This window comes from Pinus tabuliformis, chromosome 9, assembly GCF_031772625.1.
Source record: "Pinus tabuliformis cultivar Carrire ecotype Pingquan chromosome 9, CPIR1, whole genome shotgun sequence".
Taxonomy (NCBI): domain Eukaryota; kingdom Viridiplantae; phylum Streptophyta; class Pinopsida; order Pinales; family Pinaceae; genus Pinus; species Pinus tabuliformis.
The window spans coordinates 1,601,040,862-1,601,112,950 of NC_142307.1; the positions used below are offsets into that span (position 1 = coordinate 1,601,040,862).

Genomic DNA, 72,089 nt, shown 5'->3' on the forward strand with positions numbered 1-72,089 from the left:
TGGCACCATCCTTAATGGGGAAGTTGGTCTCTCATAGCCTAGTATTTATTGACATGCATTTCTCAAATTCGGGTATGTAGACACTTGAGGCCTTATTTCGAAAATGGTTCCATTGGAAGTGCTCTTATACGTAAGATTACTTTATTTTTCAAGGTAGATTAGGTTAGTGTAGAAAATAGAAGAAATCGGTACATAAAATAAAATAAAAAAATCTTTATATGTAGAAAGAGTTGTGTTTGCTGCAACTTGCTGAGTATATCAATATTAGAGGTAAATATTTGAATTTAATTGTGTATGTAGATTTATTATATTTAAAATCATATTTTTACAAACACTCATCATCATTTCAAAAAAAATTGCTTGATTATCATATCTTATGGTGTGTGGGCTTGATAAAACCATAGAAGTCACAGTCAGTGCAATCATGTTTTGAGGGACCATATGGAAATATTTTTAAAACCTGTTTCTATCCTAGGTATCTATTTATTTCTAATTTCTAATCCAATTTGAATCACTCAATTTGGATTTGAAATGAAAGAGTTGTGACCAAAACTTTGATAGTATGCCTAGTAGGCAGCTTAGGAACAGAGTTGGGACAGTGAGTTTTTGGAGGCCTAAATGATTAGATTTTGGAACCTGTTTTCTATGGTATATCATCCTATTAATATAGTTTACAATTAAATTTGAATCACTTGATTTATATATTATATTAGAAACTTATGACAAAAATACTAACTGTGTATCATGAATCAACACCTTTAAAACTTTGTTTTTCTGAATGTTCCTTCACACATTTGACCCATCAATTCTTCATTATTTAAAAAACTATTTCCATTGGATATATTTACATGAATCTACTTTAATCTCAAATTTGAATCGGTTCAATCTGTCATCAAACGAAAAATTTATGCTTAAAATATCAACTTTTGGTCTAAGTTGGGAAATCGAAAATGACTCTGTAATGCAAGTTGTTCTAAGGAAATTTGACATATCATATCATGGAATTTTTAAAACTTGTTTGAATTGGAGATATCCATATGAATTTTTTTTCATTTGGCTTTGGGATCACTCAAATCGAACAAAAAACAAAGAAGTTATGATTGGAATATTGTTGGTTAGTATGGTTGGCCACCGCTCACCCGCAGGTAATAAATTTACTCTACTTTGTCATTTTTTTCCATGGATTTGTTTTACAGAGTAAACTACTTGTTTTTTTTTCATATTTATTGGATTTAGAGAGCCTGATCACCTCTCTTCTTCCATGATTATATGTTGTATTGCAGGTAGACACTCATTTTGTTTGCAAGTCCCAGGAGAATAAAGGAGGTCAATTTGTTTTTGAACGAGTGATTATTGAAGGAAATGATAATGAAATAATAGATTTTCATCCAAGCATCTATTAAGAAATCTAATATCATGTAATTTTGATTTTTTCGAGGTTTCATGGAAATTTATCATAAGAGTTTGTTATAAATTATTCTCGTTATTTCTCACTAACAACATGAAGGCTTTTTCATTACCTAATGGATTCATAACATGAGAAATGGAGAATTGATTTCCATTTGAAGATCCAAGTAATTTCTGCCAAAACATTTTTCCATTCACTTACCATTGAAAGATTGTTTTTTATGGAAACAGATTGATATTTCCTTAGGAAACAACATTGTTGCAGTCAAAATCATAGCCATTGCAACTTAAGTTATTTATTTATTGTTTTTCAATAAAATTGTTGTTTCTTTTCTGATTCCTCTTACGTTTTTACATTTCAGGTGTTCAAAGTCACAAATTTTGTTCCTTCATCAAAATAAAGGGAAGTTCTCAAGTTTCATGATGTTGCTCCATATTTATCCATTTGTTCCCTAGTCTTATTAGTATAAGGTTTCCTCAGATCCATTGGGTGTTGTTACTATGCCACTATTGTTACTCCCGAAAATTTTCTAAGTGTTGGATGTTGTTACTCCTAGGGTGTTGTTACTCTTTCGCTGTTGTTGCTCCTGAAAATTTTCTAAGTGTCTGATGTTGTTACTCCTGGGGCGTTGTTACTCCACCACTGTTGTTACTCCCAAAAATTTGCTAAAGTGTCGGATGTTTTTACACCTTGGATGTTGTTACTCCATCGATGTTGTTCCTCCCGAAATTTTTCTAAGTATTGGATGTTGTTACTCCTTGGATGTTGTTACTCCTTGGGTGTTGTTACTTCGCCGCTACTATTACCCCCGAAAATTTTCTAAGTGTCGGATGTTGTTACTCCACCGATGTTGTTAGTCCTGAAAATTTTCTAAGTATCGAATGCTATTACTCATTAGATGTTGTTACTCCTTGGGTGTTGTTACTCCGCCGCTGCTGTTACTCCCAAAAATTTTCTAAGTGTCAGATGTTATTACTCCTTGGATGTTGTTACTCCGTCGATGTTGTTAGTCTCAAAAATTTTCTAAGTATCGGATGTTGTTACTCCTTGGGTGATATTACTCCACCGCTGCTATTACTCCCAAAAAGTTTCTAAGTGTCGAATGGTGTTACTCCGCCGATGTTGCTACTCTGTGGTGAAATTTTTTCTAAGTACCCAGTGCTGTTACTCCTTCAACGTTGTTACTCCTCTAATTCTATTACTCCTTCGGTACTACTCCATTGTGATTTTTTTTCTAAGTACCTGATGTTGTTACTCCTTCGGTGCGGTTACTCCTCCGATGCTGTTACTCCTCCAGTGTTGCTAATCTGTGGTGAAATTTTTTCTAAGAACCTGATGTTGTTACTCCACCCATGTTGATACTCTGCCAAGGTAAGTCGCAAGGTACATCCCCTATCGAGTCCGTGTATTTGATTCACGTTTCACTTATGACATGACCAACCATGACCAAGGACGTTCATACCTCAGTTTGGGGGAGAGGGGGAGGTGTTGCATTTAATAGAAAATGTATCGTATTGATTTCATGTCATCATTGTTATTAAAATCTCATGTCAACTCTTACATCTCACGATTATAAATACTATAATCCATAGAAATCTGTAACCCCCACTTATCCATGCACATTGGAACTTGAATCATGCATGATGACATTAACTTGGTGAATGCTTGATCTAATAATGAGATCTAAGAAAATTATTAAGGTATTACAGACTCATGTGCATGTATTTGCCTATGTTACTTTATGCATTGGATCGATAAGATTGCAAAATACGTAGACAATGAAGACATTAAATAAGCATAATAGACAACACACACAAACACGACAAGTTTAATAAGGAGTTCACCCAATACTCCTGGGCTACATCTCCTGGTCCAACCTTCAGTGGTGACCTCTCTAATATGTCTTCAGAATATAGTTTTACAAAAGTATGAGCTCAAATTCAGTCTCAACACACAACAGATACAATAGAAAGAGTTTTACTTGAACCCCTCAAGCCTCTCTGAGTACACAGACTCACTCTCTAACCTTCTGTCTTTGTCTTTGCTCAGTCTCTTGGCACTGCTTATCTTTTCATTTCCTCTTCTCAGCTTTCTATCTCCCGGCCTCTGTCCGCTCGAATCCGTCTTCTGAGCATTAATAATCACTGTATAACGTCTTTAGGGGAGGTGGCCACCTGTTCTGCAACGAATGAGTGCATTAGGCCTTTGAAATCCTTGAAACAACCATTCTCTATTTACATGGAGAAATGTGTTCAAACACAGGAAAAACCGCAAAAACACTGTTCATCCAGACTTCAAATATTCATAAATGTGTCCTATTCTCCTATTGAGTTTGCCTTTAGGCTGCTTATCGCATCTCCATCGTTGATCTGGGAGATCCAGATCCAACGGCTGTGGTTCATTTCGGGCTGCTCTTTCATACGGAGGTTAACCGTCTGATGAGGGTGGTTTTCTCTTTCCTTAGCCTAGACACGTGGAAACCAGTGTGTGGGATCAGGCGGAGCCTGACCCAAACCATTTACCACCTTTGGCTCGCCTGAAATCCTGCCTGTTTTGTGATTTCCCTTTACATTGGAAAATGCATTAAAATGTGAAAATCCCGCTTTATCGGACTTGAAATAGCATTCAACGACATTAATAAACCCTTTCGGATCTGTAACATTGCATCGGGTGCATTTTCTTTGTGTTTCGCTTATTTAACGAAAAACGCAAATACAAAGGAAATTGTTGTTTTCTGGAACTCAAATTATATCAAATATTGTTGATAATGTTATCAGGTCCGGCCATCACATCACATATATGTATATGTATATAGCCCCGCTCCATTGTATTTGCTGATAGTGATATTGCGATGCAACACGGGCCGTCGATTTGCACACTTAATCAATGATCCTCGTTGAGCCCACTCATTGCAGTCGCATATATCATGGGGTATTCGCCAATAGCCTCCCTTTGCCACCACCGATTGCAATTCACCAATCGGATCTGGGCTGTTGATTGGCCAAATCCGACGGCTCCTGTGCATTCACTCTCCAAACCACCAATAGCTTTGTTTTCATTGTTTTCTTATGTTTTTCACCTCCCGATAGTGTTTTCCGATGTTTCTAAGGGTTCTTACCATGCATTTTTTTATATCTTTCAAACGATTTTTGAAGACTTAGAGAGTTCTTGGATCCATTTTGGATCACGCCTTTCCACTGAATAAGGCTTTTGGACCACCAAAAGTTGGTTTTTAAGCATCAATCAAGTGAGGATACATCGTCATCACTTCTCCAATTACTATCCATCTTGCACTGCTTTGTTTTGAACCTTTGAGTCTGATTGTGAGATACTCAACATCCCCTCTGCGCATAGTTCTCACCTTCCTATCGAGAACTATATCTTCCTACAACTTATTGAGATAATCATGCAATAGATCATCAATAGAAGGCAACTAACTTTGTTCTTCGGGATCTTCAATCAAAGAAGGTTTAAATAGTCTCAAGTTCTCAACATTAACTACTAAATAGATGTGCATGTAAGCTTGTAAATCAAGGCAAAAAGCGTTCTCACCAATTTTCTCAAGTATCTTGAAAGACCCATACCTTATTGGCTTTAGATTTTTACCTTCATCTTGCATTCTGTCTTTGCTGATGTATAGACAAACTTGATCACCAACTTGGAAGCTATGCTCAATTCGATGCTTATCATGCCTTGCCTTGTACTTGGCTTGGCTCTTTTCTAGCCATTCTTGCACTGCCTGATGAATTTCTTTAATCTGTTCAATGAACTTGGTTGCTTTGTCCACATCATTGTGTCCATCAACTACTATGTCTTTACTAAAGACAAAATTGAAGGGAGACCTTGGTGTAAAACTAAAACAAGTCTCAAAAGGAGATCTCTGTGTAGAAGAATGTTTAGCATGGTTGTAAGCATGTTGCACATAACATAAATGTTCATCCCAGAGCTTGGGATGCTTGCTGCAATAGCCCCTAAGCAACTGGATCATTGTCCTGTTGACCACCTCTGTTTGGCCATCTGTTTGTGGATGAAAGGTTGTGATCTTCTTCAGTCTGGTGTCCATTAACTCCCATAGACTTGACCAAAACTTTCCAACAAATCGGAAATCTCGATCAGATACAATAGAACTGGGTAACCCAAAATTCACCTAGACATGCTGAAAGAACAACTTCGTTGTTTGTTCAGCTGTAATCTGCTTGTTACAAGGTATTAGAATACACATTTCGCTAAACCTGTCCACAATAACATATAAATAATCATGACCTTTTCTAGATTTTGGTAGTCCCCCAACAAAGTCCATGGAAACAATTTCCCAAGGATGAGAAGGACCTAGAAGTGGAGCATACAAGCCTAGTTTTCTATTGTTGGGCCTGCTTTTAGCACGCATGGTACACCCTTTAATATATCTAGAAACTATTTCATGCATTCTTGGCCAATAGCAAAACCTTTGCAGCTGTGAAACTATTTTACTTACACCAAAATGACCTGATATTAGAGAAGTATGTGCTTCTCGGATTGTGTTAACTCTTTCAGTTTTAGGAATGCATTATTTTCCCAAATGATATAAGAGTTGGTCCTTAACATGATAATCCGATTCTTCTACTTGTTTTCCATGACTTAAAGTTGCATATACATCTTTAAAATCTACATCTTGAGCACATTATTCAATGTAGTTTTCAAGCAATACTGAGCTATGCTTAAGTATAGTAGATGCATTTATGATTGGTCTTGACAACATATCTGCAACTTTATTGTGTGTCTTTCTTATACCTGATGACTAGTTGAAACTGTTGTAGAAAACCCATCCACCTATAGTGTCTTGATTGCTGCAATTTAGTTTGTGAGTGTAAATATTGAAGTGGTTGATGATCAATATGTATAACTATTTCTTTGCCCAATAGGTAATGTTTCCACTTTTTCACACTCTGTACTAATGCATACAATTCTTTATCATATGTGGGATAATTAACTACTACAAAATTAAATGTCTCAGAATGATGACATATGGGTTTACCATGTTTCATTAACACTACGCCCATGGCATAGTCACCGGCATCTGTTTCAATCTCAAATGGCCTTTGAAGATCTGGTAATGCTAGTACTGGTACTGTACTAACTTTTTCTTTCACGGTGTCGAAGGATTTGTGCTGCTTGCCTCCCCACTGAAACACCTTGTTCAATCCTATCAAAGCATGTAAGGGAGCTGCAATCAAGGAAAAGTTAGCAATAAACTTTCTCCAATATTGTGCTACTCCTAGGAAGCTTCTAACTTCTGTAGCAGATTTGGGTTTAGCCCAGTGCCCAATGACTTCAACCTTAGAGGGAACTATCTTCAATTCACCACCCCCTACTATATGACCCAAATAATTCAAAGATGTTTTACCAAATTCACATTTTGATAACCTAACATAGAGATTTTCTTTTTTCAAAACATATAGAGTCTGCTTTACATGCTTCAAATGTTCTTCCCATGTTTTACTGAAAGCAAGAAAGTCATCTAAATACAAAATTACAAAATCATCAATAAAAGGTTGGGGTACATCATTCATTACTCTCATGAAAGTGGCAGGAGCATTAGTTAAGCCAAAAGGCATAACTAGACATTCATACATCCCTTGCTTTATTTTGAAAGCAGTCTTCCATGCATCTTGTTCTGCAACTCTGACCTGATGGTAGCCACTACGCAAGTCCAACTTGGAAAAGTAAACAGCTTCTTTCAACTGCTAATAGATCATCAATGCGAGGAAGGGGATAGAGATTTTTGATCGCTATTTTATTCAGTGCTCTATAGTCAATACACATCCTCCACGAACCATCTTTCTTTCTCACCAACACGATTGGAGATCTGCATGGTGATGTGCTTGGCCTTATGAATCCTTTTTTGAGCAGCTCTTGTACCTGCTTCTTGATTTCTGCATTCTCTAAAGCGGATAACCTGTACGTTCCGATGTTAGGTAATGGAGCATCTTGCTACAAATGAATATCATGTACTATTTCCCTTTTGGGTGGCAGACCTTTAGGTTTCTGAAATGGGATATCATATTCTGAAACAACTTTTTCTAAATCAGCTTGTTGTTTAGCATCACAGCCTTCAAATACATTGGTTTTATCAAGTTTATTTTCCTTTACAACCATTAGTAAAAATTGCTTGCATGAATTTACAATTCTTTTCATCTGCCCTTAGTTAATGAGAGTGTAGTTATTTTTTAGTTGATGAGCTCTTACAATATATTCCATTCCATCTTTTGTGAGTTGATACTTTTTTTCAGCTAAATAGAAAATTTCTTTTCCATCATACAAGTAAGGACTCCCTAAAGCAAGACCACATATATCCAAGGGAACTATATCTAACTCAACCTCATCTACAAATTCTGACCCAAAAGCAAACCTAAGTTTACATTGTCTAGTCACTTGTAGCTTTGCTTTATCACATGCCCAACCTAATGGATATGGCTTCTTGTGAGGTGTGGTTAGTAGTTCCAATTTCTTTACAATTGCTTTAGAAATCAAGTTTACTTGTGAACCACTATCAAATAAAGTATCAATTTTTTCATGCTTGGAAATAACTCTAATATGAAAAAGCTCATGTCTTTTCCTCTCATTTTCTTCATTATCATTAGATTGTGAAGAATTACTAGTAGATGCTTCATAATTTTTACCTTTTATACTTGTGGCTGTGATTGTTGTTTCATCACCTGAGTCTGACCCCAAATCTTTCTGAATAGCAATAGCAGTCTTCTTCTTCTTGCCATCGAGCTTCTTGGGTTTTAGTTCTAGATGCAAAGACCAAAAATGTTCATCATCATGCCCATCCTTCTTGCAGTGAGTGCATGAAGGTTTGTCTTTCTGTACAGCGTTTGCCTTCCACTCTTTCCATTTTTGCTTACTCTTTTCCTTGTTTTTGCTTGCAGTGGGTTTTGATGATCCTCCAATCTATGGGTTCACATTCTTGCCTCTAGCCTCTAGATGTGTAGCCTGAACTGATACCTCATCTATGCTAGTAGGGTTAAACATGAGAATGGTGTGCCTCAAATAGATGTGTAGACCACCTATATACTTCAGCAAAGTTTCAGGTGAGTCTAGAGAAATGCCTAGAATTAAAGCTCTTTTTCTAAATTCTTGGGTGTAGATTTGTACACATTGCCCCTTTAATTGGCGAAGAGTTTGCCAACTCATCATAGCTTACTACATATAAGCTAGTGGATAGAATTGTTTTTTAGTGGCAGAAACAAATTCACTCCAGGTAGAAAGAATTTTACCATGCTTCTTCAAATTAGCTTGGGTGCTGCCTTCCCACCACACTAGGGCAGTTCTTCCAAGGCGAAGGCTGGCCAACTGAATCTTTCTCCTTTCTGAATCGATGTTCTGCATCATGCAATATACATCAATCTGTCCAATCTAGTTATATAGCTTTTTTGCATTTAATTCTCCATCATATATTGGCAAATCAAATTTTACATCAAATTTAATCAAAGGGCTAGAAGGAGGTGTGGTTAGAGGAGGCTCTTTTCCTTTCCCTTTGCCTTCAAAATGGCCATATAGAAGAGGTTTCTCTATTCCTTTGTCTTGTTTGTACGTTGAAGAATCTTCACTTTGACCTTTCTTAAATTCTCGATACATCTCTTCTACCATGGCTGTCATGGTCATGAAACTGTCCATGAACTGAGAGTCTGATCCAAGGGAATTTCGTCTGCCAGTTTCCTCCTAGGATAAACTCTTCCTATTCCTGGGTTAGTCTCAACCACTTCTCCTTCTCATAATTTGAGCTTTGACCTAGTTATCATTCACCAATCCAGCACAAGCTTGTCTAACCTTGGCAACCTAAAGCTATGATACCACTTGAGCTGATAATGAGATTTAAGACAATTATTAAGGTATTACAGACTCATGTGCATGGATTTTCCTATGTTATTTTATGCAATGGATTGATAAGATTGTGAAATACATAGATAATGAAGCAGTTAAATAAGCATAATAGACAATACACACAAACACAACAAGTTTAATAGGGAGTTTACCCAATACTCCTGGGCTACATCTCCTGGTCCAGCCTTCATTGGTGACCTCTCTATTATGTCTTCAAAACAAAGTTTTACAAAAGTATGAGCTCAACTTGAGTCTCAACGCACAACATATACAACAACAAGAGTTTTACTTGAACCTCTCAAGCCTCTCTGAGTACACAAACTCGCTCTCTCACCTTCTGTCTCTGTCTTTGCTCTATCTCTTGGCACTGCCTGTCTTTTCATTTCCTCTTCTCGGCTTTCTGTCTCCCAGCCTATGTCTACTCGAATCCCCCTTCTGAGCATTAATAATCATTGTATAACGTCTTTAGGGGAGGTGGCCACCTGTTCTGCAACGGATGAGTGCATCGAGCCTTTGAAATCCTTGAAATGGCCATTCTCTGTTTACACAGAGAAATGCGTTCAAACATAGGAAAACAACCAAAATGTTGTTCATCCGGACTTCAAATATTCATAAATGCAACATATTCTCCTATCGGGTCTTCCTTTAGGCCGCTTATCGCATCTCCACCATTGATCTGGGAGATCCAGATCCAACAGTTGTGGTTCATTTCGGGTTGCTCTTTCATACGGAGGTTAACCGCCTGATGAGGGTGGTTTTCTCTTTCCTTAGCCTGGACACGTGGCAGCTGATGTGTGGGATCGGGAGGAGCCCTGCCCAAAACATTTACCTCCTTTGACCTGCCCGAAATCCTGCCTATTTTGTCATTTCCCTTTACATTGGAAAATGCATTAAAATGTGAAAATACCACTTTATCAGACTTGAAATAGTGTTCAACAACATTAATAAACCCTTTCGAGTCCGTAACATCACATTGGGTGCTTTTTCTTTGTGTTTCGCTTATTTAACGAAAAACGCAAATACAAAGGAAATTGTTGTTTTTCAGAACTCAAATTGTATCAAATATTGTTTATAATGTTATCAGGTCCGGCCATCGCATCACATATATGCATGTGTATGTAGCCCTGCTCCATTGTATTTGTCGATAGCAATATTGCGATGCAATGTGGGCCGTCGATCTGTGCACTTGATCAACGATCCTCATTGACCCCGCTCATCATAGTCGCATATATCATGGGGTCTCCGCCGATAGCCTCCCTTTGCCACTGCCGATTGCAATTTGCCGATCGGATCTGGACCATTGATCGGCCATATCCAACGGCTCCTATGAATTCACTGTTCAAGCTGCCGATAACTCTGTTTTCACTTTTTTCTTATGTTTTTCACCTCCCGATAGTGTTTTCCAATGTTTCTAAGGGTTCTTCCCATGCATTTGTTTTGATCTTTTAAACTATTTTTGAAGACTTAGAGAGTTCTTGGATCCATTTTGGATCAATGGTAAATACTTTTAAGTGTCTAGGTCCTCTTTGACATAATGATTGGGTAGCCAATTTATCCTTTTTTATCTATAAACATAATCTTATATTTAAGGAATAATTATGCAAACATGATTTCATCATGCCAACTTTCAACTTTCCTAATTTGTCGAGTCCCTAATCTTGTAAAATTTATGATTATGACCACAAAATTGTACTTAAATCTTTTCGTCACTATCTAATGAACTATTCCTCAACCCCAATCTTAACAAAGCAAAATATATTTATTAACAATCATTTGAAGGTTATTGGTTTTTGAGAAGCAAAATTACCCAAGTTGAAAATAGTTACTACAAAACTTTTTATGCCATCCCTAGCTCTTAAGGAGCTAGCCTGCTACCCAGTCTATTAAGTAATATTTTGTTGATTAACAATAACCATAGTTGAATTTTAAACATAAATAGTCAACTAGAGGATAGGTAGTCTCATCACAAGCTGACCTACCATGATCTTAGGTCCTAATAGAGTGACATTACCACTACTGGTCACCAAGCAAGGGTAATGGCCTTCGCTCATAAAATTGAGGGACAAGAGGTCTCATCACGAGCCGACTTGTTGACTTTTCTTAGCTCTCATGAATGACATTATTATTAATTGGTTACCAAGCTAGAACAATGATCTTCAGTAGACATATAAGTAAATTGAAATGCTTTTGTAACTATTTACTTATTTCTAATAGACGGGACACTGGCATCTCAATGGGTTAAAAAGGCATCCCTGTCGAGGCTATGGACGCCTGCTGGCAGCAGTGGCCATGCCTATGGTATAGAAGTTAATTCAATACTATGATCTACTTGGTTACCTTGTTTTCTCAAAACTAACTGCCGATAAAGCCACTATTGCATATATAAGGTTTGCTAGAACTGATGGCTCATGGGGTAATATTTAATCAGTTCTTAGATAATGGTGGTTATGGTTTATATCTATTATTGAGTTATAAATATTTACTTTACATGTTAGGGATGAAACTTTTATGATATTTGATATTTGACATTTTGTATCATTTAATATATCATTCCTTTATTCTAAAAGTTTCATAACTTTAACCAAAAATAGTTGCTTTACCCAATCAATCTCTATTTAATCTTAGCTTAACAAAACTACTATTATTTTGGGGTAGGATAAAGAGGCCTAATTCTGATTTTGAATCCTGATGAATTACTGATTGAGGATACTCATGAGATGTGTTATAGAAATCTTGATGACAGGGAAACTAATGAGTTTGGGGGAAGGAAATCTTGCTACACTTTCTGATTACTTTCTTTCAGCTTGCATGGCTTCCACCTTCCACATCAATTTCAACATCAACTCAGCATTCATTAACTTCAACAAATATCAATCCATACATGTCATTCCACATTTTTATGGAGGTAAAACTTGAGGTAAAATAGCATAAGTTTTAATTTATTAAAATTTTAGGAGAATGCCATGAAAAAAACCACTAAGCATTATTCATTCATATTTTTCAACCACTATTTCCCCTTTTTGCTTAATACAAAGGCATTGGGTTGAATGAGAACATGCATCATGTTCAGTTTTGGGGAGATTTTGGGTCCCTAATTTGTAATTTTTATTATCACTTCTTAACATCCATTTCTACTATTATTTTATCACATTATTTACCGTAATTTATTATATAATCCCATTTCATAATTAATTATGCTCTTGTGGATAAGAAATATTTGTTCTCCTTTATTATTAATAAATTGATGATCATTATGAGTGATATTGCTAATAATGGTTTATAGATAAAAATTTTATAACATCACTCATGATTTTAGCCTCCAAGTTCTCTTCCGGATTGCAAATCTGATCTTCCATGCATAATCAAATATTCCAACTCAGAATTTTGCTAGAATAAAACGTGACAGTTTTGAATTGGACATTTTGGGCAACCAAAGAAGCACCTTAAAAATCCGAGACATGGGTTTTGTTCATAACGGACCAAATCCGTTTTCTAAGAAGAAGCTTTCAGAAGTTTGGTTTTGATTAGGATAAAAGAAAGGTTCTTCGAAGGATATATTCGCATATTTTTTGTTGTGGCCGTTTTCCAAATTGCCCCAATTGCCATGACCAAATTGGACTTGTTCTAGTTGAATCACGATGGAAAGATCAATCATATCTCATCTTTCTTATTGATATTTTGTAACCAATCTTGTTGTAAATTTCCTTTGTTGTTTGCATATTTAAAAAACACAAATCAAAGAGAAAACATGTAGGGGAGCAGATCAGATATTGAAGGCTTTTCTTTGAGAATGTAACATGAGAATTCTGTATTTTCATTGTTATTAATGCAATATTGATATTCTGATTATCTAGCCTTCAATTCCTTCTACCATAGCCCTAATCAGGGAGTTGGGCGCACTCTCCTGATCAGGTGCACCTAAATTAATGTGTGCTTAGTTTCTTTTTATTTAATGTATTTATTCTTTTCGTTGTAATGGTTTGATGTGAATGTTGTGAATCAGCTTGATGTTAAAGATTAATTATTTTTGTCATTTCCATTGTTGTTACAGATTAGTTATTGTTGTCATTTCCATTTGTTGTTACAGTTTATTTATTATTTCAGATTGCATGTTTAATTAATTAATTGAATTCCTGATCAATTGTTGGATTATGAATTTGCCCTTGCATAGATAGTGCATGATACCCTTGCAATAATAAACAACCCTGGATTGACATATTATTGTGTTAAAGGGTTGAATCATAGCATTCACACTCAGACACCAACAATTTGGTTTGCAAACAGTAAAAAATTAATATGCAATGAGCCGTCCACCAAAATGATGTCCTGAACCAAATATAAATGCAAGAATCATTGTTTGGGTTTTTGAAGAATAGGAAGACATGGCTAGTTTTCTAGAGAGATTTCAAACTTGAATTTCATTCTCTTATGCACATTTCAAAAACATGGAGTGAATGAAAAATTATTCAACATGAGCATACTACCATGTATGGTGCATGCCACCACCTCCATGTGCATGGGTACCAATATGGTGTTGTCACAAGTACTCTTAGGGTGTATTATGTTATCACTCAGGTTGTCCTTAAGCTCTGGAAAGGATACGGCCAAGGTAACCACAAACCAACTTTGGACTGCATGTTCGAGCCCACCTGCAGTCAGAGAGGGCTCTCTCTTTGTGATTTATCTTTGTTGATGATGATTTTAGGCTAGCTATTGAGTTCAGGGATTTTTGTTTGTGTTTTGGTGGGAAGGATGATGCTTCAAGTAGAGAGGCAATGCATATTGTGGTAAGTTTCAAACCATTGGGCATGGAGTCATGGAGTAAGACTGCTGGTGCGTTTTCTTGGTCACAAGAAAAATGAGGGGCAAGGTAGCTGCTCATGAGACAACCTTTGAGTTTTAAAAGGATGAAAAAGGGCCAAGGAATGAGAGGCAACAGAGAATCCCTCAAACAGTTTAGCAGAAAGAAGATGAATAAACACTATCTGGGAGCAGCTAAGAATTCCTAGATGATGGTCATTCATATGTGAAATAGATCAAACATGAGCCATAACAGAATTCATATTTATGTCTAGATCAAGAGGAAAACATTAAGAAACCACAGAACCTGGGCATAGAGTGCAGCAAAGAAAATTCTAAACCAATCTTTTGTTATGTGACTTGAGCATATATGAAAATGAAATAACAGAGGTAAGGAACACTTATTGTTTCATATTGCAGCACAAGAATTCCTCATTTAATTCTTCAGAAACATTAACAACACATCAAACAATCCATTCTCCAAGCTTGTAAGCAGTCTTTGATTATAGAAAAATATCAGAAATACAGTGCGAGTCTCTCCTGGATACATTAGCCGACCAACCCCTTTTACAATGTAGGAGGTCATATATATACAAAAAGAAGTCACAAAATATCTAGGTGATGACTCTTCAGGCAATAAATTACATCAGCAACTCCTGCCAGGGAGTAAATGAAACATTAAACACTGTAGTTAATATTGGCTTGCTAGTTCTCTATTTTTGTCAGAAAACTTTTGACTTTGTGGGCTAAGTGAGTGGGCTGCCTGCTGTGCATTTATTTAACTCGTGCTGCCCTGATGTTGGTACGTTACCTGCTGTTGTCTGGGTCTTCATCCTGCGTGCTTGGCTTTGTAGCATTTGATGAACTGTAATTATCATTTCAATTTTGCTCTATGCCGATTTACCTTTGACAGGTGTATCTTGCCATCTGTATATGCTGACCTGTAACTTGATCAAAAAATATTTAATACACAAAATCACCTGATCAATATCTCTTTTATCCCTTTCCACCAGTCCTCCGTAGGCAACTGATGCCTTTGTATCTTTATCAATGTTTACTCAGCTTCTTTGTACCTATGGAAGGTGGGTTGGAATTTGAACAGGTGATTTATCTCATGTGCAATGTAGAATAGATTTTCTAATTTATTAAAAGCACTCTGTCCTGATGGAGGCCCTGTTCCTTCTGAAGTTCTGGAGGAAGCTGTGATTTGGTTGGCAGCAAAATTATTGACTCTGTTAGCATAAAGGTCACGTGACAACAGTCTTCCGGCGCTGGTTAACAAACTTGGTAGCCCTCTGCTATGTAATGCCATGATCTTTGCCTTGAACTCATCCACCCCAGCTTGCATCTCTTGGCATTTTCTGTCCAATGCTTGCACAAAGTTCCTAAGGATTAACACCTTTTTTATTAGCAAGATAGTTTCAGTCCTGCTATTGATTCCTAATGCTGCCAGCTACCCCTTGGTGCGAGTATTCAAGAATCGGATCATTCTATTTGCTTCCTCGAGCATATTTCTCAAATATGATCTGGCCTTTTGGTTTTCGAACTGAGCCAAATTTATCAACTCCATTTGCTCGTGAATGGTTTCAATGGATTGCCATTGGTCTGTAATGGATTGGCCGATTTTGGCCCATAGAATTTTCTTTATATCAGCTAGAGTTCTATCAAAAGTGAGCTCTTTCTCTAGCTTTTTTCTAAGGCTTTGACCTCTCATGTCTTCTCAGCTACCTCCTGCTTTGATTTTTCATATTTTGTCTCAATTGTAGCCAGCTTTTCCTTGGTTTGTGTCAACTCTTTCATTTGCAATTCCAGAGCTTCTATTTCCTTCATCATATTGTCCATTTTCAAGCTGGTGTCTTTCTCTGTAGGTGTTGAGGTAGTTTTTGTAGTTGGTGCTGAACTTAAGGTACATACTTCTGTTTTTGGAGTAATAGGGGGGATTGTTGTGCTGGCCGTGGGAGGAGCGGCTAAGAGAATCTGAGCTGTTTGAATAGGACGAGAGGCCAACTCTCCCTGTCTTCCCTGTAATGCTGCCTCCAAGGCACTCTCTGTTTCTACCAACCTTTTATGCAAGGTCATGAGTAAAGCTACTACATCCTTTTCCTCTTTCTATTGAGCTACCTCTTTAGTCTGAGGATGCAACGTAGATGACAGCTTGATTTGTTTCCTAAGGGCCGCTATGTCTTCATCCCTATTTTTTAATAAAGCTTGCACACCCTTGGGATCAGAGGGATCATGTCCCATCTCTATGATAATCTCCTCCAAGGACTTGATTCTATTGTCCTTGGCCTATGAAGAAGCCTTCTCTAACTCAAGTTGGGCAGCAGTGTTGTGCAAAGAGTTTTGCAATTTGTGGGCTATCAATGTCTTATCTGCTAGAGTAGAATATAGCATTTCCCCTGTCTGCTTGTGCAATTCAATCTGGTCCATTGGATGTATATCCTTGGCAAACACCTCTAGATTGGTTCTAATGTAATCAACAGCTGATTGGGGTTGTTGAGTTATAGGCCTGAAGTGACCAAGTGTCATCTTGCCTTCTTGGATGTCATAGGCCGCCATTAGTCTTTGCTGATTGGTGGGAGCCATCCTTATTAACTGATTATACAGTTGGATTCTCACTCGCTCATTCCTAGCCTTGATATCAATAAATTCTTTTTTGATATCAGAGGGCTGTCGGCCATGTTGTATTGTGCATGTTACCTCCATGCCATGTTGTCTCTCATGCTCCTGCTGAAATGAGCTAGTCGACGTCTCCATGCTAGGAGGAACCTGCTGCTCTGTGGGCGCCTCTGGCATTTCTTGTTCTGAAAAAGGATTTAACCTTTGTCTTTTCTCTCCTTGCTGCTCTGTGGATGTGCCTGGAGGTGTTTCTTGTTGTCTGTCCCTTTTCTTTGATATTTCTTCATTGAGAGGTGTCTGCAACACCGGAATTTCTGTTACCTTTGTTTGTGTAGACAAGTCTTGCCCTTGACTTTGTTCATCAGTAGAAACCGGTTGATCCGCCATTTTTTCTTGCTGTCCCAAATTGTGTACCTGCTCTTCTGAATGTTGCACTTCTTTACCTTTTTCTGTTGTTGCTGGTGGGACGGTCTGTTGAGCTGGTTGCTGGGGGGTCGTGGCAGATGAGGTGCCTACTCCAAGGTGCTGAGGAGCTGTATAAAACACCTGTCCAAAAGATTCCAAGTCAACTAGTTTTTCAAGGTTTTTGATTGCTTTTTCTGTTATTTCTTCCTCAGACATTTCTTCAACTAGTGTGCCTTCTACCCATTCTTGTTGGTTGGCAAATTGTTCCATTTTGGGGATATCACACTATTCATACACTGCAAACCTCTACTTGACTCTTCTAAGGCTTATAAAGTGATTAGGGTCATGTGGCACCCAATAAAAACTTGTTTTCAAAAACAAAAATCTTTCAACATCTTGTCTGCCTCCTTCTAGGCTTCTTCTCTTTTATTGAAAATAAATGGGCCCAATTGATGTCTGATTTTCAGTTGTGCCTTTTTGCTTCTGGCATAGAAGTGAAGCATGTCTGCATTACCGAATTGTCGGAAATATTCAAAGGCAAATAGTCTCATGCGGCCATATTTGGGCAGTATATAAGGGGCCAACTCACACCCATAAATCCTGATTACTGTGTGGTGTTGATAAAAATACCAGTTTCTAATACTGTAGGTCTTGGAAAGTTGCAGGATCTTTTGCATTTCATCAGTGAGTCTAGGGAGAGGAGTGCTCACCAGTAAGGAGGAAGCTGGGTATATAAATAGGTCAATGAACTCACAGTAGGTGTATGGAGAGTAATAAACATGGTGGCAAACTGATGACCAAAATATTACAGACCTTCGCTTCCCCTTAGCATCCAACTTTTTGAGGAAGACCGGGAAACTATCAGGCTGATAGTACAGCAACAAGTGATATATGTAGGAGGTATATTTAAACACCCTTTCTCTCTCCAGGTTCATGAATTGCTCATGAATTTTGTCAGCTATGAAGGTAGCATAATCATACTGGACAGCGGGGGGCTACCCTGGAGTAAACATGGATAGCATCACCAAGATTACCTCATCAACATACTCACTGGTATTGAATCCTAAGATGTATGATATCATCTCTACTAGCAGTCTCCCTGTTTCATTGAACCCGACATGTAGATAAGGAGGAGGTTGTCGGGGCTGGTAATCTGGGAGCATGAATAATTGGCCAATCCTCGTGACCTCTAAGCTGGGCAGTTTGGTACCTTGGTTAAGTAGAAAATTCATAGAAAGGGGCACCAGAGGCTTAGTTGGCTCAAAGCTTAGCATCTCATTTATGGATTGAGGAGTGATGTGAAACAAAGCAGTTCCAGATGGAGCCAAACATGCTCTTTGAGTGGGTTCATAATGTTCACAACACTGATGGATGAAGTCTGGGAATACATTCACTTGTGGAAGTTAATAGATGGGCAAATTGGACTCCCAAATACCCATGTCATCAGTACCGCTTCTGTGCTTTCTCCTTATCTCACAGAAGGTTTCAATGTGATATTTGTTGCTTATTTCAACTGTTTCCTTCATTTGATAATCCCTGTCAGCAAGGGGCAGCCATTCCAAGTCCCTATGTGGAGCATTCAGTGGTGCAATATTGAGGGCAACTGGGGTCTCCATGTTTCGACAATAATTACAGCTGGATTAGGCCAGTACTTCAGCAGAAACCAGAATTCTGATAATGGCTTTCCGGGCCAGGAACTCAGAGTTTTAAGCTCTGTGCAGATATGTTTTGATGAGCAGAATTCAATGAAATGAAGAGTGTGCAAGGTTCTGCAATAACTACACTGAAAGGGAGGAAAATAGAGGGCTTTAGTAGACTGTCTTCAGCGGTTCTGCGGACAAATTGGAGCTGGATTTTGAGCTAAATGGAAACTTTATCAGGGGACGACAGAGTTGCCAGGATTCAGACGTATAACAGGTTACACAGTGGAGCAGAGAGGAGAGTGTCGTGGGTGCCAATGGGTTTCAAGTGAGTTTTTAGGTGTAATGGCAATTTTTGCAGAGAAAATATAAAAAACAGGGTTACGGGCATTTTTTCGGGTAAATACCTGGATTTAGAGCATCGGTAGCGAGTGAGCAGGAGCAATGGAGAGCAATGGCTACAAATTTGCAGGCGGCAGTGCCTCGTTTGATTGAATTTTGCACTTGGGTGGAAAAACAACGTAAAAATAGCATGCAAAGAGCTCCCACAACTGAGCAGTGAAAATGACATACAACAGTCGATTTGTGCGTTCTTATGATAATTTGACACTTTTGGCGCTTTTTTACTATGATGTTAGCATGATGTCATCGGCGGGCTGGGTACGGAGGGTGACATGGCAGTCGACTGGGCCGATGACATGGCGCGGTGATGAGGCAGACACGTAGAACAGGATAGGTGACATGGGGCATGCGTACAGAAGGCTGAAAGTGGTTTCATCGGACCGCTTTCTGTACAGGAGCGGTATCCGTCAGAGCCCTTCCGATGAAATACAAAGTGGACAGGTGTCTTTTGTATGGCGGAGAAACCGCCTCGCGATCAGAAGCTAACGGCCGAGCAGCGGGGCACCTCCAAAATCGCCGAGAGCCGTCGGATGGGGAAGGCTCGATCCGACGGTGGACGGAACAACAATTTGACGGGATGTTAACGCACTGGGCCCGCCCGAATGTTAAATCTTTATACAGTGCTACGGGGGTTTAACTTTGGGTTATATGGGTTTAGTGGGTTTGCAAATGGGCGTGGGTGGCTATTAATTTGATCAAATATCAAATTAATTCCAAAGGGAATGTATGCGCGGAAGAACTTAGTGTAAAGTTTATGTGTGGGGGGGAAACAGTGGTTGTTAATTTAACCAAATGTCATATTAACCCAGGTTAGGACGCGGAACGGTTAATGCCAGGCCCCAAATGAGCTTAGCATTGCCCGGACTTAGGAAATATGGCTATAGTGCAAAGGGGAGGGATTACTTAATATCTTTTTTTTTTTGAATTTCATATAGTTTTAGTAGTGAATAGGGATAGGGAAGAAATTAGGGAGCTACATCTTAGAATTTGGAGCTAATATGATAATGGTGGAGTGGAAAAGGAAAGAGAACAATGGTAAGTCTATGAAGTGAAGATAGACATAGAGTTTATGTAGAAGATGAAAACATGATTTTTACACAAGAAATGTGGCCTCTTTTCATAAAGAAAGACAAAAACCTTGACTTAATGTTTTACAAAAATGAAGTAAGACTAGGACTTGTTGGGTAGATCCCAAGGTCCTTTAAGGGGATGTTAGTAAGGAACTTTGAGGGGGAGGTGAGGAGGAGTTAGACATGCTTTTCAACATTTTGCCAGTAAGACACTGCTGTGATACCTCTGCCACTGATGAGATGAGCCTTCTTTGACAATGCCCAAAAACTGAAAATGATCTTGCTTCTGCAACCCCAGGCTACTTACCCAATTTACAACACCTAGCATTTTTTGTTTCTTCCGGAAAGGTGCACTTAGACTTGCAAACCCTGATTGCCTTTTTTCTTTTAAACTGCCTTCCCATCCGAAAACTAGCCTTATTTCTTCCAAGGGCCCAGATTAAGCTGTTGGGCTCCTTCGTTCTCTACCTAGCTACTAATCTGCCAAGCTTAAATTGTTTGGACAGATAAACTCTCTATATTCTCAAGCAAGAAATTTAAACCTAGGGAAACCAAGTTTAGACTTTTTGGTTTTCCCTTTAATTGAGAAATTTTTCAAAAATGGAACCTTTGCAGTAAGAAAAGATGAACATTTTTGGCACTTCCACTGTCAATCATGAAATATGAAACCTGTTGCAACAAGAGGCTAAAATATTAAATAACCAATAACACTGTAAATATTGCTCACCTTTCCAAAAAGGCTTTTCCCATATATAATTTCTCTTGAAATTAGCAATATTTCGATATAAACGCATATGTTGGATGATGTGATAGTATTTTAATAGCCTTAACTCTCACTAATAATTAATCAACAACAAATCTTTAATAAATATTAATCGAGGAAAAATAACTTTAAAGCTCGATGCAAATAATGAAAAAAAAATTAGCATTAAAAACACAAAAAATGAGCATGAAATAATAAATATTACTCAAACTTGGAAAATAAAAAGAATAATTTAGATGGAATTTTAGAAAATAAAAATATGGCATAAACTTATCAAATAATAACCAAGTGGTTAGAACTCGAGACTCCATAGAAGACTTCAAGAAGGTCCATGACATCATTGCCACTCTCGAAGATTGTGCTGCTTTCACCATTTTCTCATAGGACTTATTTATGAGGTTTCTTAAGATTTTAGAAGCTTGGGCTCCAAAGGTCCTTAGGTTTTAGTAAATTGAAAGAAATATGATTCCTCTATTGACAATAATAAATTCATAGCTATTGTCGTTTTTGAAAAATCAAAATCAAGGATCCAAAATAAGGATAGGGATAGGTTGCAGGATTACCTGGACTCATTGCGGCTAATAGTTCTTGACATATTCAAGTACTTTTTAAGCAAGTAGAAGTAGCTCGAAGCTCTCAAGGAAGAACATAAGGTGAAATTGGAAAGTTTCCTATTGTTCAACCGCTTCGCTTCGTCGAAATCTTTCACAGTGCTATGAAAGGCTTGTCTTGCCTAAAGCCTAACATGCCCATTACTATGCTCTTATTGCAATTTCTAGAGATCTTAGGCTTCGTCATTTCTGTAATTATCATTATTCCTAGCCAAAAAACCTTTGATGTAGAAGACTTGCTCAATTGCATAATTGATGGGTATTAATCCACATGACAATTAGCACAAAATTAGATAAAAATAATGACAACGAATGACAACATAGTAATAATACACGTAGAAGGCACTTGTATGGTACTCGATGAAAAGAATAATATTATTGATTCGAAAAATAATAAAACAACTTTTTCCTTATGCTTTAATTCATATAAAAATATTTTATGTAAAAATGTTCAAATTACAAACCATCACATGTTTGTGAAAAATGAAATTTTTTAATACATATATAATTTATAAACTTAAACATTATATAATACATTAAACAAACTAAATATTATAAATTTAAGCAAATTAAATATTATAACTTAAAAAAAATTAATACTAACATATAAATAAGTTAATATCAATTGCCATTAATATACATATAAAATAAAAGTTATTTTCAACATCCTTATAAAAAAAACCTACCATATATTTTAAAAATACTAGGAACTCTATTCTTGGCCATAAGTGTGAACCGTTTTTGTCAAAATTATCTCCTTATTAAGAAGACCGTACTTTATCGACGTCGTCTTAAAGTTTCACTTTTGAAATAAATAATATCACTTATTATTTTTAAAAGGGAAAAATTATATGCCATTATTTAATTATATATACTTTGAAACATCAATAACGCACTAATGTTTTGTAGCTAACATTGTTGTTATAAAATCTTATTTGTAGCTGACATTGTTGTTATAAAATCTTATTCACATGGTAGAACAACCTTTTTAGTCCCTGTCATCTGGTAATGGTTAGGGACTATATTAATCGATAATGCTCCTTTTAGCATTAATTCGACGGTTTGTTAATTCGACTAATCACGCTATAACCAAAGTTTCTCGACGAAGACCGATTTGCCTTGATTTTCCCTCCAAAGTTTTTCGATATAGATTTATTTTCCTTCTTATTTGGCCTCTTTCTGAGGCAGAAGAGGCTAGACTATATGTTATTTTGGTTTTACACTGTTCATTTTTTCAAAATGTTTTAGCCTACATAACTAATGTTAACATTAGTTTGAGACATTAGTTTGAGTTGCTTGCTTGCAGTTAGTTGCTCGAAGTCGCTGGCAGGTAGTTACAAGTGTATGAGAGAGATTACAGGTGTATGTGAGCATGTGTTACAGCTGGATGGAAGATATGCGCCTCTTCCTAAAAATGTCTAAGCTGTTTGAGCATCCACTGTCTGAGCTGTCTGAGCATCTCCTGGATGCTCTGGTCTTCATAGAGTGTGAATGCTATTTCTTCTATCTGTCCGAGAGAGATAGCAGCTCTGGTTGGGCCTGTACTGAGTCTCCCGCTTCAGCATCGTAATGGATCGACCCATTAGCAATCAGAGGATTTTCCCATTAGTAATTGCAGGATCTCGCAGCGCTTCTTCATCGACCAGGGGAAAACCCCGCCACCAACTTAAACTATGGGGCTAGCGAGCAAGCTGATCTCCTGGACCACCCCATCGTCTGCTTATGGTAATAGCTTCTTCATGGTAAGGTCTTAAACCCACCATAGTACCTGGTTGTTAAGGCAGTGAACATAATTGGAAATCTAGTTTGTTTACAAGAGTTATTTCTGAATAGATGCTACAATCTGTGCGAACTTCCTCAGAGCATTGGAAATCTTTCAAAGCTAAGAATTCTAGAAATGGAAGAAAACTATAGTTTATCAGTGCTTCCACCTAGTTTTTCTAGACTTACTTCATTGGAGCATCTAAAATCAGGTGTGTATCGCCTAACCTACTACTAGTGATGCCAATTCTTCCTGCTAATGATAGCCTGTACCATGGCCGGGTGCGGCTGCTGCTACTACTAGTGCCTCTTCTATGGCGGCTAATGCCTATGATCAATATTTGGATTTGTATTATGACTTTGATTCACCGAACCTTACAGAACAAGATCTATCCGGACTAGATCTCACAGGACCAGACCACCCTACAGGAGCAAATCCATGATTCGCCGGACCTTACAGAACAAGATCTATCCGAACCAGATCTCACAGGGTCCCTGCCATCTGGAAATGGCCAGGGACTATAGTAATCGATAACTCCCCTCTTAGCATTAGTTCGGCGGTTTGTTAATTCGACTAATCACGCTATAACCAAAGTTTCTCGACGAAGACCGATTCGCCCTCCAAAGTTTTTCGATATAGATTTATTTTCCTTCTTATTTGGCCTCTTCCCGAGGCGGAAGAGGCTAGACTATATGTTATTTTGGTTTTACACTGTTCATTTTTTCAAAATGTTTTAGCCCACAAAACTAATGTTAACATTAGTTTGAGACATCAAAATTTTGATACATTAGTTTGAGTTTCTTGCTTGCAGTTAGTTGCTCGGAGTCGCTGGCAGGTAGTTACAAGTGTATGTGAGAGATTACAGGTGTATGTGAGCATGTGTTACAGGTGGATGGAAGATTTGCGCCTCTTCCTAAAACTTTTTGAGCTGTCTGAGCATCCATTGTCTGAGTTTTATGAGCATCTCCTGGATGCTCTAGTCTTCATAGAGTGCGAATGCTATTTCTTCTATCCGTCTGAGAGAGATAGCACCTCTGGCTAGGCCTGTACGGAGTCTCCCGCTTCAGCATCGTAATGGATTGGCCCATTAGCAATCAGAGGATTTTCCCATTAGTAATTGCAGGATCTCGTGGCGCTTCTTCATTGATCGGGGGAAAAACCCCGCCACCAACTTAAATGATGGGGATGGCGAGCAAGCTGATCTCCTGGACCACCCCATCGTGTGCTTATGGTAATAGCTTCTTCATGGTAAGGTCTTAAACCCACCACAGTACCTGGTTGTTAAGGCAGTGAACATAATTGGAAATCTGGTTTGTTTACAAGAGTTATTTCTGAATAGATGCTACAATCTGTGTGAACTTCCTCAGAGCATTGGAAATCTTTCAAAGCTAAGAATTCTAGAAATGGAAGAAAACTATAGTTTATCAGTGCTTCCACCTAGTTTTTCTAGACTTACTTCATTGGAGCATCTAAAATCAGGTGGGTGTCGCCTTCCACAGGATATTGGAGATTTTTCATCATTAGAAGTTCTATGCCTGAAATCATACAAATTTTCCTCCCTGCCTGCAAGTTTTAGCAGTCTTCCTCGATTAAATAAACTTTACCTGCAGCACTGCACAGAACTCATAGAATTATCAACTTTTCCAAAAGAACTGCTTGAACTATTTATTGAAGATAACTTGGGATTAAGGAAGATATCGAGTTGGTCACATATGAAGAGATTGAAGCTACTAAGAATACACAACTGCAGAGAACTTGTTGAATTGCCTGATTTTGCATCCCAGCAATCCTTGCAAAACCTTTCAATTTCAAAATGTGAAAATGTTAAACGTATTGCAGGTTTGGAAGGGCTGAGATCATTGAGAAAATTGCACGTGGCTGGTTGCGGATTGCATGTGGCACGTAACAGCAACTCTATATTGAGACCTTTCCAGTTAATCAAGGTATCATTCATCATCATCTTCTGAGGACTACTATTAAGTCTATTATTTGGTTCTCAAAATATTACAATGAGTTAAATCAAACCTGTTGTATTTACTTCATTTTTCAAAATTTTCACTAAAATCTAAATTTTAAGCAAGATCTCTGTACATTTACATAGCAGTAAGTAAAATTACGTCATGGACATTTTTCAAATTTCTAAGAAATGATAACACTAACCATTATTCACACTGATTTAAACTACAGAAACACATTGTCTAGAGTTATTCAACTTTTCTACAAATGGGGTTCCAGAGAGTTTACAACACAAAATGCAGACCAGTGGAGATGATTTGGCGCTCCCAGCTCTCGCTGAGCAAAGGCATACTCTTACAGTTCCCATGTGGTTCAGGGATGTTACAGTTCCAGTTGGTGAAGCATCACCGTCTAAAGATCCAACTACATAATCAACGAAATAAGCGGTTTAAGCAAAGGCAAAGCCGACATCCCCATTCAATAACCTATTAAAGAGCCATCACTTCTCTCAGAACCCCTTCCTATTCGAGATTCAGTTGATGACCCATAATCCATTGATTCATTTAATGACCCAGAAGCAGGAGTTTCCCTTGTGACTGCCTTTGTCTCTATCTACGCTTCTAGGTATGTTACTGATGCTGAAGGATCTATGTATGGAACTGAGCGAAGGGAAGAAGCTACTGTATATGGATCTTACTCATGAAGGTCCGTAACTAGCTCTCCATGTCTATAATCTAATAGGGCTGGGTATCGATTTGTAACTGGAAGGAATGTTACGGGCTCTAAGCGAAGGGATGTTGCTGCTAGGTCTACTGATCTACTTATGGTGCTGGTGCATAAACTGACTTTGTACCCAGTGCATCTATATCTGCCTCTTATCCCTCCTTTGTTGTGGTGCTGAGCTACATGGGCCTAGAGCTATATTAGCGAATCGTCAATCACTTTCATGTCTAATGGACCAGACATAGAACCCATAGAACCATAGTGCATCGTACTGAGAATCTGATACTGAAGAAGGGTGCTGCTACGGAGGAAGAAATTTGTTATCAAGAAAAAGAATACTCTGAAGCTTGCCTCCACTGCACAAATCCGAGGGAAGCGGGCCACTCTCTGCAAAATTTCATGTTTTCTGCCTTCACACTGATCTGGTTGTCACATTATTCGGTATACATGCAGGTTGGCCTTCATCGAACGTGACAGAAAAGCCTCCCAACCTGGACATTTGGTATGCATGCACCCGAGATCCGGAAGAAGCCATTTGATATGCATGAGAGATATGTGGCTGTGTTGAGGCTTTTTTATAAAACAGGTGTATCAGTGACCGTTTCATGCCGTTGATATAATGTTGGTTAGATATAACATGGCCTAGACTATGTGTAATCTAATACTCGTCATGTGTAATCCGATACTCGTCACTTAGTTTATTAGAGTGTATAACGATTGTGTTCCCGATACAAATAATTGGGAACAAATTACTTATTTAATCTCAAGGTTTGTAAAACGTGAGTATGGACTAATAATAGAGGATTTTCTCCTTTTGCTTGCTCCAGGTTAAACTTAGTTCTGTCTGAGGTTATCATTAAACGTAACATATTACTCCAACTGTATTTTAGGTACCTGGTTTTCTATTGAGCTCATTTCATTCTATTGTAGGGTATGTCCCACCTGGAGATGATATTTACTGGCCTATTACATTCATAGCCAAAGTATGGAATAACTTTATGTTTGTTTATATGTTAGTTCTTAGTTGATTCGGTCAACACTCAACTCCATTGATTTATACAGTAGTGTTTACGGTGTATTTTTTATATTATATATATATATATATATATATATATACTACCAATGTTTAAATTCACATATAAACATTGTATAAGTTTCTTCATAAAAATGTTTTAAATTCCTGCCAATAATGCAAATATACTTCTTTTAGCTACTTCTCAAACTTAAATCTCTCTTTCTAATATAGCTTCTCAGTATTTTTCTCATACAAGTTACATACCCCTTTTGAATGGACATCGACCTCCTTAGATTAGATTCAAGTAAGGGCATTCAAGATCTTTGATGTTGATGCTTGAGAGGAGCCTGTGGCACTAACCTGACTTTTGGAATAGACTGGCGCTGCAATAAGGACTTTCAGGTTTGAAAGCAGAATTGGACATTGCTAGAAAAAGAGAATCCGAGAAGCCAAAAAATTCATTCTGAGTCTGAGGGAAGTAGTATGACAGTTATTGCTAGCTCTGACTATGCCCAGCCAGGCAAAAAGAAAAAACCTATTCGTCAACCATCTAAGACCGATTCTGCTTCTATGGCATCTTCTTAGACTATTATCCTTGTCCATTAAGGCAATTCAGGTTCAGTTCCTTTCCGTTAATTCAATACCTATCTATCCTGCGAAATCAACAGGAAATTTTTGCAGTTGCTTTAGCAGCTTCGGTTTGGTTGCAGGAAAGAGAGCAGCAGATTCTGGGCATGAATGTGGAGCAGATTCTCGAACAAGATTCTTTCGTCCGAACACCGGATAAGCATTCGATTTGACCTATGTCAGTTGCTCGCATTAGGACAAGAAGAAGAAGGTCCTTAACAAGCCCTTTCCCTGTCCCCGCAAGAGTAACTCTTTCGACGCTTTCTTGACCACGGTCGACAATAGCTCTGACTCCGCTTTTCAAAGAACCTATGAGTGCAAAAACCGGTAATCCCACATTTCTGCTCTGGGGTAATCCCGAAATACAAGATCAGCCTTCTCGTTTGGGGACATCATTGGCTTCATTCCTATCCCAACTGTCGAATCCAAAGCTAAGCCTAAACCGTCACTCTGCCTTTAACTCGTTTGCAAACAGTATTCACACGTTCTATGCAAAAGTGTTTAATGCAGGTGCAGGTGCATTCTTAGGCTGAACTTAATGCAGGGACTTGTTGCCTCACAACTTCCCTTGTTATTTATATTGTCCATGAAGCAGATGGGTCGATTCAATGTAGGGTTTTTTATTAAAAAAAAAATCAAGTAATTTAGTTGAAAGTAAGCAATTTACATTTAGTAACAAAAGAAATAAAACAAATTAATTAATTAATTATATGTTTTTCTCTATATCTCTTGGTTAATTATAGTGGTTTCTAGTCAAATATAGTCGTTAGATAATTTGTTCTCTTTATTTATCGTGCAGCCATGATTTCATTCTTTAACTTGTCCTAACCATGAACCACACTTGTTTGTTCAAAACACATGGACAAATGAATTATGATGTGATTTCCACCAAAAACTCTTCTTAAAAAACTTGATATGGATCGAAAAAAGCTAAATTCAACAATAAGTAACATTTCTTAACAAATAATCCATTCAATACAATATTTTTTATTAAAAAATTATCAGAGCGACTAACATTTATTTTTATGAAGTGCAAACTTATATTTTTATAAAGTGCAAACTTACAATTTAAAAGATAAAATAATATTAGAAAATTTGAATATATATATATATATAGATATTCAAATAATATTTATTAAAGAAATCGAATTCATAAGATTTTAAACTATTAAAATATAAGATTTATGCACTTTATCATTCTAAATTATTATTAGTTTAATTTTACAGATTATAAAATAATTTTTAAATATAAAATTAAAAGAAAATTTTAAGTCTTCCAGTTGAATGCGTTATACCTTTATGACCTTTTAAAATAAATATTAGTTATAAAGTTTTTGAAATATAAGTTTAAAAAAATATATACGTTCTCCTCGTTAAATGTGTTGGATGGTTCATCATCAAACGGATCCGCGTGTCAAGGTGGCAAACTCTTCAATACTTAGATGAAACAACTAACACATTATAGCAATGGAAGTTTTACACTTGAAATATATATATATATATATATACAGACAGTACTATGGTGCTTGATAACTCACACTTTTCTTCACATCAACCTAGAATCCTCCCAAAGCATCTATAACAGAGCTAAATGAAAACCAAATTGAAGCCATAGTTATCATCGTTGGAGCAGATTTTCTCCAAAGCCCATCCATATCTAATTAAGAATCGATCTAAATTTCAATGGAAGTTAATCCTAGCGTGAATTGAAATGAAATGATGCTCTCTAACATATTTTTCAACTAATTATTTAAATTTTTAATTATGTCTATAAGTGTGGTTTATATTGAAATTGGGGGTTAGAAAAATTTTCAACTGGTTGAAGATTTAATGAATGTAGAATATTGTTAGTTATATGAAGAAATTTCATTAGGCATTTGCAAAAAGTTTCTCAGTTACAAAATTCCCTCACCTCCTCTCATGCCTATTGCAGTTTCTTTCATTTCATTCTTTATGGTTTCAATTCATAGCTTGTAATGAGACTCTTACATGCCACTCCACTTCCATCTTTTACTTTCATGCGACCTATTCTTTCTTATTTTATTTACCTTACTCATTCTTTGCCCTATTTTTCTCCCTTTGTGATGATATCGCCTCTTTTATTTTTGTTGTAATCATGTTGTGATCATTATAGTTTCAAACTGCAACTCCTTGTGAAATCTAGGACTTGAGTGTTAGAAATCTGCAGTTTCTAAATCTTAATGTGACCCGATTAAAGCATTAAAGCTTTAAAAGCATTAAAGCATTAGATCTTAAGCGTTGAATTGGTATATGATGGACGTACCAGATTAGAGTTAAATAATATATAAAGAATTGGGTCCTCTCTCTCCCACACAAGAGTTGCATTCTTCTCCATCAAGAAGCACATAAAGGAAGTGAGGGCAAGAGGAGAGAAACCGAATTCTGAAGAAGAGGAACAGTCAGGAGTCAGATCAAAGTAGATGGCAGCCATTACATCTTCCGTTGTTAATCAAGGTATGTCATCTCATATAAAGTTCTGTTTGTGAAATATTCGGTATTGATGATCTTTGGGATGTCAGCTGTTAGTAGCTATATATATTTTACATTTGGTATCATAGCCACAATCAATAACTGAATATTTCCTATGATTGCAATTGATCTGTTCATGGCTTGACGAAAATACTCTGTCCTCTATGGTGACACATAACCCCCATATTTGCGTGTCGGCCTTTTGATTCAAGCGCTTTCATCCAAATGGATTTTAAGATTATTTAGGCATGCTTCGGTTGCTTTTATTCTTTTCTCATGATGTTAATCAAGATAACAACACCACATGCTCATTTATGTTCCCTAAACCACGGTGAAATAAGTAGTGGGTATGGGTATGGGTGTCTCCACCGTCTATGTCGTAAAAGTTAACTGTGTGATTGTCTATGCAATCAACAAACACTCGGCCACATCTTCCGTTGGGTTCCTTTAGGTTAAAATCATTTAGCCCTATTATTACTTTCAACTGAAGCGCCGTGAGCATCGAACTCATCATCGCCATGGATCCTCAAGAAAGCGATTCTCAAGTTCTCTGCCATAAAGAGAACGAGAGCGATGAGAAACAAACAGAGGTATGCAATCCTCCAGAGCCGAAGGACGATCAGGAACCAGTCGCGACTGAATCTCCAAAGGCCAAAGAGGAATCTATAAGAAGCAGAGAAATAAAGCCCGTGGGAAAAATGAGGACTATAGGAGTGGCTCTCGATAACTCTAATACCTGCAAAGCTACCCAGTTGATGGCCTTAGCTGCCGAGAGTAACCTAAACAGCCGAAATTGAAACTCACTGCAAATATCCAAATTTGGAGTTTCGTTATAATTGAAGATGCTCAAACCGCATAGATTGGACGGAAAAGGACCATTCAGAAATTTGGTTTCAAGTATGACTTGAGTGACCATACCTGTAGAATTGTCGCAGGTAAAATTTGAACCTCTTGACGAAGAGCGTGGGCTCTGTTCATCTGTAGCAGACCACATGAAAGCAACAAGGATACACTCCAAAAACAATATTATATGAATCTCACAATTTATTTATTCACCATATCATTGTGTGTTCACTATGTATGTTGGAATGAATGTATTAAAATGCGGTGAATATAAGTTATTGAATCCTGGAAGATAGTCGAATTTGTGCACTATAAGAAGACTAACAAAGCAATCATTTTAGTACAGAGTTGAGTAGAACTCCTGTAGGAAAGTTACAGTTTCGATTGACGTTTGGAATGTGGGCATAAAAGTAATTGCTCTATGACTGATTGTTTTGCAAATTATTTATGCACATGAGATTTATGATTTTGTTAATCACCAAAGTGGTCAAAATCAGAATGTTGTTTTGCATAAGGTATGTGTTACAAATTATTTATGCACATGAGATTTATGATTTTGTTAATCACCAAAGTGGTCAAAATCAGAATAATCATTTAGTGCATAAGTGACATAATGATTATTGATAGAAATTGCCAGTTATAATAATACCAATTAAGAACAGGCGTCACTAATGATAGAACCTGAGAACTTACCCAAAGGAAAGTCTTGTTCTATAACTAGTTGACATGATGAGGTTTAATAGATGTTTTGATTAAATAAATATTGATCATCCAAAGATGTCAGTTCTATTTAATTAAATATATTTATTACCTACTTATGTTTTGGCATTTAATTATGTTAAGTATAAGATAGTATCTACCCAAAGGAGTGCTATATTATACTATTATGTCTACATCTGAATCGCGTTAGTTAATGAAGATCGTTTTCTCTTTATGGGAAACGGAATGAAATCTTCAATTGAAGGCATTGGGACTTATCGTCTAATTCTAGAAAGTGAATATGTATTAGACTTATACAGTACCCTTTATGTACCTTCATTATCTAGAAACCTTATTTCCGCAAGTAAATTGGATATTTCTGGTTTTAGATGTATGATTGGATCTGGTTGTTTTGATTTATATAAGAATACTGATAATGTTGGTTCTAGTATTCTAATTGATGGTTTATATAAATTGAAACTGAATGACACTTATGCGAATTCCTTGTTGAATGTAGTAAATAATGTTGGATGTAAACGTAGCATGTTGAATGAAAATTCTGCTTTCTTGTGGCATAAACGACTAGGTCATATATCCAAAGAAAGAATGATGAGATTAGTAAGTAATGAAATTTTGTCAAATTTGGACTTTAGTGATCTAGAATTATGTGTGGATTGTATTAAAGGTAAAAAAACCAAACATAATAAGAAAGGAGCCACTAGAAGCAGCCAGCTTCTTGAACTAATACACACTGATATTTGCGGACCTATGGACACTCCAGTCTTTAATGGAGAAAAGTATTTCATCACTTTTATTGACGATTTTTCCCGTTATGGTTATGTCTATTTGCTTCATAAAAAAAAATCTCAATCTGTGAATGTCCTTGAGACGTTTGTAAAGGAAGTTGAGAGGCAATTAGAAACTGGTAATGCAAGATTCATTGAGAATGGTGAAGTCAGTGGGAGTACTAGAAGAGAAATAGTAGAAATAAAGGAAACAAGGGTAAATGTTACATTGCCTAGAATAGTTCCTCCATCTACTATTACTCCAAATGTTGTTCCAGCTGTTGTAGAACAGCATGATGTTAATGAACAACATATAAATGAAGAAGTAATTCCTGAAGGAAATGACTTACATGATGCTGATATGCATGAACCACAACAAGTAGCATTAAGAAGACCTCAAAGAAATCGTAGGTCAGCTATTTCTAATGATTATGTGGTTTATATGCAAGAATCAAATTATGATATTGGAATTGTTTATTACAAGGAGTTTCTGAATGGAGATCTTGATGAGGATGTTTATATGGATCAACCTGAGGGTTTTTCTGTAGAAGGTAAAGAACAATTGGTGTGTAAAGTTAAGAAGGGCTTAAACAAGCATCCCGACAATGGTATATTAAGTTCAATACCATTATTACATCTTTTGGTTTTAAGGAAAATACAGTTGATCACTGTATATACCAAAAGATCAGTGGGAGCAAGTTTATTTTTCTGGTCCTTTATGTTGATGACATCTTACTTGCTGCAAATAATTCAAGAGAACTTTGAAATGAAAGATATGGGAAAGGCATCCTATGTGATTGGATATAGCGATTCAGATTTTGCTGGATGCATCGATACTAGAAAATCGACTTTTGGTTACCTGTTTATGTTTGCTCAAGGTGCCATATCATGGAAAAGTGAGAAACAGACTATCGTTGCTTCATCCACTATGGAGGCAGAATTTGTGGCATGTTTTGAAGCCACAATTCATGCATTATGGTTGCGGAACTTTATTTCAGGACTTGCGGTTGTCGACACCATTAGCAAGCCGCTGAAAATCTATTGTGATAACTCTGCAGCAGTATTTTTCTCAAAGAACGACAAGTACTCTAAAGGTGCCAAACACATAGATCTGAAGTATCTTTTTGTGAAAGATGAGGTTCAGAAACAAAGAGTGTCAATCATGCACATCAAGACAGAACTTATGATTGCAGACCCTTTGACGAAAGGGTTACAACCAAGACAATTTAAGGAACATGTTCAAAGAATGGGTCTTGGTTGTATTAATAATAATTGATGTGTGACATTCTGAGCTCTTTTATGTGTTTCTGATATACAATCATGTGTTTCTTGTTTTAATGTAGTAGTACGTATTTTATGTAATTTTAAAACAAGAAAGAGTCTTATAAAGATATTATGTTTAATCATTATGATATAAGACATTATGTGGACCATTATGTTGTTTTATATAAATTATGAGTATGAATTGATGGATTGCTGGTATTGTAGTATATGGAAGGGAATGCATTGAATTAATAGTGCACAACCGCCATAACTCTCAGAAATTTATCATAGTATGATGTTCAACACTTAATATTATGAATAATCGGGTCAAGTGGGAGAATGTTAGAAATCTGCAGTTTCTAAATCTTAATGTGACCCGATTAAAGCATTAAAGCGTTAAAAGCATTAAAGCATTAAAGCATTAGATCTTAAGCGTTGAATTGGTATATGATGGACGTACCAGATTAGAGTTAAATAATATATCAAGAATTGGGTCCTCTCTCTCCCACACAAGAGTTGCATTCTTCTCCATCAAGAAGCACATAAAGGAAGTGAGGGCAAGAGGAGAGAAACCAAATTCTGAAGAAGAGGAACAGTCAGGAGTCAGATCAAAGTAGATGGCAGCCATTACATCTTCCGCTGTTAATCAAGGTATGTCATCTCATATAAAGTTCTGTTTGTGAAATATTCGGTATTGATGATCTTTGGGATGTCAGCTGTTAGTAGCTATATATATTTTACATTGAGAGGCAAGGATGGCGGCAGAAGATCACGTCCGAGATGGGCATAGAATACCATTTTTGAGGTGCCTCTTGTTTGATGGTCGGTATGGATTCTGTGTCTGAAGATATTGATTTGGTATATGCATCAATGGTTTTGATGGTTGTGTGGAATTTGTGACCAAACAGGTTAGTTTTTATGGTCCAATGGAATTTTCCTCTCAATAGGTTGATTTGCCACATGTGTGGATAGTTTTGTAATCCAAATGAACATGAATTTATTTTTATTTTTGTTTAGATTTAATAGAATTTATGGACTGATAGGGTTCAGAGCCCCAATTTTTCGGTATGTGGAATCTGCCTCCGAACAGGGTTGATGGGACATGCTATCAATTTATTTTAAATACAATGTTTACATGGCTTCAAATTCAAATTTTGGTTTAAAGGAAGCACTACAAATTTTTATTTATTTGATACTGATTTTATTGTGCATAAGATAGAGGTTTTGATATTATATACCAACAATTCTATGTGCGGGAATATGCCTCTGAACACGGTTAATGGTACAGGTTCACGATTCATTTTAAATATAATATTTAGATGGCTTCCAATTTAAATTTTTGTTTAAAGAAAGGACTACTATTTTTTATTTATTCAATAGTGATTTTATTGTGCATAAAGTAGAGGTGTTGATTTTGTTTACCAACAATGATATATGTTGCTTCATTTCCGGTAAATGTAATTTGGGACCCAAGAATAGTCGACAATGCAAACAAATGAGGTCACTAACTCTTGCCATTGATTAGCTAACTGATTTTTCATTCACTTATTGATTCGCCTACTAAAATGTGGGTCATTATGAAATGCAATCTGCAATTTTTCACATGTTTACATGTTTAGCAAATTCATCAATGTTGGGGGCTAAATGTCAAAATCCAATGTAGGTTTAGCGAAGGAGACAATCACTTTCCTCAGCTTTTCCACGTTACTCTCCACCACTGCTTCATCCGTGCTCCCTCCCATTATCATAGGAATGATGACAAGTTGTTGCACGATGGCATAAAGAGGGGGATTGAATTGTTGTGACTCCACCTCGCACCACTGCTCAACCATATATATATATATATATATATATATATATATATATATATATATATGTCTATTGTGCAATAAATATTTCTCAGGTGGTTCAAACATATTTCTCTCTTGTGTAGATCAATAGAAGAGTCATTATATTTTATGAAGACATCCTCAACTTCATTCCTGTTAAAATATCTTGCTCATTTGGCTTTGATGGAGCCTGGTAAGTAGATTGATTTCATTTTTTATTGAAAGTTTTGAAAGATGTATAGTAGTCACAATAAAATGTGTTCACAACACAATACTTTCCTGGATCTTACAGCGTGAACATCATATTGATTGTTTGTTCGCGGAACAAGATGTTTGTAGTTTATAATTTTGGGTTTTGACTATCGCAGATTATTTAATTACGAAATATGCATTTATTTTCTACCATCTCAAAACTTAGACAATGAACTTGTTGTAACATATACAACATTCTCTCCAAAATTTTGGCTCGCATGTGAATTTTAGAGCCTACCTTGGATCCTGCGATTGATCGTTCCTTGGTCACTTGTTGGTAAGCCGATGATCTCAAGCTTTGCCTCCTTGATTTTAAGAGTTGTTTACACTCTCATATTTGTAGCACGTGTCATATTTGTGCACAAGGATTTTTATTTGATATGCAAAGGGAATGTTGTTTTTATTTAATGGAATCGTGTGCGTATAAGTTGTTATCATCACATAGACATGTTTCACACTTACTTCATGCACTCTTGTCACGAAGGTTGTTGCATCAAGAAGAGTATGTTTTATACATTCTAGATGGCCTATGTTGTATCACTAAGTGTACATGTGTGATCATAGTTGAGTCCTATCACTATTTACATATGTTTCACTGATCAACCTAGCCTCATGTAACTTCCCGAAACTGTGCACTTTTCTTTTGCAACCCTCAATATTTTTCCCTTGCCTGCTGGAAATGCACAGTGCGTAGAGACCCTAGCCTCTCTTGACATCTAGAACTACGCAGTGGTTTCCTCCAGTCTCCTTCCCTCAGTCAGAACCAATTGTCTCCAGAAACTGCACAGTATTGTCCCTCAGCACTCTCCCTTGCAACCCGGAAATGCGTAGATGTGTCCTTCCAGAACCCATCTCGTAGCAGTGACTTCCATCCAGAAATTGTGCAGTATTTCCTCTTAACTACCTGGGCTACGTTGCACTCACAAATTGCACAGAGGTGTCCTCCCAAGACCCCCATACAGTAGAAGTGTCTTATGACTCAAAATTGTGCAGTGTTTTCCAATCTTCCTTGTCTGTCTAGCATTCCGAAACTGCACAGTTGGGCGTTGCAGGGCCTCATTATCGTAGCAGTCACTGCCCGCTAAAACAACATTGATCTATCTCTCAGTGACTACAGGAAAAGGTGACAAGCTGAGATCACTTTGAAGGAGTTGAGGAGAAGGACCAAGAGACTAAGTGATGGAAAAATATCAAGACCGCATGCAAACTTCGTCGGATGCATGGTCATCTCGAGGGTAAGTATGGTCAGTGAACAACACCTTTCGAATTACACCTCTTAGTTGATTTTGTAGGACTGCTTGGTATTGTCATATCATCCTGTCTTTAGTAGCATGCATGTATGCAAACAAAAAAAACTTCATTTCATGTATTTCCTCTACATGTCTTCCTTCCTTTTCACTTGTTTGACCAACTATTGTCTTCAACATGTTGATTTCTATGTCATGGTTACGACCTTGTTCTGGTGATATTGAAGGTTTGTCTTTGTGTGTATGAGTTGTTTTCGCTATGTAAACATCTATCGCAGTCACGCATGGAGTTGTAAACAATGTCGCACAAGCGTCGCCATGGACATTCAATGATCTATCTCAAGTATCGCACTTGTCGCTCTCAACCTTTAGACAATCACACTAAGACATGTTGTCTTGTTGGTTTGAGGTGTCTTTTCGTTGAGTCATGTTGAGTGTGTGTTCGCAAGGTCATGTATACATGAGTTCACTCGCTCACACACCAAACCATTTTTCCAAAGATCTATCGGCCGACCCACCCTCCATCAACCGAACCTCCACTGGGATGCACTGCTCAGTCTTAGCCCTTAGTGACCAAACAATATTGCCCATAACTACGCAGAGATTGAGGCTTCCCTCCACAAAGTCTGCACTATGCAATTATGGAATCAACATGACTAACTGTCACCCAGAACAATGCAAAATTTTCCCAAGAAGCCATCTCAGTCTGCACTTCCCACAAGCCTATCCATCAAGCCTCCCACCGGTCGACTAGAGAATTTGACTTGAGCAGTGACCTAGGGCTACACTCATCTCTAAAACTGTGCAGTCGTTGTCCAGTCTACTAGCCTACATGACCTGAGGAAATTGTGCAAACATGAGTGACATGCACCCGCTACTTGTCACTACACTGCCCCTGGAAATTGCATAGTTTTGTCAGGCAATCCCCCCTACTAGCCTGCTCCCAATCCTCCTGAAAATTAAGCAGTATTCATTCACAGTCCACCTGCTACCTGACACCCCGCTCATCCTAGAAACTTCGCAGTCGTGTCCTGCTTGACTTCCTACCAGAACTGCACAGTTTTGACCAACCGGCTCCCGCAACTCAATCCCGACCTCCTCTAAAAAACTTCACAGCTATTACCAATAGGCTGCCGCAACTCGATTGTGACCTCCTCTTGAAAACTATGCAGTTTTCACTGTCAATGCCTCCTGCTGCCCCCACTGCCTTCCCCAGAAAAACTACGAAATTATGCCTCCCAGCTGAGCCATATCTCGCAGATGTCATTGTTGTCTCGAACTGCTCAACCTAGCCTCTCACTGACCTCTACGTAGTTTTTTCCAACAATTTTCTAGGGCCTCACATCCTGGCGTGACATGTGATCTATGTTGTTTCAGAGCCTTGTCCTCCCTCCCAGTCAACTAAAACCATAAACGAAAGACAATGCATCATGGTAGACTAGGGAATTTCTAGATTTGATGGCTTCTCGTCATGAGTGATTGCAGAGATAGGTACATAGATGGGACATGGCACGACAACGAATAGGATGAACAAGGAGTACATGCTAAAAGACTTGCTCGTGGTGGGATGAACATACGAAGCATACCTTGTAGCAAGCGAAGGAGACACATCCACATGCATGAACCATCTAGCGAATACCAATAACATTGAAGACTCTGTGCACTTTTCCATGCAGAGGTGAAGCTATGGGACACCACGAGCACACTCACCACTCAACAACACAATAGCTCGACATGAACATCGTAGCTAGCATGTGCATACGAACAGTGTCAAGTCAAGTTGTGTCATGAGTGGCATCGGCCACATCACTACTTTGGGTCATACTTGTATAATCAATGTAATGTAATGTGGAAGTCCAAGAGACCCACAGATGAAGTTAAAGAGTCACGTAAGTCGAAGAGTCATGTAATTCGAATAGTCATGAGAAAATTCGAAGAGTCACAAGGGTCAGTTTCACCCTTAGATATATATACCCCTCATTTGTACATGCAAAAGACTTTTTCACCTTGGCTCCTCCCACATAGCCTTGAGAGTCTATAATATTTTCTTTGAGGAGCAAGCAGTGGCTCCAACACTCCACTACTGGGGCTAGTGATGTATGGTGTACGAATGGATCTTGGAAATTTCGCTTAATTCATAAGATTGTCATAGGCCAGCATGTTTCACACCTGTATTGTACTCGTTTGTAAGACTATTCTCTCGACACTTGTAATGCATGTTTCTTTAACTTGTACTAAGATAGTTGAACTATTTCGGTTGTTTTAGTGCATATGTTGTTGGAAATGTGTTGTATCAGTTGTTATCATTGTCTCGCCCGCGTGGACTACTCCACTGGACACTAGATAGACTCGTCCTTGTAAACTTATTATAACAACATTGCACTCTTATGGACTACTCCGCTGGGTGTTGTACGTGCTATCTGTTCACTTCTGTGTATGTGATTGCCACATCCGTGTGGACTACTCCGCTAGAAGTTGCGCAGATCCTGTTCTGTGATGTGTCTCTACTTGAGTTGTGACTACTCCTGAGTTGGGACTACTCCCTTTCGACTTGATACTCATTTTCACCCTGCCCCTCTGAAGTGAAAAAACTTCGACACACTGACAGTAAGAACTCACTAGGCACATGAACCTCATTGTTTGAAAACCAAGTATACCACTTTCATGTGCTAACAAGCAAGAACTAAGGCATATCTTTAAGATAATGAAAACTGGACCATCACACCAGATGGGACCCCTACACCACACAATGTGAGGTCTAGTTGGAACTTCATACCGGGAGATCCCCTAAATGTTGGCAGATCCAACACTGTCAACAGTGCCTAAGAAAACTAAAATCAACTCAAGAGACAATCACATCTCATTTCAGGTATATCATTCACCTATATTATCCTTCTGATGTGGAGATTCATAGATGCATGTATAATTGGTAATTACCAGTTAATTTTCCTATTGTTTTCTGTAGATGACTATAGTGAGTTTCACATGTGTTTTGAATTGCAGTGCAATGATGTACAGGGTGTGGAGAAAAAGTTGCAAGAAATGAACATCAAATATGTGAAACGAATCGTGGAGGAAGGAGGGATTTATGTGGATCAGCTCTTCATCCATGATCCTGATTGCTATATGATTGAGATCTGCAACTGTGAGAATCTTCCAGTGGAGCCGATCGTGGGGTCTGCATCGGCCTGCAGTCTAAGATTGCCTTCTACTCTGCAGACTCCAAAAATAGGAGTTCAAAAGAAACAGATATGTAGTCAACAATGAGATAACAAATGATTATTGTGAGTGCAAGGCAGAGAAAAAGAGTTTGCTTCGTAAATTATAAACCTTAAAGTCGACCATTCTTTTAATTTTATTTTTCAAATTTCTATTCAGAATTGGTTGTAGATAATTTTAGAAAACACTTATAATCATCTCATGGCGTTGTTGTTTCTCTTGCGATGTGAGGCTTTTGCCGAACGAAAATATTACAAATGATGTATATCTACTCTATTTTCCTAACTTTCTGTAAAAATATTTATTAACAAGGCCTGTATTATTAGTCCTTGCCATCTGGCATCCGGCAGGGACTATAGTAATCGTTCGCGGCGATGTTAACATTAGTTCAACTGGTTATTAGTCTGCTTAATCATGCCATAACCAAAGTTTTCTCACGGCTACCAATTCGCTTCGCAAAGTTTTTCAATATGGATTTATTAGTCTTCTTATTTGGCCTCTTCCCGAGGCGGAAGAGGCTAGACTATAGGTTAATTTGGTTTTAGCCTATTCATTTTTTTTAAATGCTTTAACTTCCATAACTAATGTTAACATTAGTTTGCGACATGAAATGTTTGAGATTGGCAGGCATATCATAAGTTTCAGACATCATTAGTATCATTAGCAATCGCAGGTAATTAAAAGTGTGTACACAGATTAGTTACAGGTGTGTTTGCATGTGTTACCGGTGGATGATGCAGAATTAACAAAGGTTCAAGCTGTGCTTTGCTTTCAAGCTGTGCTTTGCTTTATATTCATTTCGCTTTTGATCCTTCGTCATTCCATTCCATCACCGATTGTTCTTTCCGAGCAGGCTGCGCCCAATTTTCTCAGCACAGGACACAGTGTGGATATGAAGAGATTATGGTGACTGACAGGACGAATTTCATCAAATCTAAGTAGATTGTTACCATCACCGTTATACTTGCGCCCCTCGGGTAAAATTTGTTTCAAAACAGAAGTTTCTTTCGTTAAAATACCAGAGTCTCATCTAATTTGCTGTGCTTTGCTTTCAAGCTGTGCTTTGCTTTATATTCATTTCGCTTTTGATCCTTCGTCATTCCATTCCATCACCGATTGTTCTTTCCGAGCAGGCTGCGCCCAATTTTCTTAGCACAGGACACAGTGTGGATATGAAGAGATTATGGTGACTGACAGGACGAATTTCATCAAATCTAAGTAGATTGTTACCATCAACGTTATACTTGCGCCCCTCGGGTAAAATTTGTTTCAAAACAGAAGTTTCTTTCGTTAAAATACCAGAGTCTCATCTAATTTCGTTATAGTGCATGTTGTTCATCAAATGCTGAGAGTTACATAATCAGTTTGATTCAGTTTTCAAAACAAACTAAAAATTGAACCAAAATAAACTCATGTTCATCAAATGCTGAGAGTTGCATAATAAGTTTGATTCAATTTTCAAAACAAAACTAAACTCATCTTGTTAAAAAAAATCAGTACTAACCATGAATCCAAAGCTCTCTAACTTGTCCATGACGAAAAGAGAATTATAGTCGCTAGATAACTGTCGTTTGGAGAAATAAATTATCCACCTTCAGGGAAACGCCCTTGTCGTAGCGCCACTCTTTTGAGCATGGTTATTCCGCCACAATAAGAATCATGACTCATGTTTCTGAGAGCCTGCTCGCTTCCTCGAAGATGCTTTCTGTGTCTCGGCTCCAGTTGGGATATTTAAATATATAGATGAGCAGTACTCCGACGCTTTAATTTAACTAATCGATCAATTTGTTTATAATAAGCTACATCAATTTTAACTGTCATTTATAAAGAACTTTTACGAATAAATTATGAATCGTAAAAATGTATACCAGTAGCTTTCCCTCTTGTTTCGGCCGGGAAACTTGCCTTTTCTTTTTTTGGGGATGCAGTTTTTCATCCGGGTTCACTTCATCTTTTCTGGCTCCTTGTTGGCGGAGCGGCATACCAGAAAAAAAATCAATCAACGTCCGGAGGGCTGCTTGTGCGTCTACCGACGCCTCTACTTATCCTGCTGCTATTTTTGTTCCCATCTTTGTCCATGCGTGTGCCTCTGTTCACAATCCGCCAGAAAAAAAATCAATCAAGGTCCGGAGGGCTGCTTGTGCCTCTACCGACGCCCCTACTTATCCTGCTGCTATTTTTGTTCCCATCTTTGTCCATGCGTGTGCCTCTGTTCACAATCCGCCTGACTTTTACAAGAAGGCTCGCAACAGACACCATCTTTCCTGCACGCCATGGTTGCTGCTGCTTAACGATTCTTGCGAGACTTGAGACATGAATAACCAGGAATTGCAATTGAATCAGAGTCTGCCTTTCAATCTTACAAGTACGAGTTTTTGTGCTTCCGGCGATACTCGTTGTCGATGACCATCTGAAAGCATAAGTGTCAGGTTCTGTAATTGAGTCTTCTGGCTATTAACACGCATGTTGTACGCACGGAAACGTGGCATACTGAATGTCGTTTGAACCATAACTCTGGCAATAATTTAATCAACATTCCTAATATTTGAAGCTTACAGTTCGTCCAATATGTAGCCATTGTGAAATCACTGGGCCAAAAGTTGCATAGTGTACATGGATTATCTCCATTTATATGCTCATTCCCAAATAATAATTTCATTTCACAACTCATTGGCACTCCTTTGAATCACATCATCCTTTATCCATTCAGAGCTTTTGGCGGCACCTGTGCATACGCTATAAAAAAAATAATTGCGTGTCAAAACATATGTCCCACGTTTGGTGCGCACATGCCGCGTGTTGAAGTTCTATATCCAATTTAAAAGAAATATGCTACATGAGCTTGTGGAGATATAACATGCTCTATATTGTTGGTGTTCGATAATTTTGATAACTTTGTAATGCGATGGCTTGCGCTCACTTTAGACGGTGTGTGGGTGCTCGACTTGGTGTTGACTTAGGTGAGTTCAAAAGAATTCATTACGTGATCATTTATATGAAAACGAGGAATCGGATGTATTTGTTCGCAGGTGAAGAAAGCCTTCCATGGGAGATGGACCTCGGACTTCTGTGTTGTTACACGAAGTCTGTGGACTTTGGATTACACAATGAAACAAATAAATATTATATCCACACGCTTAAGTTAGGTTATATCCACAGCTAAAGTTACATGTTGTGAATCGCAGTTGAAGAGCAATTGTTTTATTGAGGTGTCGTAAATGTTGGAATGCGTATATGAACGGAAGATTCCATTCCAAACAAGAGTATCAAAATAACATACAGAAATTTTGTTTTCTGTTATTTTCCGGAAGTAGATAGGAAATGACCTTTAGAGCTAAAATCTATATAAAATAAAATTGCTAGCAAATTCAGCGTTGTGTTTATGCCGACGTGGTTATGAAATTATCTCAAAGAGATCTAACTAATTCAAATGATCTTTCAAAAAGTTAAAACAAATTGCATTTAACTCCCTCAGTTACAGTTAAAACACAGTTTATGGTACTTATGCTACCTATCCCTTATGCTATGTAGCTGGCTGGCTTTCTAGCTTTCAGGTTCTTGGCTTTATAACTACCTTATGACCCGTTCTAAGCGCATCCACAGCACAGTTTTTTGGCCTGTAAGTTCTGAATTTTTTTACAATTGCATGCTTGTATTTCTTTACTTCGCTCTCGCACATATGACATATACATCCTAAGTAACCCATTAATTGAATTGATGAATAGTATTCATTGAATGATGGTAATATCGCATGTGATTCACAACTGTTCGGTTTCAGTGTTGGTTTACTACAGAGTTATAAATTTTTGGGGCAAGAGTCCTTGCACAACTTAACACTTGAATCACTTCACCACTGGTTGCGATTGAATGGTTAATATTCACACAGAGAATTGCACTTCTGGAGAGAAAAACTAACTTTCACAGCAAGCTTGTCTACGCTCACAGAGGACGAGGCCAACAGACGGAAATCTGCAATTCCATGCCACCCAATTCTGTAAATCCGCTAATTTACTGTTTACTGTTTCGCCCACCTGTAGATTTGGATGCTGGTATCCTTAGTTGGACCAGATCCGGACCAGTGAATTTTTGTATGAGACCAGTGATAAGCTTTCCTCACTGAAGAAACTAAGGGAAAGGCGACAAATAACATTGCCAGAGCTTTGCCAGAGCTTTACAGTCCATGGGCGGTCAATGTGTCGATCAATAAGCTGCTATCACTGGCTATGACTGGCTACAGAACTGGCTACAGAAGGCTATGACTGGCTACAGAACTGGCTACAGAACTGGCTATGACTGGCTACAGAACTATGTGCAAGGACTAACTGGCTATGACTGGCTACAGAACTATGTGCAGGGACTAGCTGCTTCGCAGCCCTACTTGTTTCTTTTTATGTTCGTTCTCCTCGGTGATATTTTTATCAAAGGATTCTTAACAAGCCCAGTATTGTTTCTTTTTATGTTCGTTCTCCTCGGTGAATGGTTGAACATAACTTGTTTTCCGATGTCAAAAATATCTTTGAAAGTAAAAAAAAACTGACCTTACTCCTATTTTATTTTAAAATAATTCGAAAAACAGCGAACAGGAACAACTGAACTAACTCGATTTTGGATTATAAAGATAGAATGGAAAGTCAAAATTTGACCTTATCCCCATCCAGATAAGTAAAACTACGAGAAACAAATAATCTTGGTAAGGATTTCGTCATTGAATTTTACTTTCATGTTAATTCTCTCTCCTAATTGTGCAAAGCATTGGATTGATGAAGTTATTCTTGCGCTCAATAATTTTCTCATTTATTTGGTCGTATAACTAAAAAGAAGTTTGAGAAAATTTTCATGTTATCATTAAAAGGAAGTTCAAGGAAAATTTTCATGACATCACTTTTTACATACATTCAGAGAGTTGAATATAAATGGATTTTCAAGACTAATTTAGAATGGGAAACATTTCACTTTATTTTGGAAAAATTTAATAGCCTCGTAAAAAGTAAAGTAATCTATAAAATCTTATATTGTTTATTTGGATGGTTGTGATAACTATTTATGTTAAATGTAGTTTTTGTCTTAGTTAGAATTATAGAGTATGATAGTTGGTCTTCCTCTAAGCATTTTTTTTTTTTTTTTGCTTTCTTTGTCTTTTTTATTTTAGGATTTTAAAGCTTCTTTTAGCTGAATTAATCTTTTATTTATTATATACATATATGTGTTAAATATAATCTTTAACATTTTAAGTTGACTCACTTTATAATAAATATTAAATAATTTGACTCAATTTATAATAAATAATAAATAATTTCATTTGTTATTTTAAGATTAAAAAATCATTTTTACATTCATTAATATTATATAAAAATTTTATATAAAATATATGTTTCACATTGTAACACTTCAGGCTCCAAGAAAGATTTACTGTGGTTATTAAACTCAGTTTTATGATTTACTGCATTTATTTTACATTGTCACATTGACCGAGGTTAGAAAGACAGATAACAAGTTGTTACCTAATTATTATTAATTAGGAATTTAGACATGTTAATAAAATATAATGGTTTGCCTTAATTAAAAGAAACAGTTAACAGAGAAACAGTTACACCCCTGCCCTGAAAAGGGAAATATAGAGGGGAAGAGAGAAGGGGTAGAACCATCCTAGCGCTGGGAGAGAGAGACGAGTGAGAAGTTGTTCATTTACAATCAATTGAGTGCACTAGTAAAACAGTAATATCGAGTGAGAAATATGCATTAGCACTCAGTAATTTCGCATAATCAGCGATCATGAAATCTTCCTTACTTAACATTTATTTTCATAGAATGTTATATATATGTGCGGAAAAGTATAAATAATAAACAGATAATGAATCCCTTCTTTTATTAAACTCTCGACCAAGCAAAACACACACACACGCACATATATATATACTCTTTCATACATAAACATTGACGAAATTTAGAACCATGCTGGAACCTGTTCGTTTCCATGTCGCTTTGTCTACCCTCTACAAGCTACAGATGCGCGAAAGAGGCTGTTTGGCAGACATAAACCAAATCCTTAGATTCTGACAGAAAGTATAATGAAACCCTAAGGTGAATTCTTGTTTCGACCAAGGGCAAGTACCAATTCATGGGATTACTATAATAGTAAAAATCGCACCATTGCAAGGAAATAGTAGAATGACTCTCAGAGAGAATAACCTTTAGCAGAAGTGTGACAACACATCGAATTAGTTGAAGAACTTCAAGCTAAATACATATTTCATAAGCACATTACAAAATCATACAAAATTCTTCCAAGTAACATATCAGAATCAGACCCTTTAACAATATATGCGATTGTGCAAGAAATTATAAATGTCATAGAATTAAACCCATTTATATAATTTAATAAGCTTCAGAATTTAAGTGGCAGAGTTTTCTTCTCAAAATACCAAGTTAAGGCAGAGAGATTCTTATTTGTCTCAACAAGAGAGTTACGGACTTCAAAAGGAGTAATTACATGTAAAACTGACATTTACGAACCAACGGCCTAGAAAAACTTAAAATGCAGTTCACTACTAAATTCTAGAGTGAGACATCTCTAAAACAGTCATTCACATATTCATGCGCACTATAATTTCAAGCTAGATATTTCACCAAAACAAACGAGTAACATAATCCGCAATGGGTTGACCATGAGAAGCCAGGATGATGAGGTTCCAACTTGTATTAGTTTACAAAGTTGTGAGAGCACATAACCATCGAAATCCCAAAAGATTAATCATAGAAGTATCCCGATTGAATAGCAACATACTTGCAAAAACCCATTGGCAAACATTATTAAACAGACAGGAAGACTTGTATCATATCTACAACACAACCATGAATTCGTGGACAAAGCCAGCCCTTACCTGAGTTCGGCAGACCGCAACCGGGGCCATCCAGCTGTATTTCATAAATCCCCACTAGGGTTAGAAGAATGTATGGAAAAACAGAAATAGAAACAACTGTAAGAGCATTTCACCGATAAGAACTTACCCTTTTCATGGCAATGAGGGAAATCACCTCTCCTCGCAGCATCTGAAGGGTTGAATGCCAAACCTAGCCAGTAAGGGGATGTATTAACCCTATGCATTGGAATAACTCCCAAATAAATACAGAGTATGACCCGGAGCAAAGAAATGATACCACACAAAGTAAGGGTTTGGGATTACCTCCCCGCGGAGGGTGAACAGATGGAGCCATGGAGCATGGAGGCAAAGACAAAGAACCAGCGGAGAAACCGGGACCAAAATGTTGCAGAGTAGTCAAAACACTCAACCTTGAATTGAAAATGAGAAGCGTTCTGATGGGAAGTAGGGTGTTGGGTAGTTGGATGAGCCTAGAGCCCTCCTCACCATCGGATAGCCCAGAACTGATCAACGGACGAGATCCATACCACCTATCACAGCCAAAGCAGAGCAATGGACAACTACCAACATCATAGTCACCTGAGATCAAGCCACATGGAGTCATGTACAACCAACATTGATTTCCAAGTTGGGTAATAGTCTGATTGCCTCGTGGAAGGCCATACGAGCACTCACAGTATGGCAGAGCCAACTGTGGGCAGTAATGCCGAATTAAATTAACAAGACATGCCTTGGAATCTCACCCGCCTCCGTGGCATATATATATCTATATATATATATATATATATATATATATATATATATATATATATATATATATATATATATATTAATTACTTACGGTTTGAATTAACACATAAATAAATGGGTAATAATATACGTATATGTGTGTGTATATATATATATGTGTGTGTGTGTGTGTGTATATAGCTAGTTTGATGTTACAAATGGTATCAGAGCCTCAAGTTTGTACATTGAGAGTCTTGGGGAAATTATATTCATGTAAACAATGAATGTGATCTCTGTATGTGAACACAGAGATCGCCTCCACACAAAAAGGGGAAAAATACAGAGGAGCCCAGGACCACCCAATTCATCAAGAAAAAACTATGTGAATGCTAACCCTGATATTTGGATTCAATTGGGCGAGGAGTCTCATCAAGCTAATGCAATCTTACTTGAAACTGTGCAATAGCTTCATGCATAGATGACCAATTTAAGAATAGATAACGAAAGACTTTGTCTAGAACAAGAGAAAATCCTAAGAAGTATGTCCAATCGACAGAACCAACGACACCCAGACCCCAGTGTTGAAGATAGGGAGAAGACCCCAATAGCTCAACACGGAGAGGAAAATGCAGAGTCAGCCAAAAAACATGGGGAAGATGAAGAAGGGCACTTGGACAATGTCTCCGACCAACGCAAGACAAAGAGACAGAAATATGAATTGCAAGGAGAATTTAAAAAGATTAAACCATCACTTTTTGAAGGAGAATCTGAGGAGGCAGCGGAAGCTTGGCTCATTGATATGAGAAAATATTTTCAGATTTATGAATACACAGATAAATTGAAAGCTTGATTGGCAGTTTATCAGCTAAGAGGTAAGGCTACTCTTTGGTGGGAAGAAATTAAATCAGTAAGAAAAATTGATGAGGAACAGGTTACATGGAATGAATTCCAAAAGAATTTTAAAGACAAGTATTTAACTGAATGTTACTATGACAAAAAAGCCAAGGAATTCCATGAGTTAAGATTGGGAACCTTAACCATGGACGAATATGTGGCCTGGTTTACTTCCCTACTACGCTATGTGCCTTATATGCAAGAATAAAAGGCTAAGATTCAACATTTTATCAGTATCTTACCCAATTTTATGAAGGAGAAGCTTGAATTTGACTACCCCAAAATGATGGACGATGCAGTGTGGAAAGCCTGCATCTGTTATCAACAGATGAAACAAAAAAATGGAGCTAAAGGAGGGTTGAACAAGAAAGGAAGAAGTCTGATTTCAAACAAACATCCAAAACTTTCTAACAGAAATAATATACAACAAAAACCTTTCAGTAAGTTCCTAGCAAGAAATCAACCCAAGACTGCTTATTTAAAACATAGACAGTCAGAAGGGACTAATAAATTTAGTAATGATCAACAGTCAAAATCACCGTTGCAATGTTGGGGATGTGGAGAACCACACTACTACAAAACTTGTCCGCATAAGGCAAGAACGAAACAACTGGAAAACATGCCGGAAGCATCCGTGGTTGAAGAAGTGGAGAGGAGCATGCCCAGAATTAATGTTGCCCTGGATGATCACCAAGTAGAATATCAACCCACCATGATTGAATGCCAAAGTATGATTGCTAAGAAAATTGTTTCGGTTCTGTTTTATCCTGGTACTAGCTTAAGTTATTTTAGTCCTAAAGTGGTAGAAAAGTGTCAACTGCAGAGCTATAAATTCTCAAAACCATGGCTAGTTTAGTTAGCCACTAGGGAAAAAAGAAAGGTAGTTGCCAAAACAAAACAATGCCCCATAGTAATCTCGGGACAACCCATTCACATGAACCTTAACATTCTTCCTTTGGGTTCATACGATATTTTAATCGGAATGGATTGGTTGGAGAAATGTTGGTCCTTGGTTGATTGCAAACAAAAAACTATCAGTTTTATTTCAGAATCAGGACAAAGAAAGGAACTTCAAGGAATCAAGACCAATACAAAGTTGTGCCCTATCATTGCTAGTCAGTTAGGAAAATGTATTAGGAAGGGCTGTCAAATATGTATTGCTCAAGTGGGATTTACCAACACCAAGAATAAGATGACCTCCTTGGATAATATTCCTGTCATTCAAGAATTTTCTGATGTATTTCCTGAATCCATCCCTGGATTACCACCCAAGTAAAATACTAACTTCACCATTGAATTGATTCTAGGTGTAGCCTTGGTATCCAAGGGCCCTTATCGCATGAGCATACCTGAGTTGAAGGAACTCAAGTTGTAGCTTCAAGAGCTTTTGGATGAAAATTACATTTTCCCTAGTGTGTCCCCTTGGGGAGCACCCGTACTATTTGTACGAAAGAAGGATGGAACGTTGAGGCTGTGTATCGATTATCGTTAGTTAAATCAGTTGACCATCAAAAATAAGTATCCCTAGCCACATATTGATGATTTATTTGATCAAGTGCAGGGAGCCAAAGTATTTTCAAAAATCGATTTAAGATCTGGTTATCATTAAATAAGGATAAAGGAGGAAGACATTTACAAAACTGCATTCCGAACCTGTTATGGTCATTATGAGTTCGTAGTGTTGCCATTTGGCCTCACAAATTCCCCAGCGACCTTTATGAGTTCGATGCACATATTTTCCAGCCCTATCTTGATAATTTTGTACTAATTTTTATTGACGACATTTTGATATACTCAAAAAAATTAGGAAGAGCACAGAGAACATTTGAGAATTGTGTCGTAGACTTTACGAGAGAACCAGTTATATGCCAAATTTACCAAGTGAAACTTTTTCAAAGATTATATCCAATACTTGGGTCACATTATATTAGCAAAAGGAATAGCGATGGACTCGGAAAAGATCAAAACCATTATGGAATGGACCGCCCCAAACAATGTTGCTGATATCAGATCCTTCCTGGGTTTGACCGGGTATTACCATCAATTCATTGAAGGATTTTCAAAAATTGCCTTTCCTATGAGCTCCTTACAAAAAAAGGGGTGCATCTTTCAATGGACAGCAGAGTGCCAACAAAGTTTTGAATGATTGAAACACCTACTTACCACTACACTCGTGCTAAAGCTAGAAGATCCGGAAAATTCTTTTGTGGTTTGCATTGATGCAAGTAAAGAGGGTGTTGGCGGAGTACTGACACAAGAAGGAAAATTTGTTGCTTGTGAATCATGAAAATTGAAATAATATGAACAACGATATTCTACTTATGACCTTGAATTAACAGTGGTAGTGCGTGCACTTAAAATGTGGCAACATTACCTGTTGAGGAAGAAATTTTTGCTCCTAACATATTAGAGCAACCTTACTAACTTCTTCAACCAGTCTAGCTTAAATTCTTGACAAGCCAGGTGGTCAACATTATTAAGTGAGTTCGATTTTGTGATGAAGCACCTTAAGGGGAAATAAAATAGAGTGGTTGATGCATTGAGTAGGAAGGTACATTGTATTTATGAAGTTCAAATCAGTCAAGCACGCTCCAACATTCCAAAAATTATAAAGGAGGTATTGGTCCAAGATCCAGAATACACTTTCCTTTGGCAGCAAACAAAGCAAGCTCTGTTAAAAGGGGAAAAATCAGATTTCAAAATAAATCTTGATGATGTCCTTACCTTTAAAAACAACATTTATATTCCTAACCAAAGCTCTATAAACAACTGATAATGGATGAGTTTCATCGGAAACCATGTGCGGGCCACCCAGGTTACCAAAAACGTTTAACAACCATCAAGAAAGGGTACTTTTGGCCCAGATTAAGGAAGGATGTTACTAAATACCTGTCCAAATGTTTGAAGTGTCAATTGGTGAAGGTGTAACATCAACATTCCAATAGTTTGTTACAACCACTACCCATTCCGAAATGGAAATGGGAGACCATATCATTGGACTTCATCATTGGGCCACCTCGCACTAGGAAGAAACATGACTCAATCATGGTTGTATTAGACAAATTGAGTAAAACCACACACTTCATACCTGTGAAGTCCACTTACAAAACGGTGGAAATCACAGACATATTTATGAAGGAAATTTTTCACCTGCATGGAATACCCAAGGTGGTAATTTTAGACCGAGATGTGAAATTTACATCCACATTCTAGAAAAACCCTCTTTTCAGGATTGGGCACCTAGATCCAGTTTAGTACAACTTACCATCCCCAAACAGACGGACAAACTGAACAGGTGAATCAAGTGTTGGAAGACATGTTATGCATGTTTGTGATGCAACAACCACATAAGTGGGAGGATTACCTCCACCTCATGGAATTTTCATACAACAATGGACATCATGAATGACTAGGTATGAGCCCCTTTGAGGTGTTATATGGAAGAAAGTGTAGAGTGCTCGTGGACTGGAATAACGCTCTTAATAAGATGGCACTGGGTCCCGACATGCTAGCAGAGATGGAGGAAGCTGTGAAGAAGGTTCGAAAGACTCTAAGGGCTGCCCAGGATAGGCAGAAAATGTATGCAAATAAAAGAGGAAATACAAAGAATTTCAACTAGGAGATCATGTATATTTGAGAGTAGAGCCCCAAAAAAGTTCCTTTTAGTGGAGGGGTTGTGCGAAGTTAGCACCCCGGTACTGTGCACCTTTTCAAGTCTTGGAACGAATTGGACCAGTAGCCTATAAGCTTGCATTACCAAGCCACATTCAGGTCCACAACGTTTTTCATGTTTCATTGTTAAAAAAATATGTGTACAACCCACAACATATAATAAATTGGGAAAATATTCAGGTAATAAGCTAAGAGAATATATGTTGTTTGTTTTTTATTTGTTTGAGAGAATTATGACTGTGAATTATGTATTTTCAGGTCGAACCAGAAGGAGAGCTTCTAGCAGAAGCTCTTTGTATTCTCTAATGGAGAGAAACCACCTTGCGGAAGTGAGTCATCACCCAAGTTAAAGTGTAGTGGAAGCACTTTGGCCTGGATGAGGCCACCTAGGAAGAAGAGGGATTTATGCGGGAAGCTTATCTGACATTGTTTTCTTGAATTAAAAAGAACATCAGGGATGGTGTTCCTCACATGGGGGGAGAGAGATGTAACACCCCAGGCTCCAGGAAAGATTTATTGTGGTTATTAAACTCAGTTTTATGATTTACTGCATTTATTTTACATTGTGACATTGACTGAGGCTGGAAATCTAGATAACAAGTTGTTACCTAATTATGATTAATTAGGAATTTAGACATGTTAATAAAATATAATTGTTTTCCTTAATTAAAAGAAACAATTAACAAAGAAATAGTTACACCCCTGCCCTGAAAAGGGAAATATAGAGGGGAAGAGAGAAGGGGGAGAACCATCCTAGAGCTGGGAGAGAGAGACCAATGGGAAGTTTCTCATTTACAGTCAACTGAGTGCAGGACTTGAGGCTCGACTGTGGAGTCCTGAGGCCCAAGACACCGACTGGATCTAGATATAATCTAGGTGTGAAACAGAGAAATTGCTCGGGGGAGAGCCTGGACGTAATTGCCAAGCTCGAGGCTGGGAGGAGAGACTTTTCATATGAAGTTGGGTTGATACATTTACAAGTTTAGAACATATAAGTATTCTAGGCTGTAACTAAAGGATGGTATTACTTTACGAGAAGTTATTTGTTTCCAGGAATAGGATTAAACAGTAATATTTAGTGATAAATATGCATTAGCAAAACAGTAACAATTAGTGATAAATATGCATTAGTAAAATAGTAATATCCAGTGAGAAATATGCATTAGCATTCAGTAATGTCACACAATCAGTGATCATGAAATCTTCCTTCCTTAGCATTTCTTTTCATAGAATGTTATATATATGTGCGGTAAAGTATAAATAATAAACAGATAATGAATCCCTTCTTTTACTAAACTCTGGACCAAGCAAAACATATATATATATATATATATATATATATATATATATATATATATACTTTGTCATACATAAACACCAACGAAATTCAAAACCATGCTGGAACCTCTCCGTTTCCATGTCAGCTTATCTACCCTCTGCAAGATATAGACGAGCGAAAGAGGATGTTTGGAAGAGATAAACCAAATCGTTAGATTCTGAGAGAAAGTATAATGAAACCCTAAGGTGAATTCTTGTTTCGACCAAGGGCAAGTACCAATTCTACTGTAATAGTAAAAATCACACCACTGCAAGGAAAGAGTAGAACGACTCTCAGAGAGAATAACCTTTAGTAGAGGTGTGACAACAAATCAAAGTAGTTAAAGAATTTCAATATAAATACATATTTTATAACCACATTACGAAATCATACACAATTATTCCAACAAACAGATATCAAAATCAGACCCTTTAACAATATATGCGACTATGCAAGAAATTATAAATGTCACAGAAATAAACCCATTTATATAATTTAATAAGCTTCAGAATTTAAGTGGCAGAGTTTTCTTCTCAAAAGACCAAGTTAAGGCCGAGAGATTCTTCTTTGTCTCTTCAAGAGAGTTACAGACTTCAAAAGGAGTAATTACATGTAAAACTGGCATTTACGAACCAACGACCTAGAAAAACTTAAAATGTAGTTCACTACTAAATTCTAGAGTGAGACATCTCTAAATCAGTCCTTCACATATTCATGCACACTGTAATTTCAAGCTAGATATTTCAGCAAAACAAACGAGTAACATAATCCGCAATGGTTAACCATGAGAAGCTGAGATGATGAGGTTCCAACCTGTATCAGTTTGCAGAGTTGTGAGAGCGCATAACCGCTGAAAACCCAAAAGATTAACCACAAAATAATCCCAATTGAATAGCAGCATACCTGCAAAAACCCATGGGAAAACATTATTAAATGGATGAGGACACTTGTATCATATCTACAACACAACCATGAATTTGTGGACAATGCCAGCCCTTACCTGAGTTCGGAAAACAACAACTAGGGGCCGTCCAACTGTATTTCATAAATCCCCACCAGGATTAGAAGAATGTGTGGAAAAACAGAAATAGAAACAACTGTAATAGATTTTCATTGATAAGAACTTACCCTTTTCATGCCAATGAGGTAAATCGCCTCTCCTCGCAGCATTTGAAGGGTTGAATGCCAAACCTAGCCAACAAGGGGATGTATTAACTCTATGTGATGGAATAACTCCCAAATAAATACAGAGTATGATCCGGAGCAAAGAACTAATAACGCAAAATGTAAGGGTTCGGTATTAGCTCCCTGTGGAGGAAGAACAGACAAAGCCATGGACCGTGGAGGCTGAGACAAAGAACCAGCGGAGAAACCGGGAGTGAAATGTTGCAAAGTAGTCAAAACCCTCAACCTCGGATTGCGGATGAGTTGCATTCTGGTGGGAAGCAGGGTGTTGGGTAATTGGACGAGCCTAGAGCCCTCCTCAACGTCAGATAGCCTAGAACTGATCAACGGACGAGATCCATACCACCTATTGCAGTGAGAGCAGAGCGATGGATAGCTGCTAACAACATAGTTACCTGAGATCAAGCCGCATGGATTCATGTACAACCAGCATTGATTTTCAGGTCGGGTAATAGTCTGGTTGCCTCGTGGAAAGCCATACGAGCACTGATGGTATGGCAGAGCCAATTGTGGCTAGTGATGCCGAATTAAATTAACAAGACATGACTTGGAATCTCGCCCGCCTCCGTGGCCTATATATATATATATATATATATATATTACTTATGGTTTTAAGTAACACGTAAATAAATGAATAATAAATAATATATATAGGTAGTTTTATGTTACACATTATATTTAACTTAGTAATAATTGGTATAAAAAATATTATTAATTTTATTATTATCATTATAACGCAATTAAATTACAAATTCTAAAATAAAAACTTATTATTATACAAAAATAAAATAATAATCGCTTATTACTGATCAGTAAAAAAATAATAATTTTTTATCAAAAATAAGTTTCTCTATCTATATGGATTATATTTTCATAATTAGGAAACAAAAAGCTAAGGGGAAAATAAAAACAAAAAGCTACAAACCATGCAAACCATGAACACACATGTGAAAGGTGAAAGTTCATGTATGACCATCGATTTTACTCTTGGTTTACAATGCTGGGAACATTTACACATTTTAAATCGAAGTGACAGACATATTACTTGAGAAAATTTACACATTTTAAATCGAAGTGACAGACATATTACTTGAGAAAAGGGCAACACGAAATCCAAAGTATCAATTTAAAAATAATTGTATTTGTGTAACTTCATTTAAATGCCTTTATATAAAAATAATTTACTCGGTAGTTAAAAGAGTTTATAGAATTCAAGGTTTATAGGTTTTTCAAGAGGCAATAAAGCATATTTCTTTATACTTTCAACATAAGTGTGTGAGAGTAAGATTTTAAAAGATTTTATAGAATTATAGGTTTATAAAGAGGTAATTAAATAAAATATTTTATGCTTTCCACGTAAGTGCATGAGAGTAGGATTGATTTTATTGATGTATTTTTATTTTTTTGGTAAATAATCACTTTGTTTATTTATTATTTTTATTGTATTTTTTCTTAAATGTGTGATTTTGAATTTCACAAATGTTTAAAATTTCTTATTAGTTTATGGAGACTAAGGACTCTAACAATCTATTTGTACCACTATTAATTAAACTTGACCAATACTACTAGCATAGTGTTATTTTAGTTTATAATGTAGATAACTTTCATGATACTTGTTATTTGCAAGATTAAAATATAAAAATCGATTATATTTTATGTTTTTATAAAAATAAATTTATTAATTTTTATTTTTCTTAAAATTTATTATACTAAATTTTATAAGATAATATTATTTAAGTTTAGGAATACCCAAAATTATATATATAATGATTAGAAATGCTAATATTTTAATAAAAATATTCCCAGAAATTTTAAAGTATCAAGAATAATATATTAAAAAAAAACGTTACACTTTAAATAAATTTCCACGGATAAATCACTTTCAGAAATTTCATAATTAAAAAGTTATATTTATGAGTATAACATAATACTTAATAATTCTTAATAGTTTTTTTTCATTATGATTATGGGATATCCATACTAAAAAGAAAATATCAAGGGCCTAATAAAGTGAAGCATTGACTAATCCAATTGAAGTAGCTTTATTGCACGCAAATTCTTATATACATCTTTTCCCAAAGAAAAATAATTGTATTCAATATCATAGACAAATGAAAATATAAAACGTGTCTACCTAACCACTACAAAAATTAAACATTTGGGTAAAACAACGTTTGGGTAAACATTCCATTTACAGCGAAGGTTTCTTGCAAAACATGGGAATGAAAGATTTTATTAAACGAGTGTTTTCTTTTTTCTTATGTTTTCTCTATCTCGTAGATTACTTAATCTATAATTACAAATACCAAAATAGAACAAAATATTTTCTTATAAAATATCAAATTTTTATTTTCATTTTTTTAACTTATTAAAAAATATTAATAATATATTAATGTTTTGTCTTGACATTGCTAGGGACTATAAAACCTATTTAGTGTTCAAAGAATTATTTTGTTGTGATTTTGTAATTTTAACCAAATTTTTTGAAAAATGTTCAATATTTTTCTTTTCTTGTAAATTAAAAAAAAAAAAATTATGGATATCTTATTTCTAATTTTCAATTGGCTTAATTATTTTAGATGGGACATAATTTCCCTCGTGGAGAGCAGTGTATTTTGGATATTTGTCAGTGCTTGAAAACTCATTTTAAAATAAAAAAGGATAGTTTTATGAGTGGTTATTTCATTGGTGAGTGCTCTAACACTGTTATGCTTGACAATGTTATTTCTTTGCTCAATGATACTAGAACTAACAGTTTTCTAGGTTACTCACATTAGCAAGGGGTGGGGAGGATAGGAGGGGGATGATGATATATGTGGAGGGTGGAGGAAGGGTGTGCGGGAAGTGTGGGAGAAAGGGTATGCTAGTGAGTTTGTTAAAGAGAAGGGACCATACCGAGTGAAGTTTTCTTCCTCTGCATGACTAATTCAATATGGGGAGTTGAGGCATAGACAAAAGGCTAATTTCATTGGTTAGTGCTCTTTCGAATGATAGCATAACTGACGAGAAATATGAAAACATAGATTTTATATATCAATTTATTATGAAACTGCTACTAGGGCACTAAAGTGATATGTAGAGGAAGGAGAAAGTGTGTGTAGGAAGTGTGGGAGAAAGGGTGTAAGGAGAAATTGTGTACGGGAAAGTTTATTAAAGTGCAGGGACTATATTGGGTGAATTTTTCTTCCTGCACACAAGGATAATTTAATACGCAGACTTAAGAAATGGAAAAAAAGTTTAATTTCACTACTAAGATCTTTGTCCAATGATACCAGAAATGGAAATGAATATGCACATGAAGCTTTTATATATTGATTTGTTATCAAACTATTACAATTTTTCTGTGCAGGAAAGCGTGTGTGGGAAAGGTTTCTTGTGTAGGCGAGGGAGTTGGGGGCCCTAAATAGAAATGCACAAGAGGGAGAAAGGATGTGTAGGAAGTGGGCGGGAAGGGCTTGCAAAGAAATTATGTGTGAGGGAGTTTGTTAAGGAGTGGGGACTATATTGAGTGATGCCTTTTTCCTCCCCATAAGACTAATTTAATATGCTAAAGGATAATTAATTTATTAGGGTTGTGCGCAAGAATAGCTTCACAAAAGTATCACCTCTTTTGGTAGCTATTGATGATGAAAACATGTAGCAAGGAATGCTCAATTTGACTTTTGCCTTAGTCAAATTGAGTAAATTGAATTTCCACATCAATAGGACAACTTAGAGGTAGTTAATTTATGTGGCATGGCTCTTGTCACTCAGTTAGCTCAGTAAATTCGAGTTAGAGAGATTGGAGTTTAGTTATGCATGTGTCATTGCTAAATTATAGTAATCTAGTTCAGTTATTTTGAGTTGTATTCAGCTAAATTACCTCTAACTATTGTTAGAATCAATTGAAGGTCAGTTATGCAAGGGGACAACAGTCTAACTCAGATATTTGTCTGTTAACTAGTCAATCAATCCAAAACAACTCATGCATGCATGGAATTCGAATTCCTTAGTTGGAGTGGAGGAATTAAGGATAATGTAAAAAAATTGTATACTAGTGGAGTGTACAAAATTTTGCATGCAAGTAGTTGATCAATCCTTGAGAATTGTGAAAGGAAATAGGAGTGAGTGCAGGAAGCACAAGTGTATGAAGTACAAGTGCGGGCTCAGTATTTTCGAGAGCAGTCTCAAGAGGTTTGAGGAGTCATAAAGTGGCTACGTTTTTAAGCTAGAGGTCCTCAACCAATAGGGAGAACAGTTTTACCTTTGCTGGTGGTGCTCAAAGTTGGAGCATGCAATTGTAATAGTTTCTCTATTCAACTGAATAATGTAAAGAGGCTTGAGGGGTTTTTTCTAGTTGGGTTCCCCTAGAAATCACTGTGTACTTGTGATTTTTCTTATTGAATGTTTATGCATGTGTCTCTAAATTGTGATTTCCATTCCGTACGATAGTAGAGTAGAATTTTCTCTCTTGTTTTTCAGTTTTAAATCTTGAACAATTGCAATTTCTATCAAATTTCTGCATGGTACCAAAGCTCTGAAATCACATTAGAGACCAATGTTTAAAATTTTTACTTCAAGAATTTCGAATTTGCAACTTTAGTGTAGCACCTTTTAGACTGAGACTGGAGTATGCCCTGGAGGGAAGTTTGAATTTCTAAGCTTGGAACAAATTTAAGATCATCACAAGTGCCCTAGGAACATCTTTCTAAAGCAGCCATAACCTTGGCAAGTGGTCAGTCCTCGAATTATTCATATATAGTGATCATTGAAGAACTAATGAACTGTTAGGAGGCAGAGTTATGGAGCCCTAGTTCAGGGTAGATGCAGAAGACCCTATGTATAGACTTCTTAATGGAGCTAGAAGGTTGCTAGTGGGAAGATCAACGAGCCACTATTTAGTGACACAAAACTAAGTTGTGATCATTGATATTGACAGATGAGGAGTAGAGATATTTCCCAAAATAAGATTGAGACTCAGAGGGAGTCTATTTTCAGAGGGATCAACCCTATGGAAGCTAGTAGTTCAAGATTTGGGGAGATCAGACTCATTATTGTAGTATTTGCAGCAACAATGTGGAATCAAAAACATATAAGTACCAAAAATAGTAGGGGTAGATCAGATTTCTCCAAGCATGCAACTATACCTCTAGGAGTGAGGTGGGGCAATGTAGAGATTTAGCCCTAGAATTGCAAAAATTGGGCAGGACCATAGGAGAGTAGTTGCAGTATACTTTCCTCATGGATCATTACCTTGCTACAAGGGACCATACTATTCAGTAGCAAGATGATTAGTTTCAGTCAAACACTGAGGAGTGTAGAGTATTGTTGACAACAAAGTAGGAGGTTCAATAACAAAGTCAACAACAACACAATTTTCCCAGCAAAGAGTTGTAGTGACACAATTGATTCCATGTTTTTTGCATGCTTCTAAGTTGTAGTAGCAACAATGAGAGGTAGTGCTACAATAAATTCCATATGTGTTGGATAGGGGTGTGTTACACAAAAATATCGTCACCATGATTATTTGTAGTCAGTATGGGTCTAGCATCACTTGTAGTGACCTCCTAAGCAAGTCTCAAACCTCAGCTCTTCAAGTCAAGCTTTGAAAATGAGAGAAAGACATTGAAAATCAATAAAGCTCTGGTTCTGCACTTTCTCTCACTATTGCCTGCGGTCCCGCACCTTCTGTTTACAAAAACTACAGACCTGCCCTCTCTGTCCCTAAAGGTGTGGGTGCGGACCCCTATGAAAGTCAAAAAGTCACAAGTTTATTCTAAAATACTCACTTTGCATTAATTTTAGATGATTCTATAAGGAATTTTGACATGGATTGGCCGCTCTTAGGTGGTCCATGAATCCCAAAAGAGAAGGAGCTAATCCCTTGATGAGAGGAGATATCCCTTTGAAGGAGGGCTTTATCCCTTTGAAGGAGGACCTAGTAACTTCCCTCCATTGCACTATAAATTCAGGCATTGGGCTGGTTTCTAGGGAGGTTAGAAGCTGAACATTTTTAAGGGTAAATGCTTGTGAATTAAGACTTCCTAGTTGTGCTTGAGAGGAGAGATCACATACCTTTTTGGCTTCATTGGGAAGAGAGTGAAACTTGTCAAAGTAGAGGAGACTTCTTGCTGGACCCTGGGAGGAGCTTGTATAGCGTTAAGGCACAGGTTGTAAAGTTCTTCTTTGATTTGAATTAATACAATCAGATTCATTTTTCTCAACAAATTGTCTCATGTCATTTGTTTCATGAATTCCTTGACTTTCATGTTAAATATGTTTTATGATATTGGATTTTCAGGTGCTATTTAATTTGTTTGCTTGTTTGTGTTTGCAGATTCGCAACAAGGGAGCTCATTTGGATCGAAGGAGTGAATGCTTCCACAAACTTGCGTTGGACCCAAGGTAGGCCTAAAAAACTTGTTTGCCTTTGTTTATAAATGCATATTTAGAGAAAGATAGTTTGTAATTGGTTTGCTTGTCATTAGGTCTTCTTTAGATTCTAGGAAGGTCTATCTTGTCCGCAAGATCGATTCATTTTGTGTGAAAAAATGGCGACCATACTGGGGACTTGATTTTTTCCTTGTTTTTACTTTGATCTGAGAAACTGTGTTTTTGTTTCTGTTTTTGGCTTGTTGTGTGTGGAATTGGGTAGAGATTGTAGATCCAGGGTTATTTTTCGTTTTTCATAACTTTGGGAGAGGACCGCACACTAGCCTTTTGACACAGTGCGTACTTATCCGCGCTTTTGCTTTTAGCACAGAGTAGTACCGCACCTGTGTTAACTGTGGGCCTACGGACCCTGTCAAAATTTTGGAAAGCCTAAGATTTCCTCTGTTATTCAGCTTAGTTTTTGTTTAGAAGTTATTATCCACTGCCCAAACCTACATATAACCTGTCAGAAGCTTTCCTTAGATTGATTTCATTGGTGTTAGGGTTTTAGGTGAAATTCCTAGGAGTTTTGCTTATTGGGCTTGTTTTTCATTTTGGTCTTGTAGTAGCTCTGAGCTTAGAAGCTGTAGGGACCTCAGATCACCTTGGTTTTTGCCACCCTTCTTATGAGTCTGACCATTTATGAAATCTACCCTTGTTGAGGAATCTGCTTTGTGTTTTCTCTTTACAAAACTTCGAAAAGCTTGTGTTTAAAAGTTTGGATTTTCATTTAAAAAAAAAACAAAATTGGTTTTTTTTGACTGATTTGTGATTATGCATAAATTGGTCGTTAGTTTACATCTAGCTAAGTAAAACATCCTTAAAAAAGACATCTTGTAGGCTTTGACTTCAAATAGGTCGTTATAATTTATAGATCTCAAAGTTAGTCGTTTGCAAAGTTTTGAGTGTTTTATAGAAAATGAAAAAAAAATCTCTTTTGGAAAAAGTTTGTTTTTGTAGTGGTTGAGTGCTTTGAAATGAAAAGGGAAAATTTTTGTGAAAATAACTAGTTGGCTCATTTTGAGTGCATTGGAAAGGACAAAAGCTCTTCTTTTAATTTGTTTGTTAAGAAAGATTTGTGTTTACAAAGTATTTGCATTCTCAAACTCTTTCTTAGTTAGAAGTTCATCGAAGGGAAAAGATTGTTTAAATCATCTTAAGTGCATTTTTAGTGATTTTGAGTCGAGTCTTCATACCACGAGTTTCATCTCTGCACCTTTTGACTTAAACAAAAACCAATAAAAATAACGCTTAAAGTAAAATTTGTCTAGTAACATTTTTATTTCTAGGGCTCTGATACACCAACTTAGCTTAGGCTAGTGTCTTGGAGTAGGAGAGCAATTAACTCTCCAAGAAAGTAAAAACAAACAAATAGCTGCATCTTGTGGTAGGGAAGAAATCCAATTGTTGCATTTATGCTCTGGGAAAGCTCCTCTTAAAGGAGAAGCACGAGATCGTGTCTGAACCAGTGTGGGAATCAATCCTTCCTCATTGGGAACGACGCCAGATATTCACGTATTAAAAATGGTAAACCTCAGATTAACCATTATCAAGGAGCCTGGGGTCACTTGGGTGTAAACCTTGGATTATGTCAAGGAGCCTTCAAGGGGATTGAGCTTGCTACTCTGCCCTTGCGTGCATATCGGATTGTAGACTGTTCCCTCAGGTATATTTGTTTCAGTTGGTAACCTTAGTGGCCATATTCTTTAAGATTCTTCCTAAGGTGACAGTGGTGGGAAGATCCCACTGTACCTGGAGCAGACGTCGACTAGACTCACTTGGATTTTCTGGGGGGTTCTCTTCACTCGAGACGGTTAAGTGGAGGAACTTGTGCCAGTCTATTCATTAAGCAGGTTTTCAGGGTAGCTGTTCCAACCGCCATTTCTGTATTGAACTCTGCGACGTTGGATTTCATCACCAACTAGTGTTTTCAGTATGGAAAGTTATTGTTTGTGTGTGTTTGTTCTCCTAGATTCTTTAGGCATGTGATTCAAATTTGTTTGGTTCTTTAGAGGCTTTAGGTAGTTTTCATTGAGATTTTACTTTGTTTGCGTGTGAAGTACTTAAAAGTTTTTAACCGTGGCTGAATTACTGAGGAAGTCCTGTAGACTTCGGGGCCAACCTCCTGAGTTTTCACCGAGCCAGCCTAAAGGGTTGAAAGTCCTCGTAACTCCTAGAGACAGTAGAGTAGGGTCACCTGAAGAAGGAGAGTCTTCTTTGGTGGTACATCTTGATTTTCAAGCTTTAGTAGCAGATTATAATCCGTAATCAGTGTCTGTTTCCGAAGTTACTGGTAGTTTTTCATCTACTAGTGATATAGGTGAGGAATCTGAAATATCTGAATCTGAAAGTGAATTTGCCGCTACTCCAACATCCGGGTTTGCTTCTCCAGCTTCTAGTGGTCCTGGTTCACCTAGGGTAGAAAGAATAATCACCCAAGATCTTCCTTCTGGACTTATAGCTATCGAAGAACTTGCTACTCCAGAAGAAGAAGTAGGCATCCCTATCCCTAAAAATCAACCTGATATTGAGCTAAGGGAGCGTGAATCAATTTTTTACAGTCCACCTAGAAGCAATGCTTGGTATCCTTCTTTGACTAATTTCTTAGAAAACCCAGGGTTAAGTTTTTCACCACGCCGTGTTCCTTATCACCCAACACCTAGAGGCTATTATCCTCCATTGAATATGTCAAGACAGTCGTCCATGTTTACTTAATTGCCTGAATCCTTTTTGTACGGCGGTCCTTCTGTTCCCTCTGGGTATCAGTCACTTTCTGGTACTTTTTCGGGAGCATCTCCTCAACCCATTGAACAAGGGTTATTAACTAGAAGTAATGGTACTAAGCCATTGAGCGTAGAAGATATTCTCATGATGTCAGGTTCTATTCCCAATCCTCAACCTCAAGGTGGCTAGTTACCGCCTCGGGGGCAGCCTCAAAATCCTCAATTATCGCCTGGGGGGCAACCTCAAGGTACCCAATTTGCGCCTGGGGGGCAACCTCAAGGACAGTACATACCTACGAGACAGTACGTTCCTCAAGGTCAACCCTAGTATCAATTTATACCTCAAGGTCAACCCCAGTATTAGTACGTGCCTCAAGGGTATCAACCCCAAGGTTAGTACTAGAACCAAGGTTTCCAACCACCCTCCGGTCAATCATATGTTCAAGGAATGGGAAATGTACATTTGAATTATCAATCCTACCCTCAACCCGGTTATGGTCCTCAATATTCTCAACCTGTTATGGGTTCGTACCCCAGAATGAATTTAGTGTGGGATCCATCGCAAACTCAACAGGTGTTGCAGCCAAATGTACAGTTGTCATCTCAAACTGGACAACCCTTAGTTTCTGGTACACCCCAGCAACCTGTCCAGTCTAATATTCAAACTTCATCTGTTCAATCTACCCCACCTAGTTCTGGAGTATCGACAGCTCCGGTTTCTACTGTTCCTATATCTACTCCTCAGACATCTTTACCACCGTCTGGATCCACGATTCAAACTTCGGTTCAGATGCTTGTAGGACAACCTCGTTCAAGTACGGTTGTCATAAGTCAACCACAATTTACTTATCAATCGTACTAGGGACAGTACCAATTCGGTCCTATTCTGCAGTAGTTAATCTATCAGTATCAACCGTACCCTAGGTACATATATCAACAACGTCAACAACCCCAGTATGGTCCGGTTAATCCTCATTTTTCGGGAGGATACAATATCCCAAATGCAATTCCTATTCCTAGTTATCCTGGATATCCTCCTCCTGGGGCTGGTCTCATGACCCAGAGTTTTAGGGACCCTAATCGTCAATTACCGTTTATCGCAACTTTGGAATTACCTGACTTGTCGCGCCTAACGAACGATCCCATTAATTATCTTCCGTTTTGGCCGCCAATACTGAATAAGTTGCCTAGTGATATTCCTAAGTTCGAAGGCAAATCAGGAGAGGACCCGTCAAACCATGTGATGACTTATCACCTATGGTGTGCATCTAACTCCATTTCAGATGATTCAATCCGTCTAAGACTTTTCCAATGCACTCTAATTGGTCTTGTGGCCAAGTGGTACATTGAGTTACTGCGAGGCACTCTTTATAATTTTAGTTAGTTAGCTACCTCGTTTTTAACTCATTTTCAGTTGCCAGTCAGATATGACAATGGAACGGAATTACTAACTTCATTAAAGCAGTCGACGTCCACTTACATTTCAGATCATATTCATGAATGGAGATGTCGACGGCGTTTAGTGAAGTTTTTTATTCCGGATCAGATCTTGGCTGAATGGTTTGTAAAGTCTTTGTTTCCAAAGATCACTGAAGATGTAGCTAAAGCCGGAGTTTTTACTGAGGAGCAAGTAATTGCTCAAGCACAGTACCTTGACTTGGTCTATACTCAGTCAGGTACGTTACACGAGAAAATCCGCGATCTTCCCAAGCAAAATCAAATCACTGCAGCTCCTTCGGGATCTCATGCCACCGATGGTATGATTGGTACGGTTAACACTAAAAGTAAGAAGAAGTCTTCCAAGAACTCTTCTCCTATCATAACCTTGCCTGATTCCCCGACAGGAGATTCTTCCGTGGAGATTTCCGCTGATATTCATGTTGTAGAGTCATCTACAGCCAAATCAAAATCCGGTGGGAAGAAGAAAGGAAAGAAGAAGAATAAAACAAACAAAAATTCAAAGGAGAAACTTGAAAAATTGGAATCCAATGATGAAAAATGCAAACTTCATTATCCTTGTATCATTTGTGACGAAGAACATTTTACAAGAGACTGCCCTCATCGTGCAGAGGTTGCAAAGATGGTAAAAGGTTCCCAAACGCCTGTTGTTTTGAAGGATCCATTTCCAAGTCAAGACAGTAAGATCATAGGTTATTCCTCGAGTGCCAATGAAGAACCTATACTGATGATGTCCCATGTGAGGATTGCGACTCGATCGCATGATTATGGTAGTAAAAGTCCTGTTGATGGTAAAGTAGCATAATCTTCTCATTCTAATCCATCAACCTCAGCTCCCGGTTCCGATCCACTACAGATCGAGAAACCTAATCCAGACTTGGTAATCAAACCGCCCGCCAAGGGTATACTTCGAAAGTCAACTTTCAATCCACATGCGAGAGCAGCTCAGAACTATAACATTGTTGAGGATTTAGTTGTTTCACCCTCAGCAATGTCGGCTTTGGAAGTGCTGCAATCATGTCCAACACAACGTAAATTACTTTTGTCGGCTATAAGAGCTGTTGATGTTCAGGACTCGAACCTAATAATTTTCCATCTAGAAAATAGTACACCACGCTTACCTCATCAAATGGATTTCCAGATTCCAGTGATAGTAAAAAACAGGCCTATTCATCGGACTGTGATTGATGAGGGAGCCTCAATGTGTATTATGTCGATACAGTATTGGAGATTGCTTAGTTCTCCTTAGCTAAACCTATCCCTGACGATTCTAAAGGCCTTTGATGGCTGTGGGTTTCATCCTTTTGAAATTCTATAGGATTTGCCTATAGGGGTTGAAGGAAAAACCGTTAGTCTAGATGTGGAGGTGGTTGATGCCCCTCTAGATAACAACCTTCTCTTGGGTCGTAGTTGGTCTTACGCTATGACAGCTGTCGTTTCATCGGTCTTTCGGGTTATAAAGTTTCCCCATAATGGAAATATCATAACAATAGACCAGCTGGCTTATTTTTCATCCGACCCAGCCTCTTCTGAAAGTATTCAGCATGTCGGTAAAACAACTATCCCGTATAAGGATGTTGGAGTAGGACTAGTTAAAGATGTCGGTTTACTAGGAACTTTTCCTTTTCCTCCGATCAATGCATCGTCTTCATTTGCAACCATTCATATGATACATCAGACACCATTGTTTATGATGATCCTTGGATCGTTCCTTCTGAATCTGAGATAGACTCATTTGGTGATGTCATGCCTTTGAGTCCATATGAAATCACGTATGAGGTCGTGCAATCGTTTACCGACCAATCTTCAACAGAAATTGACTTAATGAATGTGGTCCAGGAAGAATCACTTTTCACATCAAGCTCGGATTCAATCACGTTTTCTGAACTTGCTCTCTCTGATGAGAAAATTCGTGAAATCCTATGTGTAGATGATTTACCATGGGAAGATCTCCATCACAGATCTTCGTTTTTACCTGAGAATGATCGTTTTGAAAATGATTTTTCATCAATTTTTACGACTGAATATGTCAAGGAACCTCAGAATCGAATGAAACATCCCGATTCAGAGTTAAATTTGAGAAACATCTCTCGAACTATTCCTATTGACATTTCAGTTAAGCCTGGAATTGTTGAGAACATTAATATAGGTGCCTCATGTACAGATGACGAAATTCAAATATATAAGGCCCTATTTCAAGAATTTCGCGATGTGTTTTCCTGGTCCTATGAGGAAATACCAGGAATTGATCCTGCGATTGTTGTTCATGAGATCAAGACTTACCCACACGGTAAACTCGTCTAGCAACGTTTGCGTCAGATTCACCCAAGAACAGCTGCTACAATTAAAGCAGAAGTTGAAAAATTGCTCAAAGCAGGTTTCATTTATCCGATCCCGTTAATGGATTGGGTATCGAATACTGTTCCGGTTAACAAAAAGCAAGGGACAATAAGAATATGTATCGATTATAGGGACATTAATCGAGCCTGTCCAAAGGACAATTACCCAACTCCCTATATCGATCAAATCATTGATGATTGTGCCAGCAGCGAAATATCCTTCATGGATGGTTTTTCCGGATACAATCAAATCAATATTCTACCTGCCGATCAACCAAAAACGACTTTCATTTGTTCCATGGGGGACATTTGCTTATTGCAAGGTACCTTTTGGGCTCAAGAATGCCGGAGCAACTTTTCAGAGGGCTATGTCTTATCCATTTCATGACATCAAGCACATTGTGCAACCCTATCTCGATGATTTTCCAGCTCATTCATTACATCAAGCTGATCACCTCGTCCATTTACGAGAAATCATTATGAGGTGTAGGCATTATCAGATTCGGTTGAATCCAAACAAATTTGTTTTCTGTATAGAAACAGGTCGATTGCTGGTGTTTTTAGTTTCGAAAGAATGCATTCGCGTCGATCCCTCAAAGGTTGAAGCTATTGTCAAATTGCCTCCTCCTTCGAGTCTTCGCCAACTCCAAAGTTCGCAAGGGAAAGCAAACTTTTTACGACGATTCATTCCTAACTATGCCGAGCTTACAAAGGGTTTTACCCGGTTGTTGAAACAAAATACTCCATTCTATTGGGATGAGATAGCTCAGAAATATTTTGATGCACTAAAACACGCGTTGACCCATGCACCGTTATTTGCATCCTCCCAACTATAACCAGGATTACTTCTTGTATCTCGCCACCTCTCATTCCACCATTCGAATGGTCTTAGTTCAGGAAGATGAATTCGGAACTGAACATGTGATATATTACCTTAGTCGAACTTTAGATCCAACTAAGCTAAAATACTCACATGTGGAGAAATTGGCATTGGCAGCTGTTCAAGCTGTCCAACGTTTTGGTCACTACATTTTACTATGTAAAACTACAGTAATTTCTGATTGCAACCCTATGATCTACATTTTGACCAAGCAATTGCTAGGGGGAAAGTACTCTAAATGGATCGTTATCCTGCAGGAGTTCGACTTGGAATTTGAAAAATCTAAGTCTAAGAAATCTTTAGTTTTTGCGGAGTTAATGTGTGACATCCCGCGTGCTGACACGGAAACTGTGGCGGAGGAGCCCATTGCGGACGAATCCTTGTTTCTAATCAGCAATCTAGATCCATGCTATGGGGATATCATCGTTTATCTCCAGACCCAATCCTTTCGGCCAGAAATTTCAAGGTTGGAACGTCAGAAAATACGATTCCAGTCCCAACAATTCAGGATTATTGGAGATACTCTTTATCGTCGTGGGGCGGACTCTGTTTTTCGACGCTGTTTAACTCACGAGGAAGCTGAAAGGGTTCTAAATGACTGTCACTCTGGAGCGTGTGGCGGTCATATGTCTGAGTATGCCACAACCTAAAAGATATTGCGCGTTGGCTACTCCTGGCCATCTTTGTTTGAAGATTGTATTACCGGGGTCCGAAAATGCCACAACTGCCAAATTTTTGATCGAAGGATGTGTGCTCCACCTGCTCCTCTCCACCCTATAATTGCCATTGGTCCTTTTGCCAAATGGGGTATCGATTTTATTACATGTAGCCCTCACTCAGTCGGGGGTCATATGTATATCATCCTTGTGGTAGATTATTTTACCAAGTGGGCCGAGGCGATGCCTACATTTGAGGTAGACGGCAAGACAACTACAATCTTTGTGTTCAATCATATAATTGCTAGGTTTGGTGTCCCACAAGTGATTATCACTGATAATGGGCACCATTTTCGAAATGTTATGATGACCGAACTTACAGGCCAGCTTGGGTTGCGTCATGATAGTTCAACTCCTTACTATCCACAAGCTAATGGTATGGTTGAATCCATCAACAAAGTCTTAGTCGTCATGATCTGACAAATCATTGGGATTCATCGGTCGAATTGGCATAACATGCTATTTTCAGCACTTTGGGCGTATCAAAGCTCAGTAAAAAAATCAACAGGGTTCACTCCTTTCCAACTAGTTTATGGTCTGAAAGCTATGTTACCCATTGAATGTGAAATCCCGTCATTGCAAATGGTCATCGAGTTACTTCCAGCCACTTCCGAAGAGGAAAAGCGTTTGTTATACTTGGCTCAATTAGATGAGAATCGACGTGATGCTGCATTGGCGATCGAGACTCACGTAAAACGTATGAAAGCTCAGTATGATCGAAATGTGACCCCTGGAAATTTTTCGGAAGGAGATCTAGTCTTAGTTTACGATCAAGCTAATGATAAATTAGGCGCTGGAAAATTCGTTCCTATGTGGCATGGTCCCTATGTTGTCAAGTGAAAGCTAGCAAAAGGGGCCTATGAATTGGTAGACTTTGACGGGGACTCTTTAGGTAAACCTAGAAATGGTCTTTACCTGAAGAGGTATTATGCTTAAAGGATGGGTATGGAGATTTTTAGTTAGGATAGTTTTTTCTTTCTAGCTGGTGTGTTTTAGTTTAAACAATGTTCTTAGCTTAGAGAGTGTTTTTCGTCATTATTCCTGCTTATCTTGGTTTTACTCTTGATATTGCAGATGTCGATGCCTCTCCAAACATACATTGGTTTCGCTGATGGTGCTTGTCATAATACACGGAACATTTCTTCCGCATCCTAGGTTATCTATTTTCCCCCTAATGAGTTGGTATCTATGCATGGGGTAAGCCTTGGTCAAACAACGAACAACATTGCCGAGTATAGTGCAGTGATTGAGCTATTATCTGAATCTATTTCATTTGGGATTCGAAGTTTGATAGTGAGGTTAGATTCTGAACTCATTGTATTACAACTTAATAGAGTGTATGCCATTAGAAATCCAGTGTTATTGAGATTATTTTTGAGAGTGTGTCTCTTGGAACATGAATTTGATTATATTGAATATCAGCATATTCCAAGATCTTTAAATACATTAGTATATTCAATTGCTTCTCGAATGTTAAGTAGACATTTGCAATAATCATACATGTAAATTTAAAACCACTCCATAACATGATTTACGAGATAAGCCGGTAATAGTGATATATATATATATATATATATATATATATATATATAGGAGTGTGTCAAAAAATACATCGTCCTCGATCATAGTTTGAAAAACACCTTATGATTGGCAAAAATGATAAGTACAAAAAAAAAAAATGTCATATGTGCCCACAACAAGCGATCATCCTATCACTGGTGATGATCTCGATAAGAAACCACTGCACGGGCCACCTTGCAAAGGAACCTCCTAAAAGGTCCTAGGACCCCAATCACATAGCGCTGAAGTCGACGAGGAATGTCATCTATCATGGTCTCCGGAATATCTCCTGTCAAGCACTCTAGATGACTCTCCAACTCGGCCAAAACCTCTGCTGATTCGTCCTGTGGGGTTGGTGCGGCTACAACTGGTTGTTTTCTCTCGTAACGCCAGAGAGTGGCTGGTCGCTGTGGACCCACATCTGCATTTGAAACTTTTACTATCAGTTTTGGGATGATAGAAAAATAATAAAAATAATAAAAATAGGAAAAATGTTGAAAATGATTTTACCTGAGTCATCCCATTACTCTCTTGGTGGAAGAGCCATGTCTGCGTCACCACGAAAATCTACCCCAGTGTAAGCGAAGTCCTGAATAGAAAAAACCTGGTTTTCCAACCATTGGAAATACTCAGGTTTGAATCGAACAACCTCTGTCCCCTCGTCTGAATGACGGGCCATAACTGCGACCCATCGCATCAGTTTGGGCTCTCGAGGAAGCCCAGCTCCAACGATAAGGTGCTGCGGGATCAACATAAGAACCCTCTCCAGACCAAAGCTCACAACCAAAGCCCCATAACCAAAGGTCTTTAGTTGTCCGTTCTTGGCTCTAGTCAGTTGGTTTTTCACATTGGCCAACACAGCATCGCACCAGTTGAAGATGGTGCCTCGAAAGTAGTCAACTGCCATCCGCATCTGGGATCCGGTGGCAATATGTAATGCGGCACTCCCGCAAAGTCTGGTGACAGTAAATGCTATCACCATGAGTTCAGAAACTATAAACTCAAAATGGGAACTTTAAACTCAAAACG

General features: G+C 37.6%; 1 long non-coding RNA gene and 1 pseudogene across 1 annotated transcript; both read left to right on the forward strand.

Moving 5' to 3' along the window:
• Positions 1-39,866: 39,866 nt before the first annotated feature.
• On the forward strand, positions 39,867-40,342 carry LOC149154892 (glyoxylase I 4 pseudogene; annotated as a pseudogene).
• A 684-nt stretch (positions 40,343-41,026) lies between these two features.
• On the forward strand, positions 41,027-42,952 carry LOC149154893 (uncharacterized). The gene is made up of 2 exons (XR_016262553.1): positions 41,027-41,271; positions 41,428-42,952. It is a non-coding gene; the product is annotated as an uncharacterized LOC149154893 (long non-coding RNA).
• Positions 42,953-72,089: the final 29,137 nt, after the last annotated feature.